Here is a 72,089-nt window from a genome sequence, read left to right on the forward strand (position 1 = left end):
TTAAATATTTTTATATTAAAAACGGAAAGAGTATTTTATAAAAAAATGGTAGGAGGAGTAATCTTGAGGGATAAAGAAGTGTTTGGTTATTGCACTTTAATTAGTTGAAGTCTTTATAACAATCACATCCGACAAATGCTTTTATTTAGCACGTGTTTTTTGTTGCGATGTTACCAAAGCTTCCACGTGTCACCATGTTCTCCACATCACGTGACCCTACCGCTGCAAGCAAAGCCACCGCTTTTCTCGTGATATTTCCTCATTTCACCTCCTCTTTAATCAATCACCTTCTTCACAAATCAATTAGGGAGAATAAAAATTTTAAATAATTTATTTGATTTTATAAACTTTAATTTTAATTATTATCTGTGATTTAATTATTCGAAGCTAGATCGGAGACAGTATATCAGATTTTTGACGTAGGTTTCTGTTATAGAAAGCAACCCACTCATTATGCATGAAACACACCTTTGGTTCACTTGTCCAACCTCAATTATGAAACTTAACATGAACAATAAACATTATAATCTCAATTAATATATATACCACCCTATTCTTATGTATGTGTCATTTGTGAAAAGAGTTTTGTTCATAAATATCAGTCACTTATAAAGTAATTAATGGGAGTTTTTTGTTAATTTTACCCTTGTTGACTTCATAAATATGTAGAGAGAGATAACGTAAATGGATGAGAGGAAATATAAAACATATTTTAATACATTTTATTTAATAGGGAAAAATATAAAAGTTACCAATTTAATATATTTTTATTTGATATAATTATTTATAAATAGGAAAATAGTGGTGGGTATGTATAACATTCATTTCTTGCTCCTTCAGAAGAGGTTTGTACCACTTCGTCGTCTCCAATATTTGACTCCTTATTTATCCTGCTAAAACACTGCCACCAATTAATTTAAGCAACATTATATTAATATTCACAATTCGGATAATTAATTTCGATTAAAAAAATTGAGTAAAGAATGAATGTTAAGTTGGGCTTGTGGCCCAGAATTGTGATGAAGTGGGCTTCACATTTTTAAACAGCCGTCATCGGCCTTTGTGAATAGTTATCCTCCTTTATCGTTTTTTCGTGGGCCCATTAATAAAGTGACAAGGAATGCTCCCTTGGTTCTATTGGGCACAACGTCCTGATTATGACATATAAATGGTGATATATCAGAATTAGTTCATTGCAGTACTAAAGTGGCTGAGGCAAATACTGACGATTTTGTTGGGATATCAAATATGAGTAAACTTGGAGCTGATTATGATGTAAGCTGAAACAAAATTCCTTTAAAATACTTATCTTATACTACCTTCGGTCCTAATTATAAGAGTTAGTTGACTAATTGGGAAGATTAAGAAAAGAAGTTAAGTTAGTTATTTGTAATAAATATGTGGTCTTTCCTAACATATCCTTACTAATCAAGTATATTGGTTAGAACTACCATTGTTAGAAGGATTACTTTGGGGAAAAAAATATAAATATGAGAGAAAAGACAAATTGTTGTCTTATATTAAGATTAAAATAAAAGTCAAACAAAGTCTTATTTAAAGACAGAACGTAGTATATCGTATAAGTTCCGATTTAAAACTTGCTTTTGAAAGCTTCATTCACCACTCCAAACAAGTAGAGAAGTCCCAAAATTGAGCTGAAGAAAAAGCATACAAGTAGGAAAGATGACCCATATACTTTAAACGTTTTGAGAGCTCATTTCTCCACATTTTGTTGCTATTGGGTCCATTACTTATGGGATTGTTTTTACTATTTTAATAATTCAAAAGTAGTTTACTTTATTTGTTGTGGAGGGCTCAAAATATCCTCAAGGATATGCCTTTGTCTCCGAATTCGATCTTTTCCTATTCTATGGTTTAGTTGTTTTATTTCCCCTCATTGCTGTTTTGGATTATTAAAATTTGCCTGATGTGTGTGTGTGTGTGTCTGCGTTTTTTTCTTGGCAAAACTGAAAGGAGCCACTTGATTGGAAGCCTTTGACTGTTTATAATGAAACATGCTTCAGACATGTCCTCCAGAGTGTTCTTGCTGTTCCTTCTTTTTTCCTAACACTTGAACATGCACGCACACACACGCACACACACGGCATTTGTATTAATTATTGTGATATTTTGCTTCATTAATCGTAATTCAAAAAGCTTTATATCATCCACAACTTTAGGTTATTAATCAATGGATGGTCTGCATGATTGGTTTAATTTCCTTAACTATTAATATTTCAAACAATTCCAAAGTTGATGAGAACTGAAGCTTGTGGTTACCAGAAGGGGGGATATATGTAGAGACAGAGTAGTATATAGGAGGCCTAACAATTTATTAGTTGCTTGTGGAATTTTGTGTATTAATGAAAGCCACATAAAATTAATTTGCTGCTAAATTAAATTCATAATTAAATAAGTAATTTGTTTTGTGAGTGGTCTGGTCCAGGGGTTGGCTTGCGGGAAATCAATGTATTCAAAGATTGGTCCACTGACCCGTATATGCTCTTTTGTTTTGTTTTGATTTGGTATAATCCCAGCCAGCGATGTACATGCCACCTAACCCGTGTTTTGCAGCTAGCGATTTGATAATTTTTAATACCCCTTTCGGTTTTAAATGTTAAAATTACACTACCAAAACGGTCTTACATTCAGATAAAAAAGCATCTTATTTTAACTAATTTCATTAATTTATATAAAATTATCATTTATTAGGTGTTTATAATAAAATGCCTCGCCAGCCCTGACAGCCTCTTTAATAAGGGAGAATTTCAATAAACCCTGTTAGATAATTAATATCTGTAAACTCTTAAAATTTTGGAAAAATCACAAATAAAGACCGTGGAATTAGAAAAATTCCACACAGAGACCGGTTCATAAAAAATTATTGTCAAAACCCATATTAATGTTGTCACAGGTCCTAATTTGTGATTTTTCTAATTTCACGGGTTTTATTTGTGATTTTTCCTAAAAAATTTTTTTTGAAATTTCAATGATAAAAAATTTTATGGTTGAAAAGACAAAAATACCTTTCTTTTATTTTGGGGTCGTGCATCCCTTAAATTTCTTACAAATATCCAAATTTCGGTTGTGAATAGCCGAATTTGAATTGTTCATTTGCACCGAAACAATTGTATTTGGAAGTTATAAATTTCCTTATATTTTTTGTAAAACAATTACACCACAAGCACTCTTTCTAATAGAGGTAATCATACTCGAGACACTGTCAAGTACTAAATGTGAACACTTCTTGTAACGAGGATTCAAATATCGGTTCACGAGGTCTGTTATTATTATTGTTGTTGATGAGGATCCAAGACCATGATTTTCTTGATTCCGTAAGTTCATGTAGTCGTCATGCCGCTTGACAGAGAATAATTAATATGGAACGGTCGTCTCTGTTGTCGTTGATGATCTCTGTACTTGGACATCCTTAAACACTCCTAAATACCAGGAGCCCCTTCCCGTCAACACGCTAGCTGTCTCTCACCTCACATAACTTTATGCTGCTTCCATCACACATTCACCGTCTCAATTCTGAATTCTCTTCTCTTTTCTTTTGGCATCAACTTTATTCATGTATTCAACACTTCCACACTTCTCTTTATTGACTTTATTGCGTAAATATGTTCATACGGCCGCTTCACTTCACCTCTGTTTTTGAAAGGATAAAGTTTGATCTTTTTCTTCGTTTTCCCCACCTTCTTGCTGCCTCTCATTTGTAATTTGAAGACCGTGATTATGTATTTTTAAATGAATATGATATTAATTAGATGGTTTTATAAAAATTTGTTTAATATCTACGTAAATTTTAAAATCTATGAGTTTGGAAGTTAAGAATAAAAGTAACATGGGAACAGATAGATAAATGATTTATTGATTGACTATAAGGTCCTGTTTGGTACGAAGCATTAAAAATAAGGGATTGAGATTTGGATTACAATTAAAAAAATCATTAAAATAGTATTTAGCATGAGTAATTTTTTATTATATGGGATTAGGCAAACCCATAGGGTGGGATTGGGGAATACCACTTCCTCCCATAGTATTCTTCAATCCTACATATATGATTTGGCTAATCCCATATAACCAGCAATCTCTCATATTAAACACTCTTTTAATAAATTTTCTTATTTGTAATCCCAATCTCAATCCCTCATTTTTCATGTTTCCTACCAAACGCAACCTAAATGAAATGAGTAGTCCTCAATTGAGATAATGAGGGGTAGCATAAAGCATGAAAAATAAATTACGCTTACTACAAATTTTATATCACTCCCTCCCATTTCTTTTATTATAAGCATCTCAAGAACTTATATATTACTACCTCTAGTCCTTGATATAATACCTTGTTTGCTTTTATTTTGGTCCTGGATATAAGACCTCAATCCACTTTGTCTCTCATATTTATATATTTTTTTCGAAGATAGTCCCTCTAATAATGATAGTTCTAACTAATAAACTTGATTAGTAAAGATATTTTTGGAAAGAAAACACCTATTTATAACAAATAACTAACTTAACTTATTTTCTTAATTTTCTCAAATTAGTCAACTAGCTCTTATAATTAGGACTGGAGGTAGTATATATACAAATTTAGACAATTTTAGGTTGAAGATCATCTTAAGCTTACATTTGTTTATGTGTGGGATATAAAATTTCGGTGTATTAATGGAACAGTATCAGGTTGTAGAGAGAGAGGGAGTTCAATTTGCATGGAAGATGAAGGGAGAGATAGGGTACGTGGGCAGAGGATATGCATGCAGCTGTTTTGTATTACTTCAACGTTGGAAACGTAGCATTATCCTCACACCGCCACCTTGCTAGCTCCGAGCCACCACACACACAAAAGTGAGACCTTGATTTTTCCACACACAGTCTCTCTCTATAATATATATATATATATATATATATATATAATGAAGCTCGAGTATGAGTAGATCATATGTGTAGATTAGACGACGAATGAAATGAAAAGGAAGTTCACGCACCTAGACCTACTTAATGGCCACAAATATAGATTATGTTGCGTATGTAATGTGTGTGGGTGTGTGTATACGTATGTATGACCTCATGCATAATGTATTATATTATTCTTGCTTTTTCCAAGCCTTTTCACAATCTAAGCTACCGGAGGCGGGACATGGTTTTGTCTTGTGACATCACATGGTGTTAATAATATATATCATAATCCCCACACACACACACACACACACATATGTATATGTAGAACAATTGTATATGATACTAATATATATCATAATCCCCACACACACACATATATATATGTAGAACAATTGTATATGATACTCCTCCGGTCTTCAATATAGGACCCAATGGTTAAGTTAGTTTTGGTCCTAAATATAAGACCCATTTCTCGTGTTTATTAATTTTCTCTAAATTATTCCTATGGATACTCCTTCAACCATACTCAAGTAAAAGAGGAAGATGAGGTATTAAGAAAGATGATTATGGTATTTCAGGAAAAATGTGTCACATTTCTTATAATTAATTAACTTACCTAACTTCCTTAATTTAATCAAATTAGTTAAATGAGTCTTATATTAAAGACCGGAGGAGTATAATAACAAAATGGAGATATGGAACACTACTCTTAGCTCTAGCAAGTACACCACGAAAGTATGAATATAAAGGTGTGATATATAAATGTAATGTAAGGTATGTGACGGAGGAAATGACGACGGAATATGAAAAGGATCGATTTGCCTCCTCTTTCAGTCTCCATATATACATACATACATCTATATATATAAAATATATATATATATATATATATATATAAGGGCGCCACCAGGAATGTGGCATTATATATATATATTAAACATGGATGAAGTTAAAAAGTTCATAAATTTAAGATAACGTCGATAAAATTTAAGATTTTTTTACCATGTTAGAAGCTAAGTGACTTATAAATAACATTAAAAGAGTAACATATAAAATCTATACGAAATTGTCCTTCTCATAACTCTGAATACTGTGGCTTAATCATATCAAATTACACGGGGAACATGGATGTACATAATCTAGTTATATCCAAAATCATTGAAAGCTAAAAACAAAAGAATATTAGATCCCAACAGGTTATGTGATGGTTATATTATTTTATAAATTTAGTTGTGAACTGATACCGTCGACTAGCTTTTGTTGGAACTGTTAATCCACGTTTACGAACTTGTTAATTGAGGATAGAGATAATGATGTAATTTCTTATTCACAACATATTATTCTCTGGTCCCATGGACATTCTAATTCATTTTGAGATTTCCAGAAACCTCAGATTAATAAATTATATTGCTTGGAACTTGTATGTAATTCTTGGGGAAAAAAATTGACTTAATTATATTTAGAGAAAAATATAAAGAGAATTATAATGAGGTCCCAAAAAAAAATTGTTGAAAAGTCTTAATAACAATCTAAGCGGTCGGCATCGATAAGTTTCAGAATAAAAAATAACAATTTCTGAAACTTATTTTTATAATTATTTTTCTTCTTCAGGACTTTATTATAACTCTCTCAAAAATATACTAACACTATATTTTAACTAAATTATAAAAAATTTACATTTATTTTGAAGACATACAAAAACGTCCATTATTTTAAAAATTAAATTCTATGTTGCATAATTTTTTCTATATATTTGAGATTTCATTTTTATCCAGCCAACCGTTAGGTAATTGTTAAGGTTAACTCTTAAATTTTGAGATCATAGATCATTATTAATTATAAACTTAAAAAAAAAGTAATTATAGTTTGCACAGTATTCGATTCGACTTCCAAAGGTCTTGCACTCATTTCAACCGCCTTCCGACGCGGTTCCTACAATTTTACCCGACCTGTTTCCACCTCATCCTTTCTCTTTCTTTCATATTCTCCCTTTACTTTTGCTGTCTTTATCCATCTATTCAATTTGGTGTTTCAGACGTTAGTCCCACCCTGGCTGCCTTAAAGCCTCCTTCAGATTTTATATCCGATGATGGTGGTTATAGTGCTTTTTTGAAAAAATAAGAAGAAGAAAAGAGCCCAGTCTTACAACCAAACTTTTTTCAATATGTAAAAATGAGATGAAAAAAGAGGTGAATTATTATAAAAATAAGACGTAAATAGGATTACCTTGACTCTTTACCATGTCTCTGATAAGAATGTACTCCTTCAATCTTAAATATAAGGCCCTTTTGTAGTGTAATTTACGTTACAAAAGGGGTCCTATATTTACGATTGGAGGAGTACTATATATCTTTAATTTAACTGCATGACATTATTACAAAAATAGTTGCATGAAACTCTTACCAATTAATCAAATAGTAAGTTGATACTTGATACTAACTAATAATGAAAGGACCTTCTACCTTACATGGATGATGGATCGAGTTCTTGGCTTTCAAGTCACTAGTTTCTTCACCAATCACGTCGTTCAGTTCATTTCGGTGATAACTGATAAGTACCAGCAATAAGGCAAATATTACTACATTATAATTTGTTTTAAAAGAATTATTCTCTCCATTTCTATTTATATGACATTTTTCAAAGCGATTTTATATTTCATGAGATAAAATATTTTTTAAAAAAACTTATTGATAACCTTATAATTACAAAAATTCTCTTCACGTGTGAGTTAATTAGAAGTTAGTGTTAAATCAAGAGTATTTTTAAAAGCTTCCAACATCTATCGGCTTCCGAATATTCAGATCATCACCTATGTAATGTGCATGCCACAAAAAAATTGAATCCTTTGTTTTTTTTAAAAATAATGTTAAATGTTACAAAAATATTCTTTTTGTTACGTAATCACGCACCGCATAATTTTGGTTGTGATGTCATTAAAATGCATTCAATTCTATGTGTTATAACGAGTACGGTAGTGAACGGCAATTATTTTTATAAAATATGTCATATTTTTACATATTTATTGCATTTTTTATTTACTTGCAGTGACAAGGAGAATGAATCCGAGGGAGTATGTATATCATTATAAGGAGTTTAACTTAATTGTTTTGAAGCATAAGACGACGTTATTTCATTCAAGAAATCCTGTAAAATTGCATTGTTCATATTTGTAAATTGTATTGTTATCACTGTTAGTTTTAATGATACTGATTTCTATAAAAGATAGGTGGATCCTTGTTTATTGTACAATAACTTCATAGTTTGTGACTTTCGATATTCCCTACACACACACACACACATCATGTTGTTTTACTGAGAAATGAAATTACTGCACAAAAAGAACCCTGAACAATGAAGAAAAATAAACATGTGCATATATATATATATATATATATATATATATATGTCTGAACTTGAAATCGTGTTGCCCATGAATCTATCAAATTACAGAGAACTTGAGGAATGAACTACTATGTAATCCTTAATATAAGATGTGATTTGTTCAAATTATATGTTATATTAAAAACTGGAGGTATCTGTAAAAATAGAATTTGCATATAATGTAATTTAATTTACTGTAATTGTTTTGTTATATTATTATGAGCATTGATATATATATTGATGATATGAATGATTTATTGTTGGGACCTTTTACTATAGAGTGTGGTCACACACACATTTAATCTTCACAAAGAAAAGGTAGCTATAGAGTGTGGTCACACACACATTTAATCTTCGCCTGTAATTATTTCTGTACATTTTTTTAATTTTGGAATATATAATCCATGACAGTGAAGGAGAGAAGGGGACAAAGAAAGGTATTGATGAATTGAATGGGGAGTTAAACAACACTATCAGTGGCCAACCGACAAAGCAGCATATGTGACAGCGATCGATGCTTGTTTGGTATTTTAGTGCCGCACTAAGTAATAGTAATACTTTTATAAGCCCTGTTCATTATTTTAATAAAATTAGTTAAACGTTAGTTATATGTCACAATTATTTATATAAAATAATAAAAATCTCATTGAATATTGAGAGTGGCCGGTTTTGCATTGAGGACCAATAGGCAGGATGTTATATATAAATAGAACTGGATTAAGTACTAATTAGATGATGAATATGAATCTATTTAATTGTTCCCATTTGAATGGGAAGATTAATATATATATATATATATATATATCTGATTCTTTGAAGGAATTATTATCAAACACATGAATCCAACTTAGTCATCATCTCTTTTTATTATATATTGCATAAAAAAATTGCATATATTTCGGGGATGTGGAAAAGAATATTTGCCCACTTAGGAAGTGAGCGACTTTGAGGATAAATATGGTGATGGTGATTTCTGGCTTCCCCGCATATATACTTCCTGAGAGACCATTGTAAGGAAGGTGGAATACTTGGCTAGTTTTCATTACATACAAATGATTACAAGGATTAGTAAATTAAAAAAACCAACATATTTTTTAAGAATAACTAATTTAACTAATTTCATTAATATCTATAAACTAATTATCTAGCTTTTACATTTAAAATTAGGAGTATATAATTTATTACTTCGAGTCCTTAATATAAGAGCTAGTTGATTAATTTAAATAAATTAAAAAATTAGTTTAATTATTTATTTGTAATAAATATATATTTTTCTTTAAAATACTATTGTTAATCATGTGTATTAATTAGAAGGCTAAAGTATACTTTTATTCCTTTAAATTTAGACAATATTTCATTTTGGTCCCTTAACTGTAAAAAGTATGTTTCTAGTCAACCATGATTGTTACAAAACATCATCATTTAATAATAGCAATTTTAGTACTAAAGGACTAAAAATATACTCATTTTTAAAGTTAAGGGACTAAATTGAAAATTTGTCTAAATATAAAAGACTAAATTGAATGTCAAACTAGTCTTAAGGGTTAAGGGTGCCAACCTTAATGGTTCCTGTTATGCCTCGATCCGGATTAGTCTGAGCCTATTATTGTGCTTGAAAGCTGGCTCAGGATACCAGCTGGATGCTTACGCAGAAAAAAAAAAAACTAAATATATACTTGAGCCTAGTTAGATCTACTATTTGATGTACCATTTAACATGTGGGATTTTATATTTATAACCAAATTAGATGTCAAACTATTTCTTATATTAAGAATTGGAGAGTATATAACTAACTTGTTCGATTGGGAGCACGAAATAATGTCCTCATCGTTTAAATGAAAACCAAAAGCATCAAAAGTTGATGATCCATGCGTCCGGTAGGTGGCCATAGAAAAGGAACAAGTAGCAAATTATTTACGACAATTACAAAATAATATATGTGTGCGTGTGTATCAGATATTTGAAGGAAATATATGTGGTGTGTATCTGTTGTAAAGTAAGAGAGAAATAAAAAACGAAAAAAAATGATATAATTGTACAAATGAACGAAAACTCTCAGTCCGTTTGAATCATTCTCATAGCGGATGCATTAGTAGACTGATGTCAAAATCTTATGTTAATAGACGATTATTATTTTTACTATGAAGTTTAAAATAATGAAATTTAAATGGTTCGTTTTTTCATTGAAAAAGAAGGTATATCATGAGGAGGAGTTGTCCTGCTAGCTTTTGGCTTTTAATTTGGAGGGAGGACGTGGTCGGGTGGGTCATGCCCCATTGACGGCATAAATTGGCAGACAAACCAAAACTATGTGCCCTAAAACCGCCTTTCTTTTGACCCTATTCATATTTGGTTGTGACATAAATAAGCCCTTTCTAATCGAAATCAATATCAAAGATTTTTTTTATTTTTTAAACATCTTGTGTTCTTCTCGAATGTTCTAGCCAAGTAGGTGTAACATCAAAGAATCCAAAAATACTCATATATATATATATATATATATAAATTCGTGGGCACACGTCGATATACAACCGACTTAATCAACTGGCTAGCAGGTGCTTATCACAAATTCTGGATTATTTTCCAAGTCCCATATGAATTATCTTTTATGTAGGTTGGCAAATACGACGGAAAGAATCTAAAAGCAGGTCTATGCATTTTTTTAGGGTACCTTTTCAATTTTAATGGACATGTTTCCTCAGGAAATACGTCTACGCATATTATTCTACTCATTTAAATAATGATTCTGTCCCATATGAATAATTAATGTTGGAGTCTCTTCTATATATGTTAACAATACATAAGATTCAAAATATATTGTTGACTTGTAGATTCCATTTGCTATTTTCTTTATGTTGTGTTGAACGTTGCTCCATAAATCTCCAAAAGTATGTATTGTGTGTGATTATTGGGATGCAGACCATGTGTTGGTCACTCCCTAGTGGGCATTTTTTAATTAATGGATGTTTAAAGGGAACTTTTTTAATACATTATTTACCCAATATATCGGAACCATACAGATCGATAGTTTCATTTAATATACAGCATGCGATATGTTTGTGTGTGTGTGTGGTGTGTGTGTGTGTGTACACACATATTTCCTCACAATTAAAGCTCCCTTAGAGAAGAAAATTAAAGATGGCTTATTCTTTGGACCAAGATATAACTGCTAATTGACCACAACCAAACACCAAACTAATGAGGAAGCAGCCAAACCCCACAAGCGCATATCAATTTGACTTCACAAGATGATGATGATAATTATTATTATTATTTGGCTTAATTCCTCACTCAAATGATAATATTTAATATAAGAGTTAGTTACAGGTTATATTTGGTTCTAAACATAAGATATCAATCCATTTTGTCTATCATGTTTTTTTAAAATATCCCTATTGATTGCAAGGGTTTTCTGTACTAAGAGATAATTTCAATCATCCAATGCATATAATTTAATAGGATAGCTCAGGGAGATCAATACACATTTGTGACAAATTATTTATTAATTTGTGGGGTGAAAATTTGTATAGACTTATTTGGTCCCCCCCCCGCCAAAAAAAAACCAACCATCACGTTTGACTATTCTTTTCATGTTGGTTTCACTACACATTTCACTAAACTAGCAAAATGACTCACGTATATGTTCTCATACAGATTAATTAAATATCATCAATAGTTGATTTGTGACATTCAATTCTGGCTCAAATTAAAATCCATTTCAATTTTAGTAAAATATTTCTTATTTTTATATCATGTTATCCTTCATTCATGAAAATAATAATATTAATAGGTGGAATTAAAGTTTGACGATATTTTATAATAAGTTAAAGTATACATTTAGTCCTTTAACTTTATATAAGATTTTGATTTAGTCTTTTAACTTTAAAAAGTATACTTTTAGTCCTTTAACCTTAATTTTTTTTAAAAAATGATTATATTAAGATCTCAAATGTTAATAAAATATTCTCAAATGCTAACATATTAAGTTTAATTTTCAAAAAATTCATGATTGTTACAAAAAATCATCATTGAAGCCTAATGAATTTAGAGTTAAACATATTAAGATCTTAAATGTTTGTTTTTTAAAGTTCCTTATTTTCACCTTGAGATTCAACTTGTTCTTGCATATGAGTCTTAATCTTCGAGAAGTTAAGACTCCCAGCCAACCTGACAAGATGAATTTCAGTACTTCTCAAAAAGTAAAACTTTTCCTCCCCACTTACTCTTAATCAAAGCGGCTTTTCAACCGTAATTTTTTATTTTCTATTCCCCAGAACCAAACACAATCATTTATTTGACCAGCCAAACATGATATTTTGATATCATATATACTTTAATTTTGATTTTATCTTTTATGTATATACGTCACGTCGACAACGGTTCACAATTTGTTATTAGAAAACATGTAACATGTGGAAATGTCCGATTTATGGGAGTCTGTCTTTAATTGCTGGAAGAAGTGAAAAATGAAGTTAAAGTCATTATGATTTTAGGTCTTATTAATTATTTCAATAAGTAGATGTATAGAATTATTCCCCCCCCCCCCCAAAAAAAAAACCAGCCATCACGTTTGACTATCCTTTCATGTTGGTTTCACCACGCATTTCACTAAACTAGGAAAGTGACTCACATGTATGTTCTCATACAGATTAATTAAATATCATCAATAGTTGATTTGTGACATTCAATTCTGGCTCAAATTAAAATCCATTTCAATTTTACTAAAATATTTCTTATTTTTGTGTCATGTTATCCTTCATTCATGAAAATAATAATATTAATAGGTGGAATTAAATTTTGATGATATTTTATAATAGGTTAAAGTATACGTTTAGTCCTTTAACTTTATATAATATTTTGATTTAGTCTTCTAACTTTAAAAAGTATACTTTTAGTCCTTTAACCTTAATTTTTTTAAAAAAATGATGATATTAAGATCTCAAATGTTAATAAAATATTTTCAAATGCTAACATATTAAGTTTAATTTTCAAAAAATTCATGATTGTTACAAAAAATCATCATTGAAGCCTAATGAATTTAGAGTTAAACATATTAAGATCTTAAATGCATGTTTTTTAAATTAAAGGACTAAATTGAAACCTTGTACAAAGTTAAAGGACTATATGTGTACTTTAGCATTTAAAATAAAGATATCTTCTGTTAATATTATTGGATCTTGTTGTAATATAGGCTATTTAGTAGTTTTATCAACATGTGTACATGAACTTAAATTGTAATTATTTATAACACATAATATGCATAAGTTATACGGGTAGATTGCTTAACAAAAAATAATTAATCTCTCGTTTCATGTGTGGTTAAAAGAGCTGAGAAGTATATCACCTGGTTTTTTTTTTTCAATAAAAAAAAGGTATATCACCTGATATATATATATATATATATATATATGTGCAAATTTATTGATGATATATTAATGGTGGCGGGGTGGTTGAATCACATGTTTTTCGAGAGTGTTTCGATCATTTTTAAAAGTAGACGAAATTTAATTCATCAATTGATAATGATTGGTCATGTTGTTAATCAGACAAATCACTTACAGGTCTATATGTCTTTGCATTGTGTGGCGCTAATCCAGGACCAGAAGATTCAATCAATTAGAGTGCCATTAAAATAATCACATATTTTACACGCACCATTATTCGATTCCCTCAACCCCTAATGGCAACATGTGTAGTGTAGACAAGACTTTTAGATTCTTAATTTTATAAACTTAATATACTTTCATTCAATTCAAATGAGGATTTAAGTACATTTTAAAATATTAATAATATTAATAACGAGAGTTTGTTATAGAATAGCACATACTTTTCTAGTCCTATTTATATACAGGGCAGTGAGAGAAGACACTTTTTTGTTTTATTTATAGGATACTGAAAGAAACTTTTTTACATGGATGTATAATTTTACTCTTTATTTATTATTATGTTGATTTTGTTTATATGAGGTATGATGTATATTAAGTAGGGATAAAGTTGAAAAGTTGTTAAATTTTAAATAAGAGTTAATAAAGTTTAAAGTTTTTCTTAGTATATGTGAATGAAACATGTTGGAAGTGACTTATAAATAAAATTAGAGGAGTAATATGAAGCTTATTATATACCAATATATGCAGGAAATTTTTTTTTTTTTTGCAGCACGTGAAAAAAAACGTGATATTTTATATTTTTCTTAAGAAAAAAGGAAGAAAACTTTAATCGAGGATCCCTAATCCCAGTCCAAAGCAATGCATATATTCATACTTTATGTAGATCAAAACGTGCTTTAATTTAACTGTTAATTACAAGAATAAAGAGAGAAAAAGGACAGGAATAAAGCAGGAAGAAAAAGGTGATAATAAGCTAGATCGATGGTAGTGTCCAGAATAAAACTGTCTATATATATATATATATATATATATAATACAAAAAAACAAAGAGAGAATCTATTAATGAATAAAGGAAGAAAAAGCCAAAGTGAGAGTGACAATTGGCTGGTGAAGAAGTACTACGTGATTCATAATTAATATACATACAAAGCCATTAATATATATATGTATATATATATATATATAAACGTGATAGAAGGCTTTAATTAATTAAGGATGGTAAGGGGATGATTCGTGGATACGATCCTTTCGCTTCTGAAGGAAACGTTGGAGAGATCTCTTCATGGAAAGTGCAGTGTTAGGGCTACACATCTGACTTGCAGAGATTGAAGACGAAGAAGATGATGAGGGAAGTGATAATGATCTCTTCATTTTCTCCTCCATTTCCTTACTCGCCTCCTTCATTATCCACCTCGCCTGCATTATTATTCATGTTCTAATTATCTTTTAATAATAATAATAATAATATAAAATTATGATTACACTAGTAATAAAAAGAATAAAATTAAAACATCCTAAATTAATGAAACCCTACTTTCATCATAAAGTTCCTAGCGGGTTATTAATTAGGTGTTGGTTGCTCCTTTATAAATATTTTAGGGATAAAAAAATTTATCTCTGATTTGTTAACAGTTAATAATGTTACTATTATCCATTATCAGTCAAATAATAAGAAGATTGTAATGACAGTTCTGGACAGTAGTTGATGATGATGAGCAACCTAGGACCACCGAATATTTTAGAACACCTTGTGCTCCTCATGAATTGAACAGTCTGCGTGCGGATTTCAATTGTCATATATGAAGTTTCCTTCCTTTGAAACTTTCTCTACTCTAACCCTCACATCAAAATCAAAATATCTGCATATATATATATATATATATATCTGTGTGTGTGTGTGTATTTATATACATACACACCCCCACCTACCTTCACAATTCATTTTCAACCTCTCCTGGATGGATCAACTCATTCACGTTCCCCTCTCTCTCTCTCTCTCTCTCTATATATATATATATATATATATGTATTCTAATAACAGTCAAAAGCAAATCTCTCCGAATCTAATCCTCAACAATCAACGGCACCCTCTTTTTATCCAAATTTTAATTTGAAAGAGGAATTAGTCAATATAACCATGCGGAATTACATTCAAGTCGCATGAAAAAAAATAATTACCAAAAGGTCCCAATAACAATCTCAACAGCTTATAATGATAAGTCTTATAGTAAGAATGACAATCTTTGAGACTTGTTTTTCAATTGTTTTTTTAATTTTTTTTACTTGAGATCTCGTTGTAATTCTCCCAGTAATCATGTTCACATATGAACTATATATATATATTGGAAAGAAATTAAAAGAGAGGCACAGACCTGAACGTCGGTGACATCAGAAGCGCAGACCTTGCCATCATAGAAAATTGTGAGCTTCTGTTGCTGCCCTTCATCCTCTGCACTCATCATCATCTCACTGCTCTCATTATTATTATTGCCTTCTCCTCCCATGATTCTTCATCCATTATATTCAAACAAATTTAAAAAAAATGATTCATTTTTTAAAATATCAGTTCATTAATATGTAAAGCGGGCAATATAATTGACAACAACAACAAAAATTATTTATTTGCTGCATATTATAGTAAATCATCAGTAAGAGAATAGGTTGGGTATTAGATGATGATCTTACATGGGGTGATTGTAGCCGGCATCGTCCTGAGAAGGGAAGAGACGAAGTTCCAAGTTGCAGTTTCTCCTCATCGATCTTCGAAAACGATGTCGTCCTGGGGATGTCAAGAGGAAGAAGAAGGAGTGATAATGGAGGGGGAAAAATACTGGAGACGGATGAAATGAGAGTAGTGATACATATAAAGAAGAGAGAGAGAATGAAGAGAGAGAACAAAAGGAGGGGGTTTAGGGAAAAGTGGAAAAGTACCTGGAAAACACGCAAGGCACAGAGTCACAGAATAAATAAACAAGGGTTAAACGGTGGGGGGTGTTTGGTTTCGACTTTGGAGGGACACAGAGATTGTGTGTTGTTGTCGTGTTTTTTAAGGTTGGATATTAATTTGGAGCACGTGTTGCACGTTGTTTTATTAAAAATTGGAAGTCTCATGAGACGGCATGACGGTGACGTGCTTGCGTTGTGCTGCGTGCTGCCGGCACCGCCGCACCTTCTCACTCTACCTCCCCCTTTTCTTTTAAATTTCCACTCTTCACTTTACGTATAGAATTATCTTCGAGAAGAAAATATTTATTATAAAATATAATTAATTCAATTGCATAAATTAAAAGATAATTAAAATTAAAAATATGTAAAAAAAATATACATTTCTAATATAAGAGGGAATTAGAGGTTAAATTTAATTTTTGGTACCAGATTTTAGTTGAAGAGCCTTGGAACAACTGGTTAAATTGTCTCCATGTGGTTAAAAAGTCACGAGTTTAATCTGTTCTTCTTCAAATCCTGAGTTGGTTGGAGTTTGAATTCTTTTTACATCTGTCTATCCTCTTTATAAAATCTTAATTCACTGTATCTCTCATAATTATAATTTTTCGTCAAACAAGACCTATTGTAATACTCTAATTTTTCTCACAACTCACACAATATTTACTATAATTAATTAATTAATTTAATTTTTTAATATATTCAAATTAATTAAGTAACTTTTATATTAATAATTGGAAGAAATACTTTATTTTCTCAAGATACTCTTATTGATGAAGTGAGAGGGAGTAAATAACAATTAATACCGTGATATACCATACGATTAACACAAGAACATTGGAAAAAAGCCATTGATTATAATTGTAGACATACTTTAAATTTTTTTTATAAAAAGACCAGACAATATTCAAAAACTATTTCTTTTACGTAGACATGGTGGGGATTTTATATTCCAGATTAAAATATCGTGACACTCCTTGTCAATAATTCCTTCATTTTAATTAATTGATTGATTGATTGATTATTGTTTATGGCTTTATGTGTCGGCTTGTTCTTTTTATTTAACCCACTAATTCGGTTTTGGTTGGTGGTAGGATATCATTTCCAAACTATATTTTGCTTACTTTTTCTCAGTTCAAGTCTGCGTGCGTCGTTCTTTCTTTCCTTCTCTTTCTCTGTCTCTTTGTTTTCCAGTTTATGGCCTTAATTAATTAATTAATTCCTTCTTTGGTTTTGTTAGGCAAAAGGAAACAGAATTGGGTTGCGATTTTCTATTCTTTATCTTACTTCAAATCTCATGACTTGTACCTAAATGATTTAAAATGATCATACAGCTTGTCTATTCACCAAACCATTTAACTAAATTATAACTAAGATATTGTGCTCAATTTAATTACTTAATAGTAAAAAAATTTTAAAACCTGTAACATATATTATTATATGGGTTTTTTTTGCTGGAATTGTTGTTTCAGTTATTCTATGCAGGTCATAATTATAAGAACTCGTTTATACACTATAAATGAGGTTTTAGAATTAGGACCGGAGATAGTATAGCGTTGCAGCTGTTTATAACGTGCCAATATAGCCTCATATGAAAAAACGAAATTAAGAGTATTTTTACTCAGAAAGTATTTGTAAAGGAGTTGCCTGAGCATATTCAGAAGTTTTTTTTTTTAAAGCTTAATAACACTTTAGGCGAGTAAAAAACGGGGCACGGCACTCTATTCCAATGGCCAAATATTTTAGTGACATTAAGTCACACTTATTAAAATTAAATAATTGATTTAGTTTTTTTTAATTTACTTAAATTAATTAAATAATTTTTATATTAAAAACGGAAAGAGTATTTTATAAAAAATGGTAGGAGGAGTAATCTTGAGGGATAAAGAAGTGTTTGGTTATTGCATTTCAGTGGGGGTTCACCTAATTTTCGTGATGGTGTTTGTGTTTCTACGTGTGTTTGATATAGAGTAGCACTTTAATTAGTTGAAGTCTTTATAACAATCACATCCGACAAATGCTTTTATTTAGCACGTGTTTTTTGTTGCGATGTTACCAAAGCTTCCACGTGTCACCATGTTCTCCACATCACGTGACCCTACCGCTGCAAGCAAAGCCACCGCTTTTCTCGTGATATTTCCTCATTTTCACCTCCTCTTTAATCAATCACCTTCTTCACAAATCAATTAGGGAGAATAAAAATTTTAAATAATTTATTTGATTTTATAAACTTTAATTTTAATTATTATCTGTGATTTAATTATTCGAAGCTAGATCGGAGACAGTATATCAGATTTTTGACGTAGGTTTCTGTTATAGAAAGCAACCCACTCATTATGCATGAAACACACTTTGGTTCACTTGCCCAACCTCAATTATGAAACTTAACATAAACAATAAACATTATAATCTCAATTAATATATATACCACCCTATTCTTATGTATGTGTCATTTGTGAAAAGAGTTTTGTTCATAAATATCAGTCACTTATAAAGTAATTAATGGGATTTTTTTGTTAATTTTACCCTTGTTGACTTCATAAATATGTAGAGAGAGATAAAGTAAATGGATGAGAGGAAATATAAAACATATTTTAATACATTTTATTTAATAGGGACAAATATAAAAGTTACCAATTTAATATATTTTTTATTTGATATAATTATTTATAAATAGGAAAATAGTGGTGGGTATGTATAACATTCATTTCTTGCTCCTTCAGAAGAGGTTTGTTGCCACTTCGTCATCTCCAATATTTGACTCCTTATTTATCCTGCTAGAAACTGCCACCAATTAATTTAAGCAACATTATATTAATATTCACGATTCGGATAATTAATTTCGATTAAAAAAAATTGAGTAAAGAATGAATGTTAAGTTGGGCTTGTGGCCCAGAATTGTGATGAAGTGGGCTTCACATTTTTAAACAGCCGTCATCGGCCTTTGTGAATAGTTATCCTCCTTTATCGTTTTTTCGTGGGCCCATTAATAAAGTGACAAGGAATACTCCTTTGGTTCTATTGGGCACAACGTCGTGATTATGACATATAAATGGTGATATATCAGAATTAGTTTGTTGCAGGACCAAAGTGGCTGAGGCAAATACTGACGATTTTGTCGGGATATCAAATATGAGTAAACTTGGAGCTGATTATGATGTAAGCTGAAACAAAATTCCTTTAAAATACTTATTTCATACTACCTTCGGTCCTAATTATAAGAGTTAGTTGACTAATTTGGGAAGATTAAGAAAAGAAGTTAAGTTAGTTATTTGTAATAAATATGTGTTGTCTTTCCTAACATATCCTTACTAATCAAGTATATTGGTTAGAACTACCATTGTTAGAAGGATTACTTTGGGGGAAAAAAATATAAATATGAGAGAAAAGACAAATTGTGGTCTTATATTTAAGATCAAAATAAAAGTCAAACAAAGTCTTATATTAAGGATAGAACGTAGTATATCGTATAAGTTCCGATTTAAAACTTGCTTTTGAAAGCTTCATTCACCACTCCAAACAAGTAGAGAAGTCCCAAAATTGAGCTGAAGAAAAAGCATACAAGTAGGAAAGATGACCCATATACTTTAAACGTTTTGAGAGCTCATTTCTACACATTTTGTTGCTATTGGGTCCATTACTGATGGGATTGTTTTTACTATTTTAATAATTCAAAAGTAGTTTACTTTATTTGTTGTGGAGGGCTCAAAATATCCTCAAGGATATGCCTTTGTCTCCGAATTCGATCTTTTCCTATTCTATGGTTTAGTTGTTTTATTTCCCCTCATTGCTGTTTTGGATTATTAAAATTTGCGTGATGTGTATGTGTGTGTCTGTGTTTTTTTCTTGGCAAAACTGAAAGGAGCCACTTGATTGGAAGCCTGTGACTGTTTATAATGAAACATGCTTCAGACATGTCCTCTAGAGTGTTATTGCTGTTCCTTCTTTTTCCTAACACGTGAACACACACACACACACACACACACACACACACACATGGCATTTGTATTAATTATTGTGATATTTTGCTTCATTAATCGTAATTCAAAAAGCTTTATATCATCCACAACTTTAGGTTATTAATCAATGGATGGTCTGCATGATTGGTTTAATTTCCTTAACTATTAATATTTCAAACAATTCTAAAGTTGATAAGAACTGAAGCTTGTGGTTACCAGAAGGGGGGATATATGTAGAGACATAGTAGTATCTAGGAGGCCTAACAATTTATTAGTTGCTTGTGGAATTTTGTGTATTAATGAAAGCCACATAAAATTAATTTGCTGCTAAATTAAATTCATAATTAAATAAGTAATTTGTTTTGTGAGTGGTCTGGTCCAGGGGTTGGCTTGCGGGAAATCAATGTATTCAAAGATTGGTCCACTGACCCGTATATGCTCTTTTGTTTTGTTTTGATTTGGTATAATCCCAGCCACCGATGCACATACCACCTAACTCGTGTTTTGCAGCCATATCAACAAAAAAAAAAAAAAAAACTCGTGTTTTGCAGCTAGCGATTTGATCATTTTTAATACCCCTTTCGGTTTTAAATGTTAAAATTACACTACCAAAACAGTCTTACATTCAAGATTAAAAAAGCAACTTATTTTAACTAATTTCATTAATTTATATAAAATTATCATTTATTAGGTGTTTATAATAAAATGCCTCGCCAGCCCTGACAACCTCTTTAATAAGGGAGAATTTCAATAAACCTGTTAGATAATTAATATCAGTAAACTCTTAAAATTTTGGAAAAATCACAAATAAAGACCGTGAAATTAGAAAAATTCCACACAGGGACCGGTTCACAAAAAATTATTGTCAAAACCCATACTAATGTTGTCACAGGTCCTAATTTGTGATTTTTCTAATTTCACGGGCTTTATTTGTAATTTTTCCTAAACAAATTTTTTTGAAATTTCATTGCAGTATTCCAATGATAAAAAATTTTATGGTTGAAAAGACAAAAATACCTTTCTTTTATTTTGGGGTCGTGCATCCCTTAAATTTCTTACAAATATCCAAATTTCTGTTGTGAATAGCCGAATTTGAATTGTTCATTTGCACCGAAACAATTGTATTTGGAAGTTATAAATTTCGTTATATTTTTTTGTAAAACAATTACACCACAAGCACTCTTTCTAATAGAGGTAATCATACTCGAGATACTATCAATTACTAAATGTGAACACTTCTCGTAACGGGGATTCAAATATCAAGGTCTGTTATTATTATTGTTGTTGATGAGGATCCAAGACCATGATTTTCTTGATTCCGTAAGTTCATGTAGTCGTCATGCCGCTTGACAGAGAATAATTAATATGGAACGGTCGTCTCTGTTGTTGTTGATGATCTCTGTACTTGGACATCCTTAAACACTCCCAAATACCAGGAGCCCCTTCCCGTCAACACGCTAGCTGTCTCTCACCTCACATAACTTTATGCTGCTTCCATCACACATTCACCGTCTCAATTCTGAATTCTCTTCTCTTTTCTTTTGGCATCAACTTTATTCATGTATTCAACACTTCCACACTTCTCTTTATTGACTTTATTGCGTAAATATGTTCATACGGCCGCTTCACTTCACCTCTGTTTTTGAAAGGATAAAGTTTGATCTTTTTCTTCGTTTTCCCCACCTTCTTGCTGCCTCTCATTTGTAATTTGAAGACCGTGATTATGTATTTTTAAATGAATATGATATTAATTAGATGGTTTTATAAAAATTTGTTTAATATCTACGTAAATTTTAAAATCTATGAGTTTGGAAGTTAAGAATAAAAGTAACATGGGAACAGATAGATAAATGATTTATTGATTGACTATAAGATCCTGTTTGGTACGAAGCATTAAAAATGAGGGATTGAGATTGGGATTACAATTAAAAAAAATCATAAAAATAGTATTTAGCATGAGTAATTTTTTATTATATGGGATTAGGCAAACCCATATGGTGGGATTGGGGAATACCACTTCCTCCCATAGTATTCTTCAATCCCACATATATGGATTTGGCTAATCCTATATAACCAGCAATCTCTCATATTAAACACTCTTTTAATAAATTTTCTGATTTGTAATCCCAATCTCAATCCCTCATTTTTCATGTTTCCTACCAAACCCAACCTAAATGAAATGAGTAGTCCTCAATTGAGATAATGAGGGGTAGCATAAAGCATGAAAAATAAATTACGCTTACTACAAATTTTATATCACTCCCTCCCATTTCTTTTATTATAAGCATCTCAAGAACTTATATATTACTACCTCTAGTCCTTGATATAATACCTTGTTTGCTTTTTATTTTGGTCCTGGATATAAGACCTCAATCCACTTTGTCTCTCATATTTATATATTTTTTTCGAAGATAGTCCCTCTAATAATGATAGTTCTAACTAATAAACTTGATTAGTAAAGATATTTTTGGAAAGAAAACACCTATTTATAACAAATAACTAACTTAACTTATTTTCTTAATTTCCTCAAATTAGTCAACTAGCTCTTATAATTAGGACTGGAGGTAGTATATATACAAATTTAGACAATTTTAGGTTGAAGATCATCTTAAGCTTACATTTGTTTGTGTGTGGGATATAAAATTTCGGTGTATTAATGGAACAGTATCAGGTTGTAGAGAGAGAGGGAGTTCAATTTGCATGGAAGATGAAGGGAGAGATAGGGTACGTGGGCAGAGGATATGCATGCAGCTGTTTTGTATTACTTCAACGTTGGAAACGTAGCATTATCCTCACACCGCCACCTTGCTAGCTCCGAGCCACCACTCACACAAAAGTGAGACCTTGATTTTTCCACACACAGTCTCTCTCTATAATATATATATATATATATATATATATAATGAAGCTCGAGTATGAGTAGATTAGACGACGAATGAAATGAAAAGGAAGTTCACGCACCTAGACCTACTTAATGGCCACAAATATAGATTATGTTGCGTATGTAATGTGTGTGGGTGTGTGTATACGTATGTATGACCTCATGCATAATGTATTATATTATTCTTGCTTTTTCCAAGCCTTTTCACAATCTAAGCTACCGGAGGCGGGACATGGTTTTGTCTTGTGACATCACATGGTGTTAATAATATATATCATAATCCCCACCCACACACACACACATATATATATGTATATGTAGAACAATTGTATATGATACTAATATATATCATAATCCCCACACACACACATATATATATGTAGAACAATTGTATATGATACTCCTCCGGTCTTCAATATAGGACCCAATGGTTAAGTTAGTTTTGGTCCTAAATATAAGACCCATTTCTCGTGTTTATTAATTTTCTCTAAATTATTCCTATGGATACTCCTTCAACCATACTCAAGTAGAAGAGGAAGATGAGGTATTAAGAAAGATGATTATGGTATTTCAGGAAAAATGTGTCACATTTCTTATAATTAATTAACTTACCTAACTTCCTTAATTTAATCAAATTAGTTAAATGAGTCTTATATTAAAGACCGGAGGAGTATAATAACAAAATGGAGATATGGAACACTACTCTTAGCTCTAGCAAGTACACCACGAAAGTATGAATATAAAGGTGTGATATATAAATGTAATGTAAGGTATGTGACGGAGGAAATGACGACGGAATATGAAAAGGATCGATTTGCCTCCTCTTTCAGTCTCCATATATACATACATACATCTATATATATAAATATATATATATAAGGGCGCCACCAGGAATGTGGCATTCTAGGGGCTCCATAAATGACCTCTCGGTTCCTACTTCATTCTCAACCATCCATTATTCCCCACTACTGTTATTGCATGTGTCACCCAAAAATGTGTGGTGTGTCGTCGTCTTGTATATCCTGCTTCAATGTGAGGAATACTAAGTTTATTAAAAAGGTTTCATTTCAAACTACAAACCCTCACGTTAATTACCGGCCATGTTCATGTTCGTCAGCATCTTCTATATACATATATATAAAATATATTAAACATGGATGAAGTTAAAAAGTTCATAAATTTAAGATAACGTCGATAAAATTTAAGATTTTTTTACCATGTTAGAAGCTAAGTGACTTATAAATAACATTAAAAGAGTAACATATAAAATCTATACGAAATTGTCCTTCTCATAACTCTGAATACTGTGGCTTAATCATATCAAATTACACGGGGAACATGGATGTACATAATCTAGTTATATCCAAAATCATTGAAAGCTAAAAACAAAAGAATATTAGATCCCAACAGGTTATGTGATGGTTATATTATTTTATAAATTTAGTTGTGAACTGATACCATCGACTAGCTTTTGTTGGAACTGTTAATCCACGTTTACGAACTTGTTAATTGAGGATAGAGATAATGATGTAATTTCTTATTCACAACATATTATTCTCTGGTCCCATGGACATTCTAATTCATTTTGAGATTTCCAGAAGCCTCAGATTAATAAATTATATTGCTTGGAACTTGTATGTAATTCTTGGAAAAAAAAACAATTGACTTAATTATATTTAGAGAAAAATATAAAGAGAATTATAATGAGGTCCCCAAAAAAAAATTGCTGAAAAGTCTTAATAACAATCTAAGCGGTCGGCATCGATAAGTTTCAGAATAAGAAATAACAACTTCTGAAACTTATTTTTATAATCATTTTTCAAAGAACTTTATTATAACTCTCTCAAAAATATATTAACGCTATATTTTAACTAAATTATAAAAATTTTACATTTATTTTGAAGACATACAAAAACGTCCATTATTTTAAAAATTAAATTCTATGTTGCATAATTTTTTCTATATATTTGAGATTTCATTTTTATCCAGCCAACCGTTAGTTAATTGTTAAGGTTAACTCTTAAATTTTGAGATCATAGATCATTATTAATTACAAACTTAAAAAAAAAGTAATTATAGTATGCACAGTATTCGATTCGACTTCCCAAGAGCCCCCGTCTTGCACTCATTTCAACCGCCTTCCGACGCGGTTCCTACAATTTTACCCGACCTGTTTCCACCTCATCTTTTCTCTTTCTTTCATATTCTCCCTTTACTTTAGCTGTCTTTATCCATCTATTCAATTTGGTGTTTCAGACGTTAGTCCCACACTGGCTGCCTTAAAGCCTCCTTCAAATTTTATATCTGATGATGATGGCTATAGTGCTTTTTTGAAAAAATAATAAGAAGAAAAGAGCCCAGTCTTACAACCAAACTTTTTTCAATATGTAAAAATGAGATGAAAAAAGAGGTGAATTATTATAAAAATAAGACGTAAATAGGATTACCTTGACTCTTTACCGTGTCTCTGATAAGAATGTACTCCTTTGGTCTTAAATATAAGGCCCCTTTTGTAGTGTAATTTACGTTACAAAAGGGGTACTATATTTACGATCGGAGGAGTACTATATACCTTTAACTTAACTGCATGACATTATTACAAAAATAGTTGCATGATTCTCTTACCAATTAATCAAATAGTAAGTTGATACTTGATACTAACTAATAATGAAAGGACCTTCTACCTTACATGGATGATGGATCGAGCTCTTGGCTTTCAAGTCACTAGTTTCTTCACCAATCACGTCTTTCGGTTCATTTCGGTGATAACTGATAAGTACCAGCAATAAGGCAAATATTACTACATTATAATTTGTTTTAAAAGAATTATTCTCTCCATTTCTATTTATATGACATTTTTCAAAGCGATTTTATATTTCATGAGATAAAATATTTTTAAAAAAAACTTATTGATAACCTTATAATTACAAAAATGCTCTTCACGTGTGAGTTAATTAGAAGTTAGTGTTAAATCAAGAGTATTTTTAAAAACTTCCACTTCTTTTTTTTTTCAAAAAGAAATTGAGGTTTTTAACTATATTTAACGAGATTTACTGGCCTACTTCACAATTTACTCAAAAATCTACCCATGTTTTCACTTTCTTTGAACTTACCGGAGATGATAAGAGTTTGTCATGCTCCTCCGCCTGTCCTCATTAATTAAAACAGTTAAATCAGTAACCTTGTCAAAATAAATAAATAATTGAAAATAGAACATAATGATTTGTTTTCCAAATTTCTATTACATTCTTCTTTTTTTTTAAGTTAACACTTTAAACAGGGATAATATATGTTAGAAAAAATTAATCAATACTCTCTTCCCCGACATATGATAACAAAAATCATCAATGCTTTAATTGGTATTTTATAATAAGAATTGAAGAGAGAATTTTGGATTTTTGCTTTTGGTCTAAATCTTCTATCCATGCCCACAACAATATCATTGATCTTTTTCTTTTCGAACTTTGGTAGGTAGGTGATCAACGGAATTGTTATTAATACAGCCTCCGGTCCTAATTATAAGAGCTAGTTGACTAATTTGAAAAAGTTAAGAAAATAGTTAAGTTAGTTATTTGTAATAAATACGTATTGTCTTTCCTAAAATATACTTACTAATCAAGTGTGTTGGCTAAAACTATAATTATTAGAAGAACTATCTTGAAAAAATTGAGTAAATATGATAAACAAAATAGATTGGGATCTTATATTTAGAACCAACATAAAAGTCAAACGGGATCTTATATTAAAGAGCGGAGGAGGTAGTAATAAATGTAATCAAAACTTATGACTGGCTCTACCAAAATTCAGACCGAGAAATGAATCACTTATAAACAAAAGGCATCACTATATACATTGTCATAAATACTGTGATTTATATGACTGTTACTAACTGTGCCATTTTGTCTTGTCCTACGCCTGCTTTGCCAAATCCTTAGCGTCCACGAACGTCCCATGAAAACCGTACGGCACTCTTGACGGAAGCTTCACGGTGGCTTCCACCTTCATTTCCTTGGCGTTAACGATCTGCAGCTCCGACTTCCATGTCTTCTCGTCGTGAACAAAACTCAGAACGTACCCCTCGTCTTCTTCTCCCTCCTTACTCTCTCCCGGCAAGAAAAATGGCTCTCCTCCGTATCTTTCTTCGCCATACATGTATTTTGTCACCTCTCCTGTCATCAAATCCACCTTCGCGAATCCACTCACCTTCGGCCATGGCTCTGCGATCGAGAGATAAGCGAACCGGGTTTTCCTCCCCAGTCGGTTTCGGTTCACCGTTCCTGCTTCCAAGTTCATTTGCTCTGAGATAATGGGGCGGCGTGTTGACTCACCGGTGATGAGGTTCAGTCTGATTTCCGACAGCACGCTCTCCAACTTCTCTTCGCTTTCGTTGAAAATGGAATCCGGCGGTGACATGCAAGAGCCGATGACGACGATTTCGTTCGCCTCTTCCTCCCAAGCGTTCCAGAGATGAAAGCAGAACGTGTTTGGGCATTCAATCCAGATGATATCTGATGCGTTTCCCGCATTCTTCGAGAGAATTCCGAACCTTGATTTCTTTGACTTGTCGTAGATCACCGGAGATCCTCCCGTGATCATTTCTTGGAGCTTGAACACTACTTGCTGGTCCGGAATCACCACGAAGTTCTCTGTAATTGCGAAATCGTGCGTCATTGTAGGAACTGGTAAAGGAATTCCCACGTCTCGTGATTTCTCTCCGTCCGGTGAGAACCGCAAGTATCTCAGATACGGCTTCGAGACAACGTCGTAGCTCAGGGAGAATAACTCGCCGGACTCTGGGTCGACTTTCGGGTGAGCAATCATGTTCGATTTGAGCTGCTCCTGGAAACTGTATCTCCCCACGGTTTCGAGGTCACCGGAAGGAGTAATATGGACGTGGTAAGGATGGTCGTCTTCTGACATTGCGAGGAGGCGGCCATTGAAGTAGACTAAGCCAGCGTTGGCGACGCCGACGCCGTGGTGGTGGTCGAGAAGGCCGAAGAGTCCGCGAGCGTAGAAGAGGAGGAGTCGGGCTACACCCAAGTGCCCATGGAGCTCACCGATGGCCTTGGGGAACACTGGCCGACCGAGCTTCCGTTCCTGGACGAGTCTCTCCGTCTCAGTAAATCGGCAGGCATAGCTAGCAGAGCCGCCGCGTAAACTAACAGCATGGATCATGCCGTCACCGTCGAACAAGTGGTGCCCAGAGACGGGCTCGAATAATGGGTTAGCACCGTTTCGGACATAAACGCCATTAATGGAGTCGGGAATAGTGCCAGTGACGGGGAGGGAATGGCATACGGACTGTTCCGGCACCGGAGCGAAGTTCCCGGAGATCTGAACTCGTGGGTCGGCTGTTTTTGGAAGTGGGTGTTGGAGTTCACGCGAGATTAACGCTCTCTCGGCCGCATCTAATGCCATTGATGCTACTTTTTGCATTGGGTTCCAGGAAGGTGGAGAAGCGGTAGTTTCGGGTTTGGTAGTAATTCGAGGCTGAGAAAGGGGGCTTTTTGGGAAATCAAGCAGTGGAGGAGATTGTAAAGCAGAGTGAACAACATGATTTAGTGTTCTGAGAATGGGCTTCTTGAAGAAGAAGGACTCAGAATTAGGAAAATGATGAGCAGAGGCCAAATGATGAAGAGAGGGGGGAATTGTTGAGGGAGGTACCATGATTGAGAAATCTGAGGTTTTGATATTTTGAGAGTGGAAGTGGTGTACTATAGGAGACCCAAGTAGCAGTGGTATGATTTGTCAAGATGACAAAGCCAAGAAAAGAGAAGGATAGGAAAATGTTTTGGTCTGGGAAAAGAAGAGGTGCAATGAGGTATATATAGAAATAGAACGGAGAATGGTGACAAGAGACTATAGAAGGCCCAAAATATTTAATGTCGTAGAAATACGTAAAAATAATTTGAAAATACGTTACCAACTGGGCTGGGTTAGAAGGAGTATGATGAATTAAGATTTAAATTTCTGTTAGAAGAAATATCTATATTTAATATCTAATAGTGTTTCGAATGGAATTGCCTCTCAATTGGAAGATAGCTATATGTAGCACAAAAAAAAGGAAATATGTCCTAGTAAGTTTGAATTTCACTACTAAAGTTAGAATCATATTAGTGGGTAATCTGTAAATAACTCTGTCAGCACTCAGTTTGTTACTAAAGATACAGAAGTCAGATTAATTAATTAGTAGATATTAAGAAATTTTTTAACTCAGTTATTTATAAAAAGTGTGCATAACTTTTCCAAAAATGTCGCCTTTAATTTTTTTTTTTGTATTGAAAACTATTTTTTAATAAAAGTTTGGAAAAATAACAAAAAAAAGAAGCTGAAAATTACTAAATCCCAAATTAGGTTTGGTAGCAATACTTTATTTAGTATTAACAATGCTGAATTTACAAATGACAATAAATTTTTGTTAACATTCTTTATTCAGTGTTTACAAATTTCTAACTTATTTTTTTGTCATTTTTTCCTAAAAGTTTCGGAATTTTAGAAAAGAATTATAAATATTGAAGTGAAGTCCCACGTATATCTCTCTACTAATTCTTATATATATATATATATTGGAATAGAGGGAGCGGTGTCTTCCATTTACGCTAAATTCACATGTTTCATAAGTACTAATATTATGGTTGGGCGAGCTCCATTTTGAAGGCGCTCAGTGACTTTAAAGGACGTATCGCATATAATTCAAAAAATTAAAAATTATGAAAAATAATAGATTAACCCACAACAAAAGTTTTAAATGCATGACTTAATTCACGCTGCTCTTCTGAGCTATATACTCCTCAGTCCATTAATAAGATATAATTTTTAGGATAGACACTGCCATATTTATAAGATATGCATTTGAAGGATATATATATATATATACATATATATATTTATATCTATTTTTGTATCTCTATGCCTCATTAATTAATTAGGTGTCATATCATTCTATCAAATTACTTACCCTTTTCCCCCCTATTTATTCATTCTCGCTTACTCACTCTATTTTTACATAAACTATAAATAAGAAATAAGGATATTTTTAGAAAATAAAAAATAGTTTCATGGAAATGGCCACCTTTCTGTTCTTCCTTCTCTCTTTTATGATTATGATTAACTTAATTATTAAAGGCCTTCTGGATATCTTCCAACATCTATCGGCTTCCGAATATTCAGATCATCACCTATGTAATGTGCATGCCACAAAAAAATTGAATCCTTTGTTTTTTTTTTAAAATAATGTTAAATGTTACAAAAATATTCTTTTTGTTACGTAATCACGCACCGCATAATTTTGGTTGTGATGTCATTAAAATGCATTCAATTTTATGTGTTATAACGAGTACGGTGGTGAGCGGCAATTATTTTTATAAAATATGTCATATTTTTACATATTTATTGCATTTTTAATTTACTTGCAGTGACAAAGACAATGAATCCGAGGGAGTATGTATATCATTATAAGGAGTTTAACTTAATTGTTTTAAAGCATAAGACGACGTTATTTCATTCAAAAAATCCTGTAAAATTGCATTGTTCATATTTGCAAATTGTATTGTTATCACTGTTAGTTTTAATGATACTGATTTCTATAAAAGATAGGTGGATCCTTGTTTATTGTACAATAACTTCATAGTTTATGACTTTCGATATTCCCTACACACACACACACACATCATGTTGTTTTACTGAGAAATGAAATTACTGCACAAAAAGAACCCTGAACAATGAAGAAAAATAAACATGTGCATATATATGTCTGAATTTGAAATCGTGTTACCCATGAATCTATCAAATTACAGAGAACTTGAGGAATGAACTACTAGGTAATCCTTAATATAAGATGTGATTTGTTCAAATTATATGTTATATTAAAAACTGGAGGTATCTGTAAAAATAGAATTTGTATATAATGTAATTTAATTTACTGTAATTGTTTTGTTATATTATTATGAGCATTGATATATATATATTGATGATATGAATGATTTATTGTTGGGACCTTTTACTATATATTCATCATGTATTACTTAAAGAATATTAAGAAATATACAAAAAAAAAAGGTAGCTATAGAGTGTGGTCACACACACATTTAATCTTCGCCTGTAATTATTTCTGTACATGTTTTTAATTTTGGAATATATAATCCATGACAGTGAAGGAGAGAAGGGGACAAAGAAAGGTATTGATGAATTGAATGGGGAGTTAAACAACACTATCAGTGGCCAACCGACAAAGCAGCATATGTGACAGCGATCGATGCTTGTTTGGTATTTTAGTGCCACACTAAGTAATAGTAATACTTTTATAAGCCCTGTTCATTTTTTAATAAAATTAGTTAAACGTTAGTTATATGTCACAATTATTTATATAAAATAATAAAAATCTCATTGAATATTGAGCGTGGCCGGTTTTGTATTGAGGACGAATAGGCAGGATGTTATATATAAATAGAACTGGATTAAGTACTAATTAGATGATGAATATGAATCTATCTAATTGTTCCCATTTGAATGGGAAGATTAATATATATATATATATATATATCTGATTCTTTGAAGGAATTATTATCAAACACATGAATCCAACTTAGTCATCATCTGTTTTTATTATGTATTGCATAAAAAAATTGCATATATCTTTGGGATGTGGAAAAGAATATAATATCAACATCAATTCAAAGGCGACAGTGAATTATTTGCCCACTTAGAAAGTGAGCGACTTTGAGGATAAATATGGTGATGGTGATTTCTGGCTTCCCGCATATATACTTTCTGAGAGACCATTGTAAGGAAGGTGGAATACTTGGCTAGTTTTCATTACATGCAAATGATTACAAGGATTAGTAAATTAAAAAAACCAACATATTTTTTAAGAATAACTAATTTAACTAATTTTATTAATATCTATAAACTAATTATCTAGCTTTTACATTTAAAATTAGAAGGAGTATATAATTTATTACTTTGAGTCCTTAATATAAGAGCTAGTTGACTAATTTGAATAAATTAAAAAATTAGTTTAATTAGTTATTTGTAATAAATATGTATTTTTCTTTAAAATACTATTGTTAATCATGTGTATTAATTAGAAGGTTAAAGTATACTTTTATTCCTTTGAATTTAGACAATATTTCATTTGGTCTCTTAACTGTAAAAAGTATGTTTTTAGTCTCTAACCCTATAACCGTCAGCAAAAAATAATGATATTAAGATTTGAATTGTTAATAAAATATGTTTAAGTGCTAACATATTAAGTTTAATTTTCATAAGAACCATGATTGTTACAAAACATCATCATTTAATACTAGCAATTTTAGTACTAAACTACTAAAGGACTAAAAATATACTCATTTTTAAAGTTAAGGGACTAAATTGAAAATTTGTCTAAAGATAAAAAACTAAATTGAATGTCAAACTAGTCTTAAGGGTCAAGGGTGCCAACCTTAATGGTTCCTGTTATGCTTCGATCCGGACTAGTTGAGCCTGTTATTGTGCCTGAAAGTTGGCTCAGGATACCAGCTAGATGCTTATGTGAAAAAAAAAAAAGAACTAAATATATACTTGAACCTAGTTAGAACTACTATTTGATGTACCATTTAACATGTGGGATTTTATATTTATAACCAAATTAGATGTCAAACTATTTCCTATAGTAAGAATTGGAGAGTATATAACTAACTTGTTCGATTTGGAGCACGAAATAATGTCCTCATCGTTTAAATGAAAACCAAAAGCATCAAAAGTTATGATCCATGGGTCCGGTAGGTGGCCATAGAAAAGGAACAAGTAGCGAACATATTATTTACCACAATTACAAAATAATATATGTGTGCGTGTGTATCAGATATTTGAAGGAAATATATGTGGTGTGTATCTGTTGTAAAGTAAGAGAGAAATAAAAAACGAAAAACATGATATAATTGTACAAATGAACGAAAACTCTCAGTCCGTTTGAATCATTCTCATAGCGGATGCATTAATAGACTGATGTCAAATTCTTATGTTAATAGACGGTGATTATTTTTACTATGAAGTTTAAAATAATGAAATTTAAATGGTTCGTTTTTTCATTGAAAAAGAAGGTATATCATGAGGAGGAGTTGTCCTGCTAGCTTTTAGCTTTTAATTTTGGAGGGAGGACGTGGTCGGGTGGGTCATGCCCCATTGACGGCATAAATTGGCAGACAAACCAAAACTATGTGCCCTAAAACCGCCTTTCTTTTGACCCTATTCATATTTGGTTGTGACATAAATAAGCCCTTTCTAATCGAAATCAATATCAAAGATTTTTTTTTATTTTTTAAACATCTTGTGTTCTTCTCGAATGTTCTAGCCAAGTAGGTGTAACATCAAAGAATCCAAAAATACTCATATATATATATATATATATAAATTCGTGGGCACACGTTGATATACAACCGACTTAATCAACTGGCTAGCAGGTGCTTATCACAAATTCTGGATTATTTTCCAAGTCCCATATGAATTATCTTTTATGTAGGTTGGCAAATAAGACGGAAAGAATCTAAAAGCAGGTCTATGCATTTTTTTAGGGTACCTTTTCAATTTTAATGGACATGTTTCCTCAGGAAATACGTCTACGCATATTATTCTACTCATTTAAATAATGATTCTGTCCCATATGAATAATTAATGTTGGAGTCTCTTCTATATATGTTAACAATACATAAGATTCAAAATATATTGTTGACTTGTAGATTCCATTTGCTATTTTCTTTATGTTGTGTTGAACGTTGCTCCATAAATCTCCAAAAGTATGTATTGTGTGTGATTATTGGGATGCAGACCATGTGTTGGTCACTCCCTAGTGGGCATTTTAAAATTAATGGATGTTTAAAGGGAACTTTTTTAATACATTATTTACCCAATATATCGGAACCATACAGATCGATAGTTTCATTTAATATACAGCATGCGATATGTTTGTGTGTGTGTGTGTGTGTGTACACACATATTTCCTCACAATTAAAGCTCCCTTAGAGAAGAAAATTAAAGATGGCTTATTCTTTGGACCAAGATATAACTGCTAACTAACCACAACCAAACACCAAACTAATGAGGAAGCAGCCAAACCCCACAAGCGCATATCAATTTGACTTCACAAGATGATGATGATAATTATTATTATTATTTGGCTTAATTCCTCACTCAAATGATAATATTTAATATAAGAGTTAGTTACAGGTTATATTTGGTTCTAAACATAAGATATCAATCCATTTTGTCTATCATGTTTTTTTTAAATATCCCTATTAATTACAAGGGTTTTCTGCACTAAGAGATAATTTCAATCATCCAATGCACATAATTTAATAGGATAGCTCAGGGAGATCAATACACATTTGTGACAAATAATCAATTTAACTAATTCTTTTTAATATTTTTAAATTAGTTATCTGGCAGTTATAGTATTAGGCACCAGAGGTAGTAGTTAATTTATGTGAAAGACATCTTCATTCACTATATCGCATAAACACCATATATATTTCCTACAGATATCTTCGTGCTATGACAGTTCTTTTTTCCCCCTAATTTCGTTTTATATTTAATTTCATTTTATTTCGCATACGAAATGCTATTCTTTTAGAATTAAAGTTAAGGGTTTATATATATAAACAAGAAAGACACTCAAATCTTGATGGAAAATGAACATGAAAATAATGGAACAAATATCCGAAGCATAAAGTGTGTTTGTATATATGTGTTTGCCAAATGGAAGATTTGTATTGAGATTGCTCTTTGGTTGCACATGGCAATGCTGGTTATAAATGGACAAATGTTGACGATGGTATTGGAAATATATAAATGCCATCTCCCAAATTTCACTATGAACGACAACGATCAATCTATAGGCTTTTGATTCATATGTTGACTTGGGATTCATATTAAGAATCAAACCCACTATTCTCGTTCTGTTTTGTCTTTTCAAATTCATCCACACAGATCAATGCCCATTTCATTGGGGTGTCCTCTTCCTAACAATAATAATTCATATAATTTAATTTAATTTTTTTAATTTATCTGAAGAAAATATATTCTCTCACTTGTAATTAACAAGGATGGGTTCATATATAGTGCTTTCATCAAATCTAGAGCAATTAACCAATTTAATTTTCCAAAAGTTGGGGGGAAATTAGAAACATATGCCTACTTTTATCTCTGATGAGTGATAATTCGAAAACATAGAAATTGAAATATATGTATATTTACACACACACAATCTAAAGAGGACATTGTTTCTTTTCAATTGTTTGATATATTGTACTTTAATTGAGATGCATCTAAAGTGTGAATGTTTCATGCATAGGATGCATAATCATAAACCGTAATTTGCGATGTCGGCAAATAATTCCAGATTATGTGTACCCAGCAAAAGCAATTAATTAATTAATTACGGTGGGTAATATAATGTGTCTAAGCCAAACAAGGAACATTATTATTCAAATCAATATCTTTTATGTCTGTGGGCACAGAAGACAGATGGCAGACACACAAAGGCTGCCCACTTTCATCGCACTGTCCTCCTTCCACATGTATTTACTTCACAATTGCTCGTCTTATTCAACTTTCTTAATCAGCATCTTTATTCATGAAGTGCCCATGACACCTCCACATATACTTTTTCCGTGCATATAAGATCCATTCATAATTAATCTAGATAAACTAAAAAAAACTGGCCAGTTGAATTAGTTATTTGTTAAAAATATGTGTTAAGTTTTCTAAGATATTCTCTTAATTTATCTGCATTGAAACTATCTTTTGATATAAATTCTCTTGACATGGACAATTAATAGTGATAATTTGAAAAATAAATGATAAGCATGGGAATAATATAGATCGACATCTTATATTTAAGATCAAATTTAGCTAATTCTTATATTAATTAAGCACAGAAGGCAGTACAATACCAACTCAATAATATATATACATATATATATATGTATATTTTTTCCCCACAAGTTAGCTTTTATGAATTATCTATATAACCATAACTAGTTTAAAACCTATATATGTTTATACTAAAATGACTCACGCACGTTTTAGCTGCCGTGTCCTTTATTTATCTGCTAAATATTAGACATGGAACTACATTTTGATATTCATAAATTATACAAGAAGAGTAAAATTTATCGACACTCTAATTTTCCAAAGAAACATATAATAGTAAATTTTTGTTGTTTTTTTTCTTTTTTTTTTGGGAGGGGGGGGGTTGTGTGGGATGAAAGCTCAGTTAGCGGCAAGTATAGACATGGACACATGGTGGGCAATAAACCAAAGTTGTGTTATGAATGGAGGGACGTGTGGCTGAAGAATGAAGATTGTGTTGTCAGGGAATCTATCTCACAAAAGCCTCACTAATTGATTATTTTGTTTGCCTTAACCCAAAACCCGTCACAACTTAACTTTATTTTGCCTAAAAGTATAATCTATAATATACAATAATAGTAATGATAATTTCATTCTTCGATTATTAATTCAGCATGAATTCAAATATGGATCCCAAAAAGGTTTGGTATAGAATATCGAGCAAGCGTTTTGGCTGTCCTCCAAGCAAACAGTTTCAATGAGAAATCCAACTCTATATATTCTGGTCCAACTCTTGCTTTCTGAGCTAATATTGATTAATTGAGTATTTTAGTGAGATCATCTTTAATTTGTTGTCAGACAATAACATGTGGTACTGTTTTATCTGAGATATTCACAAACAATAGCCAAAATAATGAACAGATAGATAAATGAAACCTCATTCAATAGGAATCACCTAAACAAGGCCTACAAGAATTGTTAGCATATACTCCACCCTGGGATTTAGAAAAAATCTTTCTAGGTTTACTTTAAAATTTAATTTCAACTTTATTTTATTTAATATACACATTTTTAAGAAAAAAAATCTAAAAAAATAACAAATTGAGACAAAATAATATATTATGTTAAAAATTTGATGATATGATTTACAAATAGAACAGGAAAAAGCACACATTTTCCTCCCATCTTATAAATAGGATCAGAGGAGTATTGAATGTTAAGAATTCTGTTTGGATGAGGCAATTTCATTACTCTAATTTCCGTTCCTTTTCGTAAGTCTATGTATTGGGGTTTCGAAGTGTAGTTTATGTTGGTCATTGAGTTTCGAGTTCTCTCAATTCAGATCCCTTTTATCGAGATGATTTTTGGATGTTCTTGTTAGTCTAATAAGTAATTGATAAAACTAAAATCGGAATTTTTATTTGGAAGAATTGTTATAAAGTCTTAAATAAGTAACACTAATAACAGGTTTTAAAATAGTAAATGATCACTGCTCACTGTTATTCTTACCCCTCCCATTTTATTTCTGGGGATTTCTCAGAATTTAACATTGATGATACATCTCCTGGATTTGTTTTCCACCAGAGAATTTCACTCCAACCCCACCTTTAACGGCCAAGAGTTGGGGAAACCATCAATTCGATGGGTCCTGGTGACTCGGTCCCTTCGTGGAGAGGAGCCTGTTTTTTTTTTTGGTAAGTGGAGAGGAGCCTGTTGATTTGGGCGGTATGGCTTCAGTAGAGGCCCAGATTGTAGGCCCAATGGGCCAGGACCATAGGTAATCATGAAGCCCGAGGAAATAAGTGTCTTAAAAATGTGGGGGGTTTGAGGGAATATTTTTTCCCCTTATGAACTACTCTCTGGTACTATTTATAAGACACAGAGAGATTTTTTTTTAGTCATATTTATAGGGTATTTGAGAATTTTTTTGTATGGATGTACAATTTTATCTTTTATTTATTATTATATTGAAAGTTCGTGAATTTTAAATTAGAGTTAATGAAGTTTAATGTTTTCTTTAGTTTATATAAAACATGTTGAAAATAATTTATAAATAGAACCATATGAGTAAGCCCACCTGTATATGGTTTTCGTCACTTTTATAATAATTGATCGAAAACACAAATTACACAAAGCACTCATATGAGGATGTAATAAGCAGCAGGAAAGTATTCATGCATAATGTCTGGGCCTGAACTGGGCATAATATTCGATTGATTAATGATTGACGGGAGATAACTCTCTCTCTCTCTCTCTCTATATATATATATATATATATGCTCAAACATATAACTCAATCCAATTAACCTTTAATCTATGATTATTATGTGTATAACGAAAATAAACACACAGTACAGATGGATGAACTTAACATGTGGAGGGTCGAAGTAATGTTCATTTCAGAAGGTGGCCCTGGTAGCTGCAACCTCTTCATGTCTGGTACATATATTAGAGAGAATGAAGCAATCCATTTCATCCTCAGAATTCATCACTGCATGAGAATAGTAATTATACTCCTCCGGTCCTAATTATAAGACCCAATTGACTTATTTGAGGAGATTAAGGAAGTAAGTTAAGTTGGTTATTTATAAATAAGTGTTGTCATTCTTAAAATATCTTGCTAATTAAGTATATTAGCTAAAACTATCATGAAGGATTATCTTGAAAAAGCATAATATACTGGATCTTATAATTAGGACCAAATACAAAGTCAAATTGGGTCTTATAATACCGGAGGAGTACTACTTATCTCAGCAACGCTAATAATATCGGTATGACCCACTTTCTTCTCATACAGCTCGCCAGCCCGGCGGCGTCCACTCCTTTCCGATGACCACCACCTTGTCTTTCTCTTCCCCCTCCAACCCCACAAAATCTACGCCATTGCTTCCGGCGGCAACGGTGAGAGCTTTTGCTCGGCACTTTTGGCATACATCGCCACCTTCATCGCTATCTTTTGCTGCACCAAACACAATCACACAAGGTTATCATATCACATCAGATCTGGACAGCACAATTTTGAACCGGACACGATTTCATCCGAGGAAGCATCTAATTGTTTAATTACACGAACTAGCAGTATGTACGAGAGAACTGGTGAGAACCACGCCAGAACACACAGATCTGATCTACCTCTACCAATAAGGATGTGTGTGTGTGTGTGTGAATTCAACCGAGAAGTTTGATTAGCTAATGAAGAGATGAAGAGAGAGAGAGAGAGAATTGCGTATTACCTTCATATTGACCATGAAAGTGTGATTCAGGCAGCAAGAATATCGGCGTTTTATTATTTTTTAAGTATTTTGTGTTCTTCTCGAATGTTATGGCCAAGTATGTAACATCACAGAATCCAAAAATACTCATATATATAAAATCGTGGGCACACGTCGATACACAACCGACTTAATCAATTAGCTAGCAGGTAGTTGTCACAAATTCTGGATTATTTTCCAAGTCCCATATGAATTATCTTTTATATAGTTTGCTAAATAAGACGGAAAGAATCTAAAAGCCGGTCTACGCAATTTTTTTAGGTACCTTTTCAATTTTAATGGACATGTTTCCTTAGGAACAACGTCTGCGCCTATTATTCTATGTTTGTTATTAGATTCTTTTGCAGTAAATAAAATTATTTACTCCTTCATGTAAATAAAAAATATAGTTAAGAACTTCAAATATGATAAATATGTACGAAATGCAAATTATTTCCCAAAAAAACCCCTACCTCTCTCATTTAAATAATAATTCTGGCCCATATGAATAATTAATGTTGGAGTCTCTAATAATACACAAGATTCAAAATTATATTGGTGACTTGCAGATTCCATATGCTATTTTCTTTATGCTGTGTTGAACGTTGCCCCATAAATCTCCAAAAGTTTGTATTGTATGTGGTTATTGGGACGCAGACCATGTGTTGGTCACTCACTGGTGGGCATTTTTAAACTAATGGATGTGCAAAGGGAAGCTTTTTTAATACATTACTTGCCAAATATATCGGAACCATATAAATTGATAGTTTCATATAATATACAACATACGATATATAAATACGCGCGCGCGCGCACACACATATATATTTCCTCACAATTAAGGCTCCCTTAGAGAAGAAAATTAAAGATGGCTGATTCTTTGGACGAGAACATAACTGCTAACTAACCACAACCAAACACCAAACTAATGAGGAAGCAGCCAAACCCATATGCGTATATCAATTTGACTTCACAGGATGATGATGATGATGATTTGGCTTAATTCTCCACTCAAATTATAATCTTTACATAAGAGTTAGTTCCGGGTTATATTGATTATAAACATAAGATTTCAATCAATTTAGTCTCTCATATTTTTTCAAAATATTCTTATTGATTGTAAGAGCTTTCTGCACTAAGATATAATTCCAATCATCCAATATACATGATTTAATACGATAGCTTAGGGAGATCAATACACATTTGTGACAATAACTAACTTAACTTTTTTTTTAATATTTCTAAATTAGTTATCTAGCTGTTATAGTATTAAGTACCGGAGGTAGTAGTTAATTTATGTGAAAGACATCTTCATTCACTGTAACGCATACACACCATACATATTTCTACAGATATATTCGTGCTATAAAAGTTGTTCCCCCCCCCCTAATTTCGTTTTATATTTAATTTCATTTTATTTCGCATACGAAATACTATTCTTTTAGAATTAAGTTAAGGGTTTATATATATAAACAAGAAAGAAACTCAAACCTCGATGGAAAATGAACATGAAAATAATGGAACAAATATCCGAAGCATGAAGGCGTTTGCATATATGTGTTTGCCAAATGGAAGATCTGCATTGAGATTGCGTTTTGGTTGCACATGGCAATGCTGATTATAAATGGACAAATTTTGAAGATGGCATTGGAAATATATAAATGCCATCTCCCAAAGAGAAAAAAGGAGATATTATTAGGGCATCTTTCACTATGAACGACAACGATCAATCTATAGGCTTTTGATTCATATGTTCAAACCCACTATTCTCGTTCTGTTTTCATCCACACAGATCAATGCCCCCATTTCATCTGGAGTTTTGTCCTCTTCCTAACAATAATAATTCATATAAATTAATTTAATTTTTAAATTTATCTGAAGAAAATATATTTCTCTCACTTGTAATTAATGAGGATTGGTTCATATATAGTGCTTTCATCAAATCGAGAGCAATTAGCCAATTTAATTTTCCAAAAGTTGGGGGAAAATTAGAAATATATACCTACTTTTTATCTCTTAGTGATAATTTGAAAACATAGAAATTGAAATATATGTATATTTATACACACACGGTCTAAAGGGGAAATTGTTTCTTTTCAATCGCTTGATATATTGTACTTTAATTGACATGCATCTAAAAGTGTGATGCATAATCATAAACCGTAATTTGGGATGTCATCAAATAATTCCAAATTATGTGCACCCAGCAAAAGCAATTAATTAATTAAAGTGGGTAATATAATGTGCTCTGTTGGTATGTGTCTGAGCCAAACAAGGAGCATCCAAATCAATATCTTTGATGTGTGTGGCACAGAAGACAGATGGCAGACACACAAAGGCCACCCACTTTCATCCCACTGCCCTCCTTCCATGTATTTACTTCACAATTGCCTGTCTCATTCAACTTTCTTAATCAACATCTTTATTCATGAAGTGCCCATGACACCTCCACATATACTTTTTCCGGCATATAAGATCCACTCATAATTAATAAATTCCCTTGACATGAGCAACAATAGCGATAATTTGAGCAAAAAATAATAAGCATGGGAACAATATAGGTTGCGATATTATATTTAAAACCAAATTCAACCTCAGTTAACTCTTATATTAATCAAGTACAGAAGGCAGTACAATACCAACTCAATAATATATATCCCCCCCCACAAGTTAGCTTTTATGCATCTATCTAACAATAACTAGTTTTTTGACCAAAATCTAACAAAAAATAATAAGCATGGGAACAATATAGGTTACGATATTATATTTAAAACCAAATTCAACACTCAGCTAATTCTTATATTAATCAAGTACAGAAGGCAGTACAATACCAACTCAATAATATATATATTCCCCCCCCCATAAGTTAGCTTTTATGCATCTATCTAACAATAACTAGTTTTTTTTGGCCAAAATCTAACAATAACTAGTTCAAAACTAATATTTTATACTAAAATGACTCACGCACGTTTTAGCTGACGTATCCTTTATTTATCTGCTAAATATTAGACGTGGAACTACTTTTTAATATTCATAAATTATACAAGAAGAGTAAAATTTATTGACACTTTAATTTTCCAAAGAAATACATACTACCTCCGGTCCTAATTATAAGAGCCAGTTAACTAATTTGAGAAGATTAAGGAAGTAAGTTGAGTTAGTTATTTGTTATAAATAAGTGTTGTCTTTCCTAAAATATCATTGCTAATTAAGTGTATTAACTAAAACTATCATTATTAGAAGGGCTACTTTGGAAAAAAAATATAAATATGAGAGACAAAATGGATTGAGGTCTTATACTTAGGACCAAAATAAAATCACATAGAATCTTATATTAAAGACCAGAAGTAGTAATAGTATTTTGGGGGGGGGGGTTGGTGAAAGCTCAGTTAGCGGCGAGTATAGACATGGGGGCAATAAACCAAAATTGTGCCGTTTGGATTGTGAATGGATGGACGCGTGGCTGAAGAATGAAGATTGTGTTGTCACGGAAGCTATCTCACAAAAGCCTCACTAATTGATTATTTTGTTTGCGTCAACCCAAAAACTCGTCACAACTTAACATTATTTTGCCTAAAATCGATTAATAATTCAGTTTAAATGATTAAATTCAAAATATGGATCCCAAAAAGGTTTGGTATAAAATAAAGAGCAAGCAACCAAGCAAACAGTTTCTATGAGAGATCCAACTATGTGTTTTGGCCAACTCTTGCTTTCTGAGCTAATATTAATTAATTGAGTGTTTTAGTGAGACCATCTTTAATTGGTTGGCAGACAATAACATGTGGTACTGTTTTATCTGAGATACTCACAAGCAATGGCCAAAATAATAGATAGATAGATAGATAGATAAATGAAACCTCATTCAATAGGAATCACATAAACAAGGCCTACAACAATTGTTAGCATATACTTCACTCTGAGATTAAAAATAAATAAATCCTATTAACTTTAATTTAAAATTTAACAATTTTTCAACTTTTTTCTTATTTAATATACACATTTTTAAGAAAAATAAAATATAAAAAATAGATTGAGATAAAATAATATATTATGTTAAAAATTTGATGATGTGATTTACAAATAGAACCAAAAAAAAAAAACACATTTTCCTCCTATCTTATAAATAGGATAAGAGGAGTATTGAATCTTAAGAATTCTAGTTAGATGAGGCAATTTCATTACTCTAATTTCCGTTCCTTTTTGTAAATCTATGTATTGAGCTTCGAAGTGTAGTTTACATTGGTCATTGAGTTTCGAGTTCTCTCAATTCAGATCCCTTTTATCGAGATGATTTTTGGGTGTTTTTATTAGTCTAATAAGTAATTGATAAAACTAAAATTGGAATTTTTATTTGGAGAATTGTTATAAAGTCCTAAATAAGAAATATTAATGACAAGTTTCAGAATAGTAAATGATAATAACTACTTACTTGTTAGTGAACTTACTGATAATTCTTTTTTTCTTTGAGACCTTATTGTAATTCTCCTATTTTATTTTTGGGGATTTCTGAGAATTTAACATTGATGATACATCTCCTGGATTTGTCTTCCACCTGGGAATTTCACGGCGCAGTTTACTAATTCTTTAGTATTCAGCCAAGCTTTATGGAAACCATCAATTCGATGGGTCCTGGTGACTTGGTCACTTCGTGGAGAGGAGCCTGTTGTTTTGGGCCGCATGGCTTCAATTTAGGCCCAGATAATAGGCCCAATGGGCCACACTCATAGGCAGATCGTGAAGCCCGATCGGCAGGGTTCGAGGGAAGCGGAGAAAAGAAGCTTGACTTCAGACGACGACGAGTCAGGCAACGCGCAGAGGGAGATGCAACCAATGAAACACATTCCCAACAAGCTTGTAATTAAGGCTTTTGCAGCTGCAAATCAATCCATTTTCTATGAACTAAGCCCACCTCCGTGTGGCTTTCATCACTTTTTATACTCCTTTAGTCCTTAACATGAGACGTATTTAATTAATTTAATTGGATCGAAGAAGTTAGGTAAGTTAGTTAATTCTTAAAAAATATGACATATTTTTCGTAAAACATTATAATCATTTTCCTTGATATCCTCTCTCCCTCTTCTACTTGATTATAGTAGAGGGAGATTTATAAGGATAATTTAGAAAAAATTGATAAATATAAAAAATAGATATTATATTTATGATCAAAATCAACTCAATAATTAGATTTTATATTAAGGACCGGAAGAGTAATAACTAATTCAAAACGCCAATTACACAAAGCACGCGTATAAAGATGTAATAAGCAGCAGGAAAGTATTCAGGCATACTGTCTGGGCCTGAAACTGGGCATAATATTTGATTAATTAGTGATTGACGGGAGATAACTCTCCCTCTCTCTCTATATATATATATATGCTCAAACATATAATTCAATCCAACTAACGTTTAATCTATGATTATTATGTGTACAATGAAAAGATGAACATAGTAAAGATGGATGAAGATGTGGAAGGTCGAACTGTCGAAGAAGTAATGTTCATGTCAAAAGGTGGCTCTGCTGGCTGCAACCTCTTCATGTTTGGTACATATATTAGAGAAAATGAACCAATCCATTTCATCCTCAGAATTCATCACTGCATGAGAATACTAACTATACTGCTTATTTAACCTCAGTAACGCTAATAATATCGGCATGACCCACTTTCTTCCTCATACAGCTCGCCAGCCCGGCGGCGTCCACTCCGTTTCCGATGACCACCACCCTGTCCTTCTCTTGCCCCTCCAACCCCACAAAATCTACGCCATTGCTTCCTGCGGCAACGGTGAGAGCTTTTGCTCGGCACTTCTGGCAATGCATCACCACCTTCATCGTTATCTTTTGCTGCACCAAACACAATTACACAAGGTTATCATATCAATCACATCAGATCTGCACAGCACAATAATGAACCAGACACGATTTCATCCCAGGAAGCATCTAATTGTTTGATTACACGAACTAGCAGTACGTACGAACGAGAGAACTGATAAGAACAACACCAAAACACAGATCTAATTGATATCTATGTATATATATGGTGGGCTTTCTAATTAATCCACCTCTCTACCAATAAAAGATATATACGAATTCAACCGAGAAGTTTAATTAGCTGATGAAGCGATGAAGAAAGAGACAGAGAGAGAGAGAGAGAGAGAGGCGTATTACCTTCATATTGACGATGAAAGTGTGACTCAGGCAAGAATATCAGAGTTTAATTAGAAGAGAATGCGTCACCACTATTTCTCACGATGCTTCATATATATATATATATATATATATATAACATGATCTTGGCCAATAGGAAAGGGCAAATGAACAGGCCAGGTCAAGAAAAACAGGCTCTACAAGAGTGTCGGCCAATGGAAAATAATACTATATCGCATTCTAATTATAAGACCTCGTTTATAGTCTACAGATAAGATTTATAATTAGAACAGGAGGTGGTAATAATAATAACAAGAAAAAAGGAATAATACTAGATGCTTGCTCTGCAAGTCTTGGTAATTTCGGAGATATGAACAAGTATGAGAATTGCGTCTTTGTCTCGTTGAACATAACCGATATTGTCAAGGAGTTATTATTTCTGGGTGTAAAACTTTGAATGAGGCTTCTACAACGCCGTGGAATTGGGGGGAAAAAAGTGTCCCACTTCTTGAATTAATCAACCGAGTTTGGTAAGTGAGGTAAACCTACAGAATAGTGTATGTAATAAACTCATCTTTTTTCTGCGATGGGTGTTGCAACTAATATGCAGTTTTTGTTTGCGTGGGTAAACAGAGCTTTCATATGATCAGGTTTAGCTTCGTCTGCCCAGATTCTCACATCAACCTTGCCTGTGTTTGCGTTTAAGTGTTGATTAATTAGGTGCAAAATTATGTCTGAGCTAATGCCAGCAGCTATTTTGTTTTCATCAAGTTTGGAATGATTTAATGACCATATACTAATTCCCCTATTTTTTCTCTTTATTTTTTTTCCTTTTTTACTAATAAGAATTATTTAATTAATTTGAATATATTAAAAAAATTAGTTACGTTATTAGTTATATATTACAAAAATGTGTTGATCTTTTTTAAAATATTTTTCCTAATCAAAATGAATTTATATATTGCATTTAAAATTAAAATAAATCTTTTATACAATTCTTATATTTAAGATGGCAGGAAGTAATAAACTATTCTTTTCATCTTTAAAGAAAAAAGGGACACAAGTCTTCAATTTGTATCTTCATTTTGTCAACACAATCATGAAGGCTGGCTGGATGAAAACACACACACATGAACAAAGAGAGGCGTGTGCGGCGGGCTATGAGATGATGTAACGTCCTTAAGAATTAAGACAGCAGCGAAGGACCCACCTACCAGATAAAATTTTCACTCTAGCTGTTTCATTATACTCAAAACGGTTAGTAAGTGCTAATTAAATAATTTATAAATAATAAATAATTAATTAAAAATAATATATAGGTTGGAAATATATTTTTATTTTAAATATGTTTTTATAATAAATTAAAAATATGTTGTAAAATATGATAAAAGATAAATAATTAAGGATAATTAAAAAAATAAAATATATGCATGTGTGAAATATGATATATTTTACCAAATTTACGCCTCATTTAATTGCGTTCGAATAGGCACTGATGTACTGTGTAATAATCAATATTTTTATCTGTGTTACATAAGTTAGTAAATTGTAGGGCGTTTTTACCAGTACGTTATACACAGTAAAAAAAATAAACCAAAATGCTATAGTTTTAAAAGTATTTATCGCTATGTTATACTCCTCCGATCCTTAATATAAGACCCATTTAACTAATTTGATTAAATTAAGGAAGTTAGGTAAGTTAGTTAATTATAAGAAAAGTGGCACATTTTTCCTAAAATATCATAATCATCTTTTTTAATACCCTCTCTCCCTCTTCTACTTGATTATGGTTGAGGGAGTATCCATAGGGGTAATTTAGAGAAAAATGATAAATATGAGAAATGGGTCTTATATTTAGGACCAAAACCAACTCAAGAATTGGGTCCTATATTAAGGACCGGAGGAGTATTTAAAATATCTACCGCCAACGACAAGGTAAAAAAAGAATTATTATTTATGGACTTCACCCATGAAAAATCTGCTTAAGACTTCACACTCGTCAAATGATTTGATATGTTTTATGGGAGCCTTTTATGAATTTTTCATTAAAATAAGATGAAAATGTGATGCAAAAGACAATGCGTTGAAAGATGGATGATCGAGAGAAAGGGAGCGAGGGGAAAAGCAGACTAAGACGGGGCGTTACCGTCCGTCATATCCTGAGCGCGCGGACGTGCATGTGTCCAAATGGAGGCGCCTCCACCTGCGCTCCCATTGCATGGGAGTCCACCGGATCCCCACCGTCCCTCCCTGGTGTTCTCGGTCTCACCAACCTTATCCCTCTTCTTGTTCTTTTAATATGAGAATGAGTTACTGAGGGAGGGAATTAGCTCGGGAAGCGTTGTTCACAGCACGACGACGTGACCAAGGAGCAAGGCAGAGGAGGATAGTGCCACGTCACCCTCGGCCCCCTGACGTGTCACGGCCACCAAGGTTGCCCCTCAGCGCTCAACTCGACGGGCTTCAAGTCAAGTCAACGCCTTGTTATTTATATGAACTCGTGTTTTTATTATAAATTATTAATAAAAGGAATACGACTCCTACTAGGTACTAGGTACTAGGTAGTGAAATAATGAAGGAGGGGGCGGAGGAAAAGGAGATAATGGGGAATCAGCTGAAAGGGGATGGTATCACCGTGATGGACGCCCCCACATGGGGCTGTTCATGGGGCCCACCGGGGGCGAGTGTGCGGTGTCACGGCGTGTGTTTGGTGGCTCATAGAAGTTTTTTTTTTTGGACCGGAATGGCTCATAGAAGTATTGAATCTTAAAAATTCTGTTTGGATTTCATAACTCTAATTTCCGCTCCTTTTTGTAAGTCTATGTATTGAGTTTCGAGTTCTCTTGACTTGGTCACTTCGTAGAGAGGAGCCTGTTGTTTTGGGCCGTATGCTTCAAGTGAGGCCCAGAGATAGGCCCAATGGGCCACGACGCATAGGCAGATCGTGAAGCCCGAGGAAATAAGCGGATAAAAAATGCCGGCGGGGGTCGAGGGAAGCGGAGAAAAGAAGCTTGACTTCAGCAGACGACGAGTCAGGCAACGCGCAGAGGGAGATATAACCAATGAAACACATTCCCAACAACCTTGTAATTAAGGCTTTTGTAGCTGCAAATCAATCCATTTTCTATGACCTAAGCCAACCTCTGTGTGGTTTTCGTCACTTTTTATAATAATTAATTCAAAACACAAATTACACAAAGCACGCGTATAAGGATGTAATAAGTGGCAGGAAAGTATTCAGGCATATTGTCTGGGCTCGAAACTGGGCATAATATTTGATTAATTAGTGATTGACCGGAGATAATACTCTCTCTGTATACTGTCTTTGATCTTAATTATAAAATTTTATTTATAATTTATAAACAAGGTCTCATAATAAGAATTGAAAGTAGTGTGTGTATATGCTCAAACATATAACTCAATCCAACAAATCTTTGATCTGTGATTATTATGTGTATAATGAAAATATGAGCATAGTACAGATGGATGAAGATGCACGTGGAAGGTCGAACTATCGAAGCAGTAATGTTCATTTCAAAAGGCGGCTCTGCTAGCTGCAACCTCTTCCTGTCTGGTACATATATTAGAGAAAATGAAGCAATCCATTTCATCCTCAGAATTCATCACTGCATGAGAATAGTAATTATACCACTTATTTGACCTCAGTAACGCTAATAATATCGGTATGACCCACTTTCTTCCTCAAACAGCTAGCGAGCCTGGCGGCGTCCACTCCGTTTCCGATGACCACCACCTTGTCTTTCTCTTGCCCCTCCAATCCCACAAAATCTACGCCATTGCTTCCGGCGGCAACGGTGAGAGCTTTTGCTCGGCACTTCTGGCAATGCATCGCCACCTTCATCGATATCTTTTGCTGCACCAAACACAATCACACAACGTTATCATATCACATCAGATCTGGACGGCACAGTCATGAACCGGACGCGATTTCATCCCAGGAAGCATCTCATTGTTTAATTACACGAACTAGCAGTACGTACGAGAGAACTGATAAGAACCATACCAAAACACAGATCTGATCGACCTCTCTACCAATAAAAGACATATATATATGTGTGTGAATTCAACCAAGAAGTTTCATTAGCTAATGAAGAGATGAAGATATATATATATAGAGAGAGAGAGAGAGGGTTGAGTATTACCTTCATATTGACGATGAAAGTGTGATTCAGGCAAGAATATCAGCGTTTAATTGGAAGAGAATGCTTCGTCACCGCCATTCCTCCCATGATGCTTCTTCATATATATTATGATCTTGGCCAATAGGAAAGGGCAAATGAAGAGGCCAGGTCAAGGAAAACACAGTCCACAAAAGTGTCGGCCAATGGAAAATAATAATAATAACAAGAAAAAAGGAATAATACTAAATGCTTGCTCTGCAAGTCTTGGTGATTTAGGAGATATGAACAAGTATGAGAAATGCGTCTATGTTTCATTGAATATAACCCAATATTGTCAAGGAGTTGTTATTTCTGGGTGTAAATACTTTGAATGAGACTTCTAGAACGCCGTGGAATTGGGGGGGGGGGGGTGTCCCACTTCTTGAATTAATTATTTATATCGACCGAGTTTGGTAAGTGAGGTAAACCCACAGAATAGTATATGCAACAAACTTATCTTTTTCTGCAACGGGTGTTGCAACTAATATGTGGTTTTTGTTTGCGTGGGTAAACAGAGCTTTCATATAATCAAGTTAAGGTCGAGAATATTTAGCTTCGTCTACCCAGATTCTCTCACCAACCTTACCTGTTTTGCGTTTAAGTGTTGATTAATTAGGTGCAAAAGTATGTCTGAGCTGTTGCTAGCATATACTAATTCCCCTATTTTTTTTCCTTTAGTTTTTCTTTTCTTTTCTACTGCCTCCCATTTGATTTTTAACATTTGAATATATTAAGAAAATTAGCTACATTATTAGTTATATGTTACAAAAACATGTCTTGATCTTTGTAAAATATTTTTTCTAATCAAAATAATTGATGTATTATATTTAGAATTAAAATAAATTTCTTATATAACTCTTATATTTAAGATAAGAGAAAGTAATAAACTATTCTTTTCATCTTAAAAAAAAAAAAACACAGGTCTTTAATTTGTAGCTTTATTTTGTCGACACAATCAAAGAGAGAGGTTGGCCGGGAAATAAACACGCACATGAATAGAGAGAGACGTATGCGATGGGTTATGAGATGACGTAACGTCCTTAAGAACTAAGATATCAGCGAAGGGCCCAACTATTAAATAAAATTTTTACTCTAACTGTTTAATCATGCTAAATTCTTTTTTATTATAAGTTTCAATTGACTAATTTATAGATAATAAATACTCCCTCCGTTTCTTATTATAAGAGACAAATAACCGAAGTACGTTGATAAAAAAAACAGTTAAAATTAGTTAAGAACAATTAATGTGTAAAAAGTATAATTTTTTTCCAAAAATACCCTCATTAATAAGGAGAGAGAACATGAGAGAGAACAATTAAATTATTAAAAGAAAGAGAAGTGGGAGGGAGAGAGAGTGTGAGTTGGAAATAATAACTATGGGTAAAATAGTAAATCAACACAAAAAAGTAGAGACAACTTGTAAGTGTCTCTTATATATAGGAACATGCCATAAGCATCAAATGTCTCTTATAATAAGGAACGGAGGGAGTAATTGATTAAAAATAAATTAGAAATATATTTTTATTTTAAATATGCTTTTATAATTAAAAAAAGAATAAAAAAGAATGTATGAGAAAATATGATAAGAGATAAATAATTAAAGAAAATTAAAAAATACAATATATACATGTGTAAAATATGATATATTTTACCAAATTGACGCCTCATTTAATTGCGCTGGAATAGGCACTGCGTACTGGATAATAAACAACATGTTTACCTGTCTTACATAAATTAGTAAATTGTTGGGCTAATCAGGAAATGTTAAATATTGTTTTGGAATTTTAAAAAGACTTATAATATGCAATAAAAAATTTTGGATTAATATAGTTTTTTATCCTTTAAATTTGTCCTCATTTTGGTTTTAGTCCCTCAAATTTTAAAATATATGTTTTGGTCCTTGAAGGGGAAAATGGTCCAAGTCTTTATTGGATTATAGAGACCAACGTTACAAATGAAAAGAAACTTGAGAAACCAAAACCTATAGTTTGAAATTTGAGGGACCAAAACCAAAATGAAGATAAACTTAAGGGACCGAAGTTTGTATTAATCCAAAAATTTTCTTTGAGAGAACCAATGTTTAAAGAGCCGGACCAGACCAACTGGTCAAATTGTTGGCCAAAATCTTCTCCAACTTGGTTCAGATCTAATACTTGTTCGAGAGGTTGAACTGTGTTAACCTGTCATCTGGCCGCTATTAAGCCGTCAGTAGTCATAAATCCGAGAACCAGAGCGAGTATGTGAAAATCAAGGAACAAAAAATCAGATTGAATATTAAATCAGTTGAGGTCGTGGTTCAATTGTCAGTAGGTCAGATCGAGGCCCAACAGGAATCATACCGGTTATATTAAAACAATATAATTTAATTAAAAATAACAAAATACAACAACAACAACAATAATTATTAATAACAAGATACAAGAAAATACAACAATAATTTGATTGTAATAATAACAAAATATAACAATATTGAGAATTTTGATTCTTTTTAATTCCTTCATAACTAAAGTCAATAATTATTGATATCAAAATTATTATTAAAATGCATTCAAATTCATAATGACTGAGATATGAGGAGTTGAATGAGAAAAAATAGAATCAATAACAATATAATTATCCAAACCAATTCATTACCTATTCACATCAATTTTTATTGGTTTTACCAATTTACCCCCTATTTGACCAAATGAAACAACCTTCATAAATAAACCAATAAATTTAACCTTTCATAGTAACTTTAAAAGATAACTTTTTATAACCAAATCATGCTAACAACAAACTCACGTTATATCACAATCATATAAACCAACTAATTATATAATAATGTTATTCGTGACAAAAAGGAGTAACACCTAATCATATATCTTATTATGGATAAAAGAACTTTTCTCAACTCATTCAAATGCAAACCATATAAGAAAAGATCCATCTCACCTAATATGGTTATAAAACAACATATTATATGGCTCATAAATTGAAAAAGTAAGAATTAAATCTCAATTCATAATTTATAGCAACTTCATAAACAAATCACATCCGATCCTAGGCCTCTGGCCAACTACCAGCACGCATACCGCAACAGTACAAATCAAATGACACAAAAATATAATAATACATGAACCAATTAAATACAGTTTGTCCTAAGGTGATAATATACATGAAACAATCTAACTCATAAATCGAGAATATGATATAAGTTGATAATGTAGCTTTACTCCTCCTGAGCATTCCTCCTCTAAAGCTTTTACCTGAAAAATGTTAAATAATAGGAATGAGACAATGCTTCAGTAACTAAATTCCTATTTATCACATACATTAGCATAGGCTAGGGAGGTGTCAAGTGGGATACACAATACAGAGTTAATAAATCAATAATCATTTATTTAATAGTTAAACTCACAATGACTATATAAATAAGATATTTTAGCCAGTCTCAAGTAGTTGATAATATCATAAGGGATAACATACTTTTCATTTATCCAAAAGATATAAATATCAATGAACATTCCATGTCACATGTAACCTGTGAACCTAAATCCACCCTTATCTGCTCCTTATTTCCATCGATTGGACCAATGGGCTTGGTTTTTTTTCATTTGACTAGATACTCTCACAAGCTTCCCACATGAGTGATGTGGACCAGTCAAAAATCATATAGCACTCGGTGAACCATGGGTCCCCACTCGAAGAATTAGTGGGGTGTCGCAGTCCTTCAAAGAACTAGTGAAACAATAATAATGGCAACCCATAGAGCCATATATAGTAGTCAATACCACGTGGCATGTATATATTTGCATACTCCAACCATCTCCTTCCCCTAACCAAACTAGACCACAATAACATATTTATATGCATAATTAAATGAATTTTAAAATAATACCTCATAGTTATAATCATTAGTTTTTAACAATACAAACGATTTCAACTTTTTTTAAAATAGCATTTCACAAGACATTTCATACAAAAGATAACATATCTATACAAAAATTGGTTATAAAACCACTTACAACCTCATACCAAAGTATGCAACAGATAGAAATTTAGTTACTTAGACTCCTAGCTAATAATCAAATACAAATGAGATTCGTACTTGAAAATGCCATTGTAGTATTTATATTTACAAGTAAAATTAAAACATTATCTTTACAGTATTAGAGCAAACTACTCACAAATTTCTAGCTTTTAACTCTCCTTCTAAGACCATCAACTGTTACTCAAAATTTTGGTTCAAAAGGCTTTTTTTTAAGGGGGTTGGGGTAAGAACATATATGAGGATTTAGATTCAATTCCTAGGTTCCTTTAGCTTATATTATTATTTAATTAAATTAGATCATCAGAATCACCAAATTCACAACTTGGATAGAGAACCCTCAATTCATAGCTTATATTCTATTCTTGAAAATCTCATATAAACAGATTTAATATGAGTTAAGTTATCCTTACCAAAGGAGTCTAATTTAATCTCACCATTGAATTTAACATCTTAGATGTTATAAATCAATTCTTCAAATTATACCTCGATCCAATGACGAAAATATTTAAAAACAATCATTTCCTATTCAGGGTCCTATTTATAAAATCTAGAAAAATGAGTTCAAAGTGTACTTAATAACTCATACCTTAGAAATCGTATTGATGATTCGACTGTTAAAATTGATGAGTATGAATTTTAGGACTAGATGACCAAATTACAGCTTGATTTAATGGTTCACGAATTCGTAATTAAACAGAACTTTACCGAGACTATTTTAATTTTATGCCAAAATTATTTACCTTGCTCTTAACTTTCCTCTACTACCATCTATATATAGCCCCCAAGAACTCCATTTATCTATGATTCAGTCATGTAGGACTTCTCAATATTGTTATTTTATCCATCTTCTCATCATTTAGTCAATGTGAGATTTCTTAATATTGTTATCTTATTCATTTATTTATACACATGTTTATACATATACACAAATACATGAAATTTTAATTATTTTAATTGCTTATATATATAATCTCTATCTATTTTTATCTTAATAAAAATTTATTTAAATCTTAGAGATATAAAAATTAGGATGCAAAAGGTTTGTCACCCATTGAATTTGTAGTTGGGTCAGTGATTAAATCAAACCGGCCCACTAGCCGGTTCATCAATTTTCTAGTTGAATCGGCCTGTTCGATCTGGTTTTATGTTTACTGGTGAAGACCTTCCTGCCAGAATCTTGTCCATATTTTCACCTCAAATATGAGAGCTCTATCTTTCTTTGCTCTTGCTCTGCAAGTGCAAGTTCGCCATTTTTCCTCTATAATTGAAAGCCCATTCGACTTTTTTTTCCTTAGCCACTGCGAGTGTCTAACGGAAGTTAGGAGGCATGGATGTATGAAAATGAAGGATGGAAAGTGACAGAAAATAGTGTCTGGAAGGAGAAAAAAAGAGAACAGAATAGAAAAAGAAAAGAGAGAAGGCAAGGGAGGAAGGTGGGAATACGAAAATAAAAAGGGAAGACTGGTGAGCTTTGGAGAGATATTATGACATGCAACAGTATAAGAGACCTCGAAAAACTCAAAGAGAAGACCTGGAAATGACAAGACACGGGGATAAAAAAAAACGGACATAAAAAAAATTAAAACTTGAAATAAATTAAATTAATATTAAGAAAATATCAAATTGTTTTTTTTTACCTGAAAAATATGAAATTGTTTTCGATCTAAACCTTCATGCGTCAAATTCTTCAGCAAAGGACGTAAAGCACGAGTATCAAAATAGAAATGGATTATATTAATAAATATTTATATTGAATTATTTATTATTTATAATTTCTGCTTTATTTAAAAGTAAATTAAAATTGACTGCTACTTATATTAAAATTAATTAATATGAAATTGATAATTTTATTTTAATTCTCTTCCGTAACCCAAAATTCAACTATTTAATTATTTTTCTAAAATTACATAAAAATTATATATTTTATTTTTTTACATATATATTATTATATATATGCAATACTATTTTTTATTTAATTATTATGCTGCCGATTTAACTGATCCAACCGCTTGATGATCCGCTAGAAAATTTAATATCTCATTCGGTTTTAAAACATTAGAAAGAACAATATAATGAAATGGAGGAACTATTAGTTTCGGGGAGAATTATACTAAATGACCAAATTCACAATTTAATTATTATGAATATTTATTATTTACATAACACAAATTTACAGCTAGAAAAGTATTCAACATTATTTACCGGTCAAGCAACACAAATTTACAAAAACTAATGAGTGTTCATTATTAATATTACGTACTTAGAAATAAAAAAAGAACTGAATTTCATCATTAGAGATAATTCTCCCATAGTTTTGTTGCTTTCTTTTCTTTCTTTTTGCGCTTTTGCCTTTTAAACTCTTCTGTGGAAAAATTTTGCGGAGAGAAAAGGACCTTGGTGTGACGCCCTGAAGTTTCATGTTACCTAACTTTTTTCGTTTTTTTAATTTCCATTTACGACCGTTCGAGTTCTTCTAATTCATCTCTGAGAGTGGTTAAGTGAATCAAAATTTTCCCGTTTTATATTTGAAATCGTCAAACTCATGAGGTGAATACAGACCCAAAAATACCGATAAATTGCAAGCTGCACGACATGAACAACGTTAACCAAAGCAGTTTCTTGTTCAACTATTACAAGAATTGATAAAAATCAGCTTAAGCTTTTTTACAACATAGAAACTTTTTAACTGCTCTGTTTCTATCTGTCATCACATCTGCCTTTGTAATAATGACAAAACCTCTCACGAAATAAACAAAAATGCCAAGATTCTAACTCGTTGTCCCCAGCAACAACCTCAGAAAAAGGAAAGTTTGAAAATTGACAGAAAAAAGAAGGAGAAGGAGAAAGGGAAAGAAGAAACAGAGTGTAGAACAAGAAACAGAGCATGACTTGGTGTCTGGAATTGGGTTAGGCCGCTGCCACACTGAGAATATCAGTTTGGCCAACCTTTTTCCTCAAACAGATTGTTAGCTTCACAGGGTCCACTCCATCCCCAATCACGACCACTTTTTGTTTGTCTTCTCCTTCTATCCCCACAAAGCTCACACCTGCAAATATCATTTCCCATTTCCATCTTCGTCACTTCAAATTCATCTTCATTATATACTTAATTCACTTCAATACAATCACATTAAGTTCATATTCACTTACCGTTCGCTGAAGACGCAACTTTTAGTGCTTTGTTTCTGCATTTCTGGCAGCTCATATACACCTTCATCACAATCTTTTGCTGAACATATAATCAAAACACAAGTGGGTCAGTCAGTTCAGAAAAGAAAACAGAGCAGGAAATTTCTTATAGTATGCAAATACTACTATACCTTCATCTTTGATGAGGGATAAGCTTAGATCAGAGCTTGAGGTGAAGATGATAAGGTGACGTCAAGATGAAGAAGCTAGACGTTGATGGGGAGTGAAAGCCGCGACCCTTTTCCTTATATACAAGACGAGTCAACGAGAAGTCAAGTAACGTAAGATTAAAAATTCTGTCTTTTCAATAAAAGATTCGTAGTGTAACTTCGCGTGATGTTTCTTAAATCTTGAGAGTCAAGGATGATGGGAAGGAGAAGGAGTTGTTATTAATTATGGTCTCGTGGCGAGTGTGGACGTGTGGACTAAGTTCTTGGGGATGTCCAGAAGACGCGTTAGGTCGTACATATAATTATGAAGTGACCATTGTTAGGCCGATCTGTTCTGTGCAGCGTGAAACCAATTTTTCTCACAAAGGGACGATGTCCTGTTGCGGTGGGCCATTTGTATACAGCAAGTCAAGTCAATCGATCTACTTTGTACCCCAAAAAAAAAAAAAAAGAGAGAGAGACTTGGATAAATCCAACACGGCTTCTTGATCTGTTATTCTGTTTATTACGTTTGCCTTTGTCGTGTCTGTTTGAGTCTATCTGGTTCTATACATCTTAATGATACCTTGCATATTCAAATTATTATTTTTCTCAATTTCAGGCCAAAAAAAAATATTTTTTCTCAATGGGTGAAATTGAACCTTTCTCAGGTTATGAATTACTTCTCTGATCCTAAATATAAAACTATTTTTATAATATAATTTATACTATAAAAAAGATTTTATATTTAGGACCAGAGGAATACTATTTCTCATTTTGCTTTAAAGAATAAATTTTTACTCGTGATTTACAAAATATGAAATGAGTATACAAAGAGAATTTTATATCCTACACCCGGATACAAACAAGTCCTGAGTTAGTTAGGTTTATGGGGTTTTCGCAGAACAAGTGGAGCAAGAGGGAGGATGCTTCGTGTCATTTGTACGGCCCATTAAGCAAACTCCAAGACGTTTCGTCGCACACGTTTCCCTGTTTTAAACGGCCCATCTGTTAAATTATATTGGGTGGGCCCAGTAAGTTTGGATCTACTCGGTTTTTGTCAAATTAAAAAAAAAATCTCAAAGGAAGAATCCTCATTTCCATAATCCCTATGCTATGCCCTACTCTTGTTCTTTTGGCCGACCTATGGTCATCGTCTTTCTCAAAGAAGGGAAAACTGGAATTAAAAATTTATTAGTAACAAATATGTGCGTGTGTGTGTGTTTGGAATTCATCTTTTATATTTGGGGAAATTTCACTGTGGGACCGCAGAAGATAATTAATTTCAAAAAACCCCCAAAACTTTCTGAAATTTCACTGCAGGACCAAGGGGGCAAACTGATATTAATTCCACAAAGAAAATGACCCTATTGCCCCTCATGTGAACAAGTATGGGAGAACCCATTTGCAAGTGAGGTTAGATAATTTACAACATGTATAGATATATTTACAATTAAAATTAATCCATTTACATATTACTTTCTTCACCTGAAGAATGTGTCTGGGTGAACAAGTGTGGGACAGCCCATTTGCAAGTAGGACTAGACAATTTGCAACGTACATATATTTATTTACAATTGGAATTAGTCCATTTACATGTCACTTCCTTCACCTGAAAAAGATTTCCGTGAGTGAACAAGTGTGGGAGCGCCCATTTGTAAGTGGAATTAGTCAATTTGCAACATACATACATTTATTTACAATTAGAATTAGTCCATTTACATATCACCTCATTCACCTGAAAAAGGTGCCTGTAAGTGAATAAGTGTGAGAGAGCTCATTTGCAAATGGGACTAGTCAATTTGCAACATACATACCTTTATTTACAACTGAAATTAGTCCATTTACATGTCACCCTGCAATAAGTATTATGAGGGGCAATAGCGTCATTTTCTTTGTAGAATTAATATCAGTTTGCCCCCTTGGTCCTGCAGTGAAATTTCAGAAAGTTTTGGGGGCTCTTTGAAATTAATTGTCTTCTGCGGTCCTACAGTGAAATTTTCCCTTTATATTTTTCTTTGACCGATACGTTTCATATTCTATATCTTATATATAAATATAAATATAAATATATTACATTAAAAATAATTTAATTTGTAATTATTTTTAAATATAATCCATATAAAGCCATATGAGAATGGGCACATGAGGCTGGTTTAAGTAACAAAGGTTGAGTGGATTATGGGTAGTGGTTAAGGGTTCATTCTTTTGAATATTGAAAAGTAAAGAATATACTGCCTCCACTTCTTAATATAAGAGCTCGTTTGATGTTTATTTTGGTCCTAAATATAAGACTCCAATCTATTTTGTCTCAATATTTATGCTTTTTTTTCTAAGATAGTTTTTTTAATAATGGTAGTTCTAGCCAACACACTTGATTAATAATAATATTTTAGAAAAGACAACATATATTTATTACAAATAACTAACTTAACTTATTTTTTTAATCTCCTCATCAACTAATTCTTATAATTAGGACCAGAGGTAGTATATTTAATAAAATAGTTAAGTGGAATTTTGAATTTTTCAAAGAAGTTGTAAACTTTTTGCATTAAAGTCCCTGACCATCAGACGCGAAAAATGTAGATCCTCTTCCATCGTCAAAATTAAGGTTTTACGATTGAGGAGGGTTGATCGAGAGGAAATCACTAATTTTTTTTTTTTAAAATTACTATTGATAGTTCAAATATGATATATCATTCAAAAAATTTACATTATTAGGAAAATTATTTCAATTAAGCGTGGTAAATAATATTTGAATATGACATAACATTATCAAATAATAGATAATTAGTAGAAATTAATCTAGTTTGAGAGTATTATTTGAGACAAAAGCTAAGATATAAATTCTTCCCAAATTAAATAACTTTGCTTATTATTCACAAATTAAACATTGACGTACAATCAAATAATTTTCCATTGCTTGCTTAAAAGACGCCAGAGTCTTACCAGTACTCATATAAATCTGAATTGGTAAATATAATGATGAATATAATTGGTTCTCCATAGATTTAAAAGCAAGTTTATACCATTTTCTTCTAGATTATGATGAGCTTTATGTACAAGTAGTTATAGCTCCATCATGTGTATAATAATATATAAATCTTGGCTAATGGCTATTTAAATTACCATATATATTAATTTCCCCCATCATATTCCCAATGTGCCCTTTAGTTGGGTCGTTGTCTTGTCATGCCAAGTCAAACTTGGCAACTCCAGTCTCCCATTAGTCTTATCGGCATGCTATTTTAAATCATATTATTAAGAAATATGTGATTCAGCTCAAAAAAAAAAAAAAAAAAGAAATATGTGATGTGCTCGCTTAGCTTTTTTCCATCAAATTAATTAATCCCCCCCCAAATAATTAGTATAAAAGAGCTTTATTATCTAGCTAAAAATAGGCCTTTAATTTTCTTCCTAAGAAATTAGGGTCCCGTTTAGTGTGAATCATTAAAAACGAGGGATAGGAACTGTGATTAGAATTGAGAAAAATTATTATTAATCATTGAGGTGGGATTGGAGAACATCATCTCTCATCATAGTATTCTCCAATCCCACATACATGGGTTTACCTAATTTCATGTAATAGGAAATCTTTCATGCTAAACACTCTTTTAGTAGGTTTTCTCAATTCTAATCCCAATTCCTATCCTTTATTTTTAATGTGTCGTATCAGGCAGAACGCCAGAACCTAAGCAAACACCTTTGAAGATTTTACAATGTTGTAATCTAATTAAGAACTAATAAACTAATACACACACATAACTGATCATGATGCGGGTGATGAAGTGACTTGTGATATAAAATTCTCTGGATTCTGTATATTCAACAACCAACAAATTTTCATATAATATAAAACTCAAACTCAGGTGGGTTTTGTGAATTGAATTATTCATGACTTATCATATATATAAAAGCTGATTATCTCTCTCTATATATATATATATATTTGCCAACTAGACGTATTGATATTAAATTACAGAAAAATGCAAGTCTTTGATTGACCATGCGTTTGGGAGGGAAGCTTCACTGCATTTTCCTGCTGCACATTTTCCAACGCTGCTGTAACCATGCCTGCAGTTATATGCGTTATAGTATGTGTTTCTGTAGAGAGAGAAAGACAGAGAGAGAGAGAATTAAATAGTAAAGAAAGAATATGCAGCATCCCAAGATATGATCGAAATCCTCTCTCAATTTTATTTTTTTTTAAAAAACATGCCCAGGATTGAACATTTCTGCTTGAAACAGCGGTGAAACACGTGAGATAAGGGAATAGGGATATGTTTATTATTATGAGCTTCCTACATACCAGGAGAGAATCGAAGAGCAAAAAAAGAAGAACAACAAGAACGAAGACGAACATACATGTGCAGGAGAATATATCAGTTCTAAAATCATCTCCGCAACAAGAACATATATGCATGAACTGAAGTTAATTAACACACATATAATAATGATGATGATGATGGATTAATTGAATAATACAGCGATGGATGAAGTAACCTGCATGGCTCCCCTCATGCCAAGTAAGAAGGTTGCCAAACCTTTTGGGAAGCTTCTTAGATGGCATTCAGGGAGCCAGGCAAGCCATAATCAGCATCTCATCACTTCACACACACACACACACACACACACACACACACACACAACCATACCAATATCTATATCTTCACGAACCTGCAAAAACAACAATATTCTGGCCATATATGGATACTGAGATGAACAAGATCTATATATGAAATGATGGTATGATTAGTGAGTGAGTTTGGTTGGAAGAGAAGGGGAAAGAGGGGATTATTATAAGGAAGGGAAGAAGCAGAAAGGAGTGAGAAGAGAGACAAGAGAGAGCACAGAGAGAGAAGAAGAAGAAGAAGAGATGAGGGACGGTGTGAGCAAAGGCGGCAGCCACAGGGTGCTCTCTTATAACAAATACTTCCATTAGGTCCATCCAAAGCTGCCTGTGGGTTTTACAGGTAAGCCCCTTTTTGGATTTTTCTTCCCTTGGAAAAAGGCCACCTCCCAAATTATAAAAACAAACATGCTTTGGTTGCTTTGGTGAATCATTTACTGTCAGTTTGTGCGTTTTCCTATTCATTTTGTTGCCCTTAGTTTTTATTTCTTTTTAAAAAATCACTGATTAGTCAATAGGAGAGACTTCACATGAAAATTCATCCCTCGTAATTCGAGTCCCCATTAATTGGTACAGGCCAGCTTGGCTCTCATCTAATTATTGTTCCTAGACTTTTATTTTTATTTTTATAAGAACCCTTTTGTATATGATATTATTGTTTAACTTATATTTAAATCACATTAAAGGGACATTGGGTGCTTTTATTTTCTATTTAACCTAGTTGTATCAATTATATCAAGTTCTACAATCATGCATGATCATATTTTCTATTTTTAAAATATTATCCTCAAACTATAAATTAACTCACATGAAAAAGTTAAGATACATGATCATATGATTGGAGAACTTAATATAATTGATATAAGAAACTTAGACTAAGTATTAAACTTAACCTAGCTAATTGTTCTTAATAATTCACCTTATTAATTTATACCAGAGAAAAATCTATATTAATCCACATCAAAACCACAGAATTTTGAGGAAAAACAAGAGTTTACAAAAGTATCTTTTTTGTTCAATAAGAAGTTGCCAGCCATGGCTAAGCTATCTTTTAATTAATCGAATTTCAAATGCATCTCTTAAATTTAATTTCAAACAGGTCATTTGATTTAAATCTAAAATGAACAAGAGAATAACGGAAACATCAATTCCTTCGTGCAATCCAAAGCCAACATGCATGCCTCTCAATTATTGCATTTTTTAGTTATCCAAAACTAAAGTACACATTCACATCAAAATTTATTAAAAAAAAATCACCATTAAAGAATACTTAATCCAAAAAGTTAACACAATCAAGGTTTAAACTACTATATATATGATGATGCAAAACGAATTCAAAATCATATGCCGCCAGCTGTTGGGTAGTCTTGATAAAAAAATTATCGTCTTTATCAGTTCAAACCTTCCAATTCCACAATATGGATATTGGGTACGTGTGAAAGCTTGATATGTGAAATTTCATTTTCCTCTGCTGATGATTCAACTTTAATGATTATGTCTGAAGTAATTGAAGAGTAATTAAATAATGATAATAGTACTATTATATTAACAAAGTTAATTAAAATTAAAAGGGTCAAGGAAGTTATTATGTGATAGTATATACATCAGCAGACGAGGCCAAAACCAGTGAATAAGACAAGGCCAGAGTTGCTGTGTTGGTTTGATGAGTTTGAAAGCTCTCACAACTGAACACGGATCAAATATGGACAACTATTCCATCCATCAAACTCATGCTCACTCCATCAACGTCACAAATTTAATGCTTCCTCTTTCTTTTACTATAAGCAAAAATTATTAAAATTACACGATTTAATGTTAGTTAAAACTAATTAAAAATAATAAAAATGTAAAATATATGCTCCTCTAGTTTTATTTCTAAGGCTAAGAAAGAAGGTTTTTCTTTTGTTCCATTTATAAATTATTTTATTAAATTTTTAGCATGAATTTACTATTTTATCCTTCATTTATAATAATATAGATGATTATTCTTTTTGAAATGCATATATATTAAATCGAGACAAAGTTGAAAAGTTGTTATATTTTAATGGATAGTTAATGTAGTTTAAAAAATTTTCTTAGTTTGTATAAAATATGATTTAAGTGTCTTATAGATAGGATCACTGAACTACATATTTTTTCAATTATATTCTTGTTTGTAAGGAGAGCATATGAGAGATAATAAGTGAAAATTTATTATAAAGAGATAATAAATAGTATATGACAAAAGTAAAAAGATTAGTTTAAAATTTCAGACAAAATGAATTCATTTCTTATATTTAAGAATACTGCTTAGGAGAGTTATTTTCTTTTGAAAAGAAACGGAGGGAGTATATAATTAGAAATCCTGTGCAGTATCTATCGAATAGATTAAACTAGTTAATTTGGATTATCCATATATATATATTTATATCACTCATACTTTGCGAAGGCTTTATTTTTCTTTTTGTTTTTAAGCGAAAAACTTATTATTTTCTGTATGATTCTTCAGATTCAATAAAGGTAACACTGTTTTGTTATAAATTATTGAATAATAAGGATTATATATATAATTAATCATAAATCACTAGCCTTTTTTTAACGATTCTCCAGTTCAAATGATCCTTCAATTCATAAGAACTTAAGTAATTAGGTTGCATGTTTGATTCAAAGAATAATAGGGAATATTAATGTATTGGAATGATAATTATATTGCAAAATGCATAGTATTTGTTTGGTATGCCATTAAGGAATCATAGAATGAAATTTATATTTTATCCAAAAAATAAAAATAAAGGAGATATTAATGATCTTTTTGATAACCCCATCAAGACCAAAAAGGGAGGATATAAATGTCTAAATGTTTATTAATGGATGATATGGAATGGATATCTGATAATGAAAATTTCCGCTCATATGCCTAAAAAATTGTGGTAATTATTTGTGCTTCGTTTGCTTAATTGTTATAGTTTCAGACGTTTATCATAATTTACCCGCACACGCATACATTAAATATATAAAGCCATCCCATCCACTTGGGCCAGAATATTACCAAAGGAAAAAAAATAAAAAACATATAAAAAATATAAAACAAACTAATGTTCGTAAATTCATTTTGCAGTTTCTGGGATTGAAATTATATTTTGTGCATCTTTTGAAGACTTGGAAGTCAGCGGCCAAGAAAAAGCACATGCCACTTTCTTATCTCATTGTTCTCTGTTTTTTGTTTTTTTTGGGTACAGGTATCTCTTTGTACTCTTCCACGATGTGGTCCATCAATTTTGGATCTTGGCCTTTACTGATAATATTCCCAAAAACGAAATTACATGGCATGGAGGTAAGAGATTATTTAAAAGTTTTTAATATTGAAAAAATAATAAATGATTTGATATCCAGAATAGATATAAAAAATGAAAACAATATTTATACATGTTGATAAATAAAAAATGATGATACAAAATTGGTTTTTTACATGTATCAATCTATTTGAAGTTTACGTTTCAGACTATATAATATATATAATAAATTGATTTGAAAAAAAAAATTATACATCAACGTTTTGGAATTTAAAAAAGAAAAAATAAAAAAGGAAATGGAATGACAAAAAAAAAAAGCCAGATGCCGAAGTCCCCTTTTTAACACATATAACTTATGGAAATTAATTATAGAGAAAATTTTACTAAAAGACTTATAATAAATAGTTAATAATACCTATTATGAAGGTTCGCAAAATTTACCATTACACTAAAAGTCAAGCTAGACATGATTAATATGATAGAAAAGCTTTTTAACAGAATTAATATGATAGGATTTATTTTTGGGCACAATATGATAGAAAATTCATCATGCTTAGCACTGAGAGCTGAGACCTGAGTGCTTCCAATTCTTACCCATATAATAATAAAGCGTGCATTTATCGGTTGAGGCGTGGCTTTTTTCTATTTATTTCACAAAAATGCAAAGCTGATTTCCTAATTATCCAAATCATTTAATCTAATATTATGATATTATAATTAAATTTTAGGAGCATTACCAAGAAATCCAATAAAATTTAACTATTAAAAAGTCTCAATAGCAAATAATCAGTTTGAACTGTTGTTATTTTCTATTTTAAAACTTGTTATCACTTGCTCTTCACTTATGGATGTACTTTAGGGTAATACAATCCCATTTTTAAGTCCTGATTGTAGTTCTCTCTTAAATTTTGGACATTGATAAAAATTTTGCAATTTACAGATTTTACGGCAACGCACCAGCAAAAAGTATATTTTGATAAAAATTATATCTTGATGTAATAAGATATTTTTTTCCAATGGAACTGTTACACTATATTTTTAGTGCAGTTTTACTCCTAATATATATATATATTTTTTTAAGTAGCAAAAAGTATCCTAAACTATTTGAGATACTGAGTATTGCTAATCACTTTAAAATATTGGATGCTACTAAAAAAAATATCTTACAGTGTCAACTGCTAAATACTGAGTGTTACTCAAAAAATATTTCAAACCGTTAGATACAAGATGTTAAATACCGGAAAGTATTGGAAAAATATTTCAAAGAGTTCTGAGTGTAATAGAAATTATTTTAACATATTAGGTATCACTAGGAAAAAAACTGAGGCGGCTAGATAATTTTTTGGGGGGAAAAAAGGCGCTCACCATCCTCATTTTACCCCAAAACGATGTAGTTTTGGGGTAGAGGAGGGGCACCGGAAGCCAGGTCCCGTGAGATGTAATATTAATTGTCTGATTGGACTTTTTTTTCCTTTTTGGCTTTTTAAGTTCACTTTTCTATTTTAAACTAACTAACTTGATGTTTCTACTAATTTAAAATTTGATAGGCTCCCATTTTCACATCCAAATCTGACATGTTCTTCATCAATAACTAACTTAGAACAGCACATATCAAAGCATGAAATGTAAGAAAATAGTTAGGTTCATCTTCCTAATATTATCAGCAGATCAGAAGGCTAATATTGCTGTCAAATATAGAATGTTTTCCGATTAGTTCATATTATTTTGAATATCCATTCTCTTATGAAAATTGTACGTTCTTAAATTATTTTTTGGAGCTACAACCAAATAGGCATAGCCTTCGTCGGATGTTTTGAAGAACTATTAAAAAAAAAACTAAAGTATACGCTTGCTCCTTTAAATTTTTATAAGATTTTAATTTGGTCTCTTAACTTTAAAAAGCATACATTTAGTTCTTTAACCCTAAAATCATTTAGCTTCAATGATAATTTTTTGTAACAATCATGAATTTTTTAAAAATTAAACTTAATATGTTAGTATTTGAGAATATTTTTCAACATTTAAGATTTTAATGTCATTATCTTTATAACAAAATTTGGGGTTAAATGACTAAAAGTATATATATATATTTTAAAGTTAAGGGAACAAATTGAAACCTTGTACAAAGTTATAGGATCAAATATATCATTTAGCCAAAAAAGAAAAGAAAAGAAAAAGACAATGCTTAGCCAAGGTGTACACTAGAAAATTGTAAAGAAAATTACTTGGAAAATCTAAATACGAATTATCCAACGTGTCAGTGCTAAAAAAAAAAAAGAATTATCCAACGTGCAAAAGTTTTTTCTCCCCCAAATTTAAGGCACAACCGGACAATACTTTTTCACATATGTGAATTTGCTACATTCCGTATGAGATTCAAACGGCTAAAATCTCTGATAATAATTAATTTAATAGTTCTCTTATTTGAACACAATAATTTTGAAAAAATAGTTAAAATATTGCGATGAGATTTTTATGCTAATTTGTTGAGATATATATTTTTTGTATCTCTTATATATAAGTAGACACATCCCTGCTTCATCTCCGTGTGATCGATTGAGATCGATTAGTTTCGTAAAAGAGAGAGATCAATGGAACTTGCAAAGCATTCCATTTTCTTCTTGGCACTCATTCTCTTATCGTTCTTTCAAGCACCCACTTTTGCAGCCAGGAATGTACTAATATTATTGACTCACTATAAGTTAGTTATTTTCTCTTCATATTTTATGTAATAAATTTTTATTAAGCTTATCATGAATTAATCTTTTTTTTTGTCATTTCATTGATGAATTCAGTGTTACATAGTGTGCTTGGGATCTCATTCGCACAGTCGAGAAGGAACAAATGCAGATTTGCACCGAGTTACACAATCTCATCATGAACTCCTAGGATATTTTTTGGGAGGGTATGGTATTATTCCAATTTTTTAATTAATTAATTACCCTTAATTATCTTAAGCTATCTTGTTTCTTCACTAATTATGAGTTGAGATTTTGATATGTGTGTGTGTGTGTTGTAATAGAAACAAAAGATGGTTTTCATACATTACCTCCGGTTTTTAATACAAGAGTTTACTTGACTTTTATTTGAGTTTTAAATATTAAGACCTGAATTTACTTTGTCTTTCATATTTATTCTTTTTTTAAAGATAGTTCTTAGAATAATAGTAGTTCTAGCTAATACATTTAATTGACCAAAATATTTTAAGAAAAACGTCACCTATTTATTATAAACAACTAATTTAACTAGTTTTTTTAATCTACTTAAATTAGTTAACTAGATTTTATATTGAGGATTGGACGTAGTATTTAATTTGTTGTGGCATCTGTGATACGCATATATACAGGACATCCTAAAGCGTCGAAGGTATTCAAAAGCAAAGATAGGAGATTACACACGACTCGTTCATGGGAATTTATGTCCCAGACAGATGTTAACGGTGTAGCCCGGGGAGGTTCTTGCTTCAAGAAGGCTAGATTTGGTGCTGACGTTATCATTGCAAATATTGACGGTGGTAACCAAATTACATTCCACTATATTAATTAATTACACCATTATATTTCAGCTCTTTAAAGATTTATTACATTAGACAAAAAGATTATTTCATTTTTCTTACGTTAATTAATCAATAGTTCAAGTTATGAAATTGCATGTTATTGCATGCGCTGGCCTGAATCTCAAAGCTTTTCTGATGAGGGAATGGGACCCATTCCTTCAAGGTGGAAAGGAGCCTGTGATGTTGATAAAGACCCTTTAGGCTTTAGGGTTTCGCTGTAATAGGTATACAAAACCAAAATTAATTTCAATTAAAGCATCACAATATATGATTATTTTATTAAAACAAAAATTATATGATAACAATGCGCCATTTATTTTCATGCATATACATATACCTAAAGAGTGGCATAAAATTAAAGAAAAGGCATAACTGTAATTAGTTCATAAGAAAACTAAAGAGTAATAGCTGAACAGTCAAAACAAATTACTATAAATTATAATATACTACCTCAAGTCTTAAACATATAAGAGTTAGATTATAGTGCAATTTATATTTAGGACCGGACGTACTACATTCATGATCTCCTTAAAATATTTTTATACAAAATTAAATTATATATCAGTTAGTTTGGAAAAATGATGAAATATACTCCTCTGATCCTTAATATAAGACCTATTTAACTAATTTGATAGGATTAAGAAAGTTAGATAAGTTCGTTAATTATAAAAAATATGACATGTTTTTTCTAAAACACCATAATCATCTTCCTTAATATCCTCTCTCCCTCTCCTATTTGATTATGATTAAGGGAGTACTTATAGGAGTAATTTACGAAAAATTGATAAATATGATAAATAAGTTTTATATTTAGGATTAAAATGAACTTAACAATTAGATCCTATATTAAGGACCGGTCCTTACTATAAATTTATTTAATTTTTATTTTGGTCCTAAATATAAGACCCTAATCCACTTTGTCTCTAATATTTATTTATTTTTTTCCAAGATAGTCCTTGTAATAATGATAGTTCTAATCAATATATTTGATTAGCAAGGATATTTTAGAAAAGATAATATCTATTTATTACAAATAATTAAATTAACTAGCTAGTTTTCTTAATCTTCTCATATTAGTCAACTGTATCTTATATTAAGAACCGGAGGACGTAGCATTAAATCTCATCTCTCAACTAGCTCTAATTTGATCAAGAGTAGTTGATAGGAGCAAGTTGAAGTCTTGTATTATGAATGCAGGAAGTTGATAGGAGCAAGGTTCTTCAACAAGGGCTATATGAGTGATGCTAGGGGTGCTGCAAGCTCAAGTGAAGGACTGAAGACTGAACTTCACACTCCAAGAGACTACGATGGCCACGGCACTCACACTCTCTCAACAGCAGCAGGCTGCTTTGTTCACGGCGTCAATATCTTTGACCGCCTGGCCAACGGTACTGCCTCCGGCGGCTCCCCCATGGCAAGAGTCGCCGCCTACAAGGTCTGCTGGCCGGACATGTATGACCAGTCCAGCCTCTCCTGCCATGATTCCGATATACTCGCCGCCTTCGATATGGCCATACACGACGGCGTTCATGTCATTTCCGTGTCTCTGGGAAGTAATTTTCCTCAGAGTTACTTAAACGGCATCAATGTCGTCTGCTCCGGTGGAAATGCGGGTCCATTCCCTCAATCTGTCATCAATGTCGCGCCTTGGGTCTTCACAGTAGCTGCTAGCACCATAGACAAGGACTTCCAAGCTCGAGTTCAACTCCGCGATGGCCAAATCTTCCAGGTACATATATATATATATATATATATATATTGTGCGTGTGTATCCCTTTTCTCACTTCTATATATAATTTGATATAGCTTCGATATGCAAGTCAAATTGGCCAAGTTATTTTAATACAAAAGACAAACCTAATATATACTTAATTTTCAAAAATCTAGTACTTAGCTTGTTCATCGACGTGTAATGTAATATCAGGGAGCAAGCCTTTCTAAAGCATTGCCACAAGACAGGTTCTACCCGCTCATAGCCGGTGCGGAGGCAAGGAGGTCTAATTCAACCATTGATGATGCGCACGTGAGAACTATTTTCTCAAACTGTTTCCTCTTTGATTCTGCAATCAAAGACTTGTTTTTTTTTTTGCAGAGAGCTAGATAAATAGACTGATTACTCAAATATTGTTCTGCAAAGGAACTAATCACGCACGTTTGTCTGCATGATTAATGAACATCCTTGTTCTTTTTTGCAGGAATTTGTGTTTAATAGGGACGATAGATCCCAAGAAGGTGAAGGGAAAGATCTTGGTTTGCTTGACAAGTGATGATGATGATGGCTATTCAGTGAAAATGGAGAAAGGGTATGAGGCGTTACAAGCTGGTGCGGCTGCAATGATCCTTTGCAGTAGTAGTAAAAAAGATGCCACAAGAATTTACATGCATTTGCTTCCAGCAGCACACATTAAATACAAAGACACTCTATCTTTGCTTGCTTACCTTAAATCAACCAAAAATCCTATGGCAACTATTCATCCTCCCAGTGACGTCTTCAACTCCAAGCCTTCTCCTGCAATAGCAGATTTCTCCTCCAGGGGACCAAGCACGTTCGTACCAGAGATCCTCAAGGTTAATTCTAATTTCTACATATAACGATAAGTGGTAAAATGTTTGGTTTTAATCTTTGGGTGAAGGCTTTTGTTGTAACTTTTGGTTTTGGACATTTTTGTAGCCTGATATTACTGCTCCTGGGGTGAATATTTTGGCTGCATATTCACCTGCTGCTGCCCTTACAGGATTTTATCTTGACAATCGTCGAAACTTTTCTTATAACCTTCTGTCTGGAACTTCTATGTCTTGTCCTCATGTTTCTGGAGTTGTCAGCCTTCTCAAAACTTTTCATCCTGATTGGAGTCCTGCTGCTATTAAATCTGCTATCATGACAACATGTAAGTTCATCTTTTTGTTATGAATTTAAAATTAAACTAAGTACACTATCACTTTTTCCTTCTTTATATGGTCCAAAGATAATTTACTTTGCAAAACTTATTGGGGATGACTGTTATGAATCCTATATTGAAAAGCCTCACAAGTAAAGTGAGGTTTATAACTATATTGGGGGCTTTCCTTTCCAACAAACTCGTTTTTTGTGATGAACTCTCTTTTTGGACTTATACTCATATCATCACTAGTGCTTTCATTGATGAGTGGTCAATCTCATGTTGAGGCTGACACTAAGAGAAGTATTGTAGAGTAGAGCCATTAGAGATATCGGCTATCAAATGGAGATGAATGCAAGGGATTCTCTTACTCAATATGCTAGTCTTTTAAGATAGACTTTCTCCTTGAACTTGCATTCATAACGTACACAGTATGACCAACTCAAGATTTTTCTACAGTATAATATAACTAAAGAAAAAATTATTAAAGTTGTTCATTATCTGTCTCTCTTTCTCTTCCAGC

At 32.0% G+C, this 72,089-nt stretch overlaps 5 protein-coding genes across 5 annotated transcripts in view; 1 reads left to right on the forward strand and 4 right to left on the reverse strand.

The window, feature by feature from the left end:
- Positions 1-14,879: 14,879 nt before the first annotated feature.
- LOC114759544 (protein TIFY 5A-like) lies at positions 14,880-16,426 on the reverse strand. The gene is made up of 3 exons (XM_028948743.1): positions 16,356-16,426; positions 16,043-16,178; positions 14,880-15,086 (listed from the first exon to the last, which is right to left on the reverse strand). Exons 1-3 carry the CDS (start codon positions 16,424-16,426, stop codon positions 14,880-14,882), a joined length of 414 nt encoding a protein of 137 aa, XP_028804576.1.
- A 10,748-nt stretch (positions 16,427-27,174) lies between these two features.
- On the reverse strand, positions 27,175-29,208 carry LOC114759546 (9-cis-epoxycarotenoid dioxygenase NCED2, chloroplastic-like). Its single transcript, XM_028948745.1, has one exon. It carries the CDS (start codon positions 29,118-29,120, stop codon positions 27,363-27,365), a length of 1,758 nt encoding a protein of 585 aa, XP_028804578.1. The 5' UTR covers positions 29,121-29,208; the 3' UTR covers positions 27,175-27,362.
- A 15,675-nt stretch (positions 29,209-44,883) lies between these two features.
- On the reverse strand, positions 44,884-45,782 carry LOC114759541 (heavy metal-associated isoprenylated plant protein 47-like). Its single transcript, XM_028948741.1, has 2 exons — positions 45,699-45,782; positions 44,884-45,374 (listed from the first exon to the last, which is right to left on the reverse strand). Exons 1-2 carry the CDS (start codon positions 45,702-45,704, stop codon positions 45,153-45,155), a joined length of 228 nt encoding a protein of 75 aa, XP_028804574.1. The 5' UTR covers positions 45,705-45,782; the 3' UTR covers positions 44,884-45,152.
- Positions 45,783-49,191: 3,409 nt separating this feature from the next.
- On the reverse strand, positions 49,192-50,047 carry LOC114759540 (heavy metal-associated isoprenylated plant protein 47-like). The gene is made up of 2 exons (XM_028948740.1): positions 49,841-50,047; positions 49,192-49,551 (listed from the first exon to the last, which is right to left on the reverse strand). Exons 1-2 carry the CDS (start codon positions 49,844-49,846, stop codon positions 49,330-49,332), a joined length of 228 nt encoding a protein of 75 aa, XP_028804573.1. The 5' UTR covers positions 49,847-50,047; the 3' UTR covers positions 49,192-49,329.
- An 18,501-nt stretch (positions 50,048-68,548) lies between these two features.
- Positions 68,549-72,089, forward strand: part of LOC114759545 (subtilisin-like protease SBT5.4) — a 4,164-nt gene continuing 623 nt past the window's right edge. The window contains exons 1-6 of the mRNA XM_028948744.1: positions 68,549-68,648; positions 68,796-68,869; positions 69,853-70,416; positions 70,612-70,706; positions 70,883-71,255; positions 71,359-71,575. Coding sequence (XP_028804577.1) covers positions 68,549-68,648; positions 68,796-68,869; positions 69,853-70,416; positions 70,612-70,706; positions 70,883-71,255; positions 71,359-71,575 — 1,423 coding nt within the window. The remainder of the gene's footprint in view (positions 68,649-68,795; positions 68,870-69,852; positions 70,417-70,611; positions 70,707-70,882; positions 71,256-71,358; positions 71,576-72,089) is intronic.

Source organism: Neltuma alba, unplaced genomic scaffold (genome assembly GCF_004799145.2).
Source record: "Neltuma alba isolate B1F8T4 unplaced genomic scaffold, ASM479914v2 tig00010860_pilon, whole genome shotgun sequence".
Lineage (NCBI taxonomy): Eukaryota > Viridiplantae > Streptophyta > Magnoliopsida > Fabales > Fabaceae > Neltuma > Neltuma alba.

Coding starts and splice junctions, on each gene's coding strand:
- LOC114759544 (XM_028948743.1), bottom strand. CDS start 16,426: ATGAGGAGAAACTGCAACTTGGAACTTCGTCTCTTCCCTTCTCAGGAC. Junction 16,179..16,355: donor GCCGGCTACAATCACCCCAT/GTAAGATCATCA, acceptor TAATGGATGAAG/AATCATGGGAGGAGAAGGCA. Junction 15,087..16,042: donor CTGATGTCACCGACGTTCAG/GTCTGTGCCTCT, acceptor ATAATAATGCAG/GCGAGGTGGATAATGAAGGA.
- LOC114759546 (XM_028948745.1), bottom strand. CDS start 29,120: ATGGTACCTCCCTCAACAATTCCCCCCTCTCTTCATCATTTGGCCTCT.